Source organism: Hetaerina americana, unplaced genomic scaffold, assembly GCF_022747635.1.
Source record: "Hetaerina americana unplaced genomic scaffold, ioHetAmer1.1.p SCAF_33, whole genome shotgun sequence".
NCBI lineage: Eukaryota > Metazoa > Arthropoda > Insecta > Odonata > Calopterygidae > Hetaerina > Hetaerina americana.
In genome coordinates this window covers 1,688,061-1,760,149 of record NW_027286908.1, presented here as the reverse complement: position 1 = coordinate 1,760,149, position 72,089 = coordinate 1,688,061, and the positions used below count along the sequence as shown (strand labels likewise).

At 37.3% G+C, this 72,089-nt stretch overlaps 1 protein-coding gene across 4 annotated transcripts; it reads left to right on the top strand.

Moving 5' to 3' along the window:
- The first annotated feature begins 29,979 nt into the window (after window positions 1-29,979).
- scat (VPS54 subunit of GARP complex scat) lies at window positions 29,980-69,130 on the top strand. Of its 4 annotated transcripts, none has more exons than XM_071589135.1 (19): window positions 29,980-30,116; window positions 30,218-30,470; window positions 30,586-30,907; window positions 30,978-31,100; window positions 31,191-31,293; window positions 31,380-31,558; window positions 31,644-31,786; window positions 31,874-31,973; window positions 35,982-36,124; window positions 39,718-39,844; window positions 40,735-40,842; window positions 49,381-49,395; window positions 53,202-53,369; window positions 53,721-53,842; window positions 55,831-56,095; window positions 57,957-58,089; window positions 58,554-58,653; window positions 63,513-64,367; window positions 68,019-69,130. In XM_071589135.1, exons 2-19 carry the CDS (start codon window positions 30,373-30,375, stop codon window positions 68,128-68,130), a joined length of 3,216 nt encoding a protein of 1,071 aa, XP_071445236.1. In that variant the 5' UTR covers window positions 29,980-30,116; window positions 30,218-30,372; the 3' UTR covers window positions 68,131-69,130. The 4 variants fall into 4 exon arrangements, with proteins under 4 accessions (XP_071445236.1, XP_071445237.1, XP_071445235.1 ...); XM_071589136.1 differs by having other exon boundaries at window positions 29,980-30,168; window positions 30,314-30,470; XM_071589134.1 differs by having other exon boundaries at window positions 29,980-30,470.
- The last annotated feature ends 2,959 nt before the right edge of the window (window positions 69,131-72,089 follow it).

The following is a 72,089-nucleotide window of genomic DNA, read 5'->3' as shown; positions in this document are numbered from 1 at the left end:
GCTCTTCCTGGGAAACCACAGGCAACACAGGAAATAAGGAACACTCCCCCCCCCCCGTCTTTTCGCCCTGATGTGTGAATTTCACTCCGGTCGTTGGGCTTAGTATTAGCTGAGCCATTAAAACCGACCTTCGTGTTGATTACTCTGTGGAACTAAAAATTCTAGAGCAAGACCAGTTCACAGGCACGTGTAAAGAGATATTTTCTTTTGTTCACAAACAATATGTGTGTCGTAAACGCCATCCTTGTTTTCGGCCTCAGACTTCGGGAGGCGACTGTGTTCTTTTTCGACGGTTCTACGACAGTTCTGCAATCTTGCCTCAAGGTTCTTGCCACCACGCATATTCTTAGCCCGGGTCAAAGGCGAAATGGCATCGTCGGGATTTTCCTTCCATGAATGAGAGCGTTGACCAGCGTCCGATAGCCCGGAGGCTAAAGGGTAGCCAGCCTTAGTAAGTATGTATTTCTCCGTGGCAGGCATGACAAAGCGTGTTTTCAACGGTCGGTCCTATCTTCGTCCACTCGCGTCACGCCTCCCGTCTCAATGCTGCTCAATCGGTTCGAGGGCCGTCGCGAGTGGAGGTGGGTCGAGGTCACCGCCGGGTGCATGCTGCTTGCTCTGCTCGCTCCGGACATCCCCCCGGAGACGATGATCATCCCCCAATTTCGCTCGCCGACAACAACCGGAGGCAGGCGGGTGGGTGCCCGGATCGAAGGTCGCTGACCCCTCCCACTAAACTGACCATTGCCCCTGATAACTAACTTGGCATTCCTTAGATTTCAGAGAGGAGATCCACCTGCCGAAAAGTGGCCGCGAGAGGGACTGCGGGGAAAGATGGGAGAGGACCAGTAGGTCGACCCGAAACATGGATAACGCGGGCCGTAGCGATTAGGGGTTCAGGGGCCGCCTCCATCTCCGATATCCCCGATTACTTGCTCTTGATCGAACATGGACTTTCTCTAGTGAATATTGTCTTCCTTAAGAGTCCCCCTCCCATCCCTCGTCTCTCTCTGTGGGGGGACCCTCCCGCTACCTGCAACGTTGGGTCACATTCCCTACCTGTTTCCTTAGGGAGGACACCGTCGTATGTTGCATGTTCATATAGTAGTGGAATTTCGCCTTCTTGCTTTTCAAATTCTAGCTTGCACGTTACTGGATAAATTTCTAAGGTAAAATTATTTGTTAGATGATAGTATATGCATTTGCATGTGTGTAAAATGAAAGAATTTTCGCTTAAATGTACAGTATACGCCACGGTGGGTAAAGGTTTGCGTGTATGTGTTGATTTTGCATGGGGTTTGGCTCCATTTTACGGGTGGTGACCTAACACCCCACGCCACACGCCCCTGCGGCTGCTTGCGGGGTATTATGTAGATGTTTATGGACCATGGTTTTCCTATTGAACATGGTCTTCCTCTATCGGAAATGGCCTTTCTCTATTGAACATGTTCTTCCTATCGAGCGTGGTCTTCCCCTAACAGGCATGGTCTTCAACTATTGAACATGGCTTTCCTATTGAACATGATCCTCCTATCGAACAGTTTTCCTCTATTGAAAGTGGCCTTCTCTATTGAGCATGGTCTTCCTCTATTGAAAATGTTCTTCCATATTAATATGGTCCTCTATTGAACATGGTCCTCCTCTATTTAACATGTCTTCCTCTATTGAACGTGGTATTTCTCTATTGAACATGGTCTTCCTATCAAACATGGTCTTCCTCTGTTGAAAATGTTCTTCTTATTGAGCATGGCCTTCCTCTGTTGAACATAGCAATAGCATTAAATCACGTATATTTATTGCATCAGATACATGTATTTGGCCAGAATAATATTGCTCAACAGAAGACAAAAAATTTCGGATTCATTTCGATGGCGTGGATTTTAAGTCTCACATTACGTATCATTTTTGCTGCAACCGTCTTAGAAATTACAAAATGTGACTCATAGTTGAAGTCACACATTTCCGGTCTTCATCGAGCCACTGAAAATAGGTGCCAAGATTGTTGCTTCCCAATTAAGGAGACACTAATCAAAGTTAATACACTAATCAAAGTAACATAAATCATTGGAACAGAGTAAAGGGGAGAGAAGGTGGAAGGGTGTGTTCGGTGAATGCTTCAGGGACGGGGGAACGGACAGGACCCGACCCTGATGACGGAAAAGCTTAGGGGCTGAAGTATTTTTTTATTCTTCAGAAGTTCAAAGAGCGTTAAGCTCGCGTCGGTAATGTAACACTTCAATATATAAAATGACTACCATGCCCGTCGTTCGAAATTGTTAGTAAAATTACATCTACGTTGGAATTGATTCTGAAAGATTATTGTTACTTGGCAATGATTTTATCGTGGATACATACCTCCCACGTGTCCGTTCGCAAACGCTCGTTATCATAAAAATGTTTAATTTGGAAAACGGACTAGTTTAATCGTCGTAGAAACATTCGAGAAATCAGTGAGTCGGCATTGAAGAAGATGGAGCGAAAATGAGCTTCCCATTACGTAAATGTTATTCATTTTTATTCATTTATTTTCATTCATTCATTTTTATTCATTTTTATTCATGTTATTCATTTGAACGGGAATTTTATTTTTAATTTTTGCGAAGGTTTAAAAATATCGCACGATTGATAGTCCTACGACGGGCATGGAAAAACCGCCTACGTACGAGGTAGGCTGTTGCTGATATGGGAAACGGGTCAAATTCATCATAATCCGCAATCTAACTCTGGCGCGACCTCGGCGTTCATAAAATTCAGAGGAGAGCAACGGTCTTTTTAAAATCTCCAGATAAGGACGGACATGCATAAATTCATCACGGAGTATTAAAATTCTAATTATTTCGTTCGTCTGTTGCCACGAAAAATTTTTAATGGGTAAACCACATAGCTGGTGTTGGTAAACATAAGACGTTTATGAGCCTAATTTTTCCGAAAGACACTTTGTGATTTTATTGATTAATTCATGGATCGCAGAATAACGAATGCCTTACTGCTACTGATTAATAGTGAATAATAATTATGTTTAATGATGGCAGAAACACACAGTCCAATCTACCCGGAGAATATAATCAGGTGATATAGAAATTAAGAAATAGTCAACATATGTTTGACGAGACCACGAAATTATGAACAAGGAGCATGTTGATAAATTAACATTATTTGTGTCTACACTCAACGAGTGCTATGGAGTTTTTGTCGTAACTGATCAATTAACTGTATTTCCATGGAGCTGACCATCGAACTCTGTCGGACTTCTGTATAATTTCATTATCTTTTGATCCAGTTGTAATAGACAGACGGATTAATTGCTTTTGACTTGACTTGGATTACCTGAAATCGGATAGAAAACAAAGAGAGTCGTTTCCAGGGCCAGATCCGTCGGGCCATATTCCTGTGATTAATACAGAAAAATAAACTAACAGCTCGTCAGCGGAAATATTACTATAACCTTCGATCTCTTGCAAATGTTTCGCTCTTTGAGATATTGAACCACAATTTCGTTATCAAAGAGAGAGAGACATTCATATAAAACAATTTTGCGATCATTACTCCTAGTGGTAATCTTGACGACTCTTCCTTTGCCGTGAAAATTAAACATGAAAATATTTAAGCGATTTTTTTATTATCTCTACAATTTAATCTTGATCATTATTAATGATAGGAGCGAAAACTTTCAACTACCTTGGAAGTAGTAACACCTGAAAAATGTTTTCGACGGAGATAAGCTCAAGGTAATAATGCGTTTGCCACAAAAATTCAATGCAACGCTCAAGTAAGACGAACTTAAAAAACAATGAAGAATTAAGCGAAAGATTTATCATGGGACTAATGGATCAGACATATGAACCACGAGAAGAAGGGGTCAGAGAAGAATTGGACTCTCTGAAAAATGACGTTGGAGACGGATGCGGTTGGCCAAAAGGAAGGTTGAAGTGCCAAATGGAGTGAGGAAAGAACAATAGGATAAGGGAGAGAGAAGTGATATGGATGGGCAAACCTTGGGACTATAATATTATTGGGAACGCGAGAATGGAAAGGAAATGAGAATAGAAACCGCAGACGGCCATAAATGGTTGAGGGCCAAACAAAGAGAGGCGTATTTGGATGGAAGAGCAGTTGTCACGGGGCGTTTAAAAAGGGCTTTGGATGGATGTATGGGCAGTGTTAAGAAGATTAGTAGGGCAGGGATGTCCTTTATCACCCGTAATGGTTCAGCTCATATGTGGAGGAAATGGTTAAAGCGGAATGGGAAGAACGGGAGAGGGGAATGAAAGTCGGTGGGGAATTCGTTAAATCAGTTAGATGATCAAGCCAAGTTTGTCAGCCAAGGGATTGCAAGCATTGCTGAGTGAATTGGAAAGTCAGGGCGATAGAAACAGGGGAGGAATAAATGTAAACAAAACGAAGGTCATGTGGTTTTCCTAAAAGAGGAAGTATAAGTTAAACGTTAACATAGGAGTTCATAAACTAGAGCAGGTGAAACAGTTTACGTATCTCGGAAGTGTTTTGGACCGACACGGTCAAAGTAGTAGGGACGTAAGGAGAAGAATTTCGCTGGGCAAAGAGGCTTTCACAAGGAGGAGGGAGTTGATGACGGGGACGTTGAGTAAGGACTTCAAGAAAAGACTCGTAAAAACTTTGATATGGAGCGTAGCAATGCACGGCGCGGAAACGTGGTCATTGAAGCAGGAGGGTAGACGTAGATTAGAGACTTTTGAAATGTGGGTGGAGAAGAATGGAGGAGGTGAAATGGACCGAAAGGCAAACAAATGAGGAAGTACTTGGTACGGTGGGCGAAGAGAAGGGTTTGTTGGGAGAAATACTATGGAGGCAGGAAAAATGGATGAAGGGCGTATTAATCGGGAGTGGGATGTTAAAGACTGTAATATAGGGGAGAATGTTAGGCAAACGTGGAAAGGGTAGGAGCAGGATAGGCATGTTGGAGGGGATGAAGGAAGGAAAGAAGTACTCAGAGATGAAGAAAAACCTGATGTGGAGTAGGTTGCTGGATTGTGTTTTGTTAGGAGTAATAAAATATTTATTTGGCAGTTGTGTCCATCCAAAACCTACCTTAACCGGTAGATTAATTTGAAATATAGATCCGAATTCGAAATCACTCAAAGTTTTCTTGAACCGATATTTCGTCAAAAATTGCATTTTTGTGCAACCATTCATTTTCTGCGAATAGAGCAGTCATTTTCGGTATCGTCGTATAGTCAACCTGGACCTAAACTATCCTCCTAACTAATTCTCTCTCAATGTCTAACCCAAGGCCTCATTTTTTCATAATTCAGTTCCTCTATATAATCATTCCACTTTTTTTAATCTTTTCTGTTTCAACTATTCCTTTACCCGATTTAACTCTAATCTATGGCGAGTGGAGGTCACTAATACAAAGAATATAAAAAAGAAAATCTGTACGAGGGTAATCCCGACCGAACAAAGAAAAAACAAACATTTTGGAAGAAAATGTATTTATTTTTCAACATAATCTCCTGTCAGCTCTAAACAGTTTTCCTAGCGATGTTCAATGTGTTCGATATCCTTTTTATAATAAGAATTGTCTTGCTCCTCAAAATAGGCATTAACTGCCGGCATCACTTCTTCATGGTTGGAAAATCCTTGACCACCGAGCCTTTTTTTCATGTATACGAACAGAAAATTATCCGAGGGAGCTAAATCTGGCGAATAGGGTGCATGAGTTGCAATTCAAACTTAAATTAATGAATTTTGGCCCTTGCAATAACTGATTTGTTAGCTGGTGCATTGTCTTGATGAAACAACACTTTCTCCTTAGCCAAATGCGGTCACTTTTGCTTGATTTCTTCGCTCAAACGTTGCATTAAGTTCGCGTAATACTCGCCTTAGATAATTTTTCCTTCTTCAAGATAGTCAATGAACATTATCCCACGCGCATCCCAAAAAACCGACGCCATGACCTTGCCTGCAGATAAACGCTCTTCACCTTTTTTGGAAACCCTTTGGAATCCATTGTTTTGATTGTTCTTTTGTCTCGAGTGTGGAAGTACTGGAGCAATGCTTCATCCATAGTTATTAAACGGCGCAAAAATTCTACTTTGTTGCTGTGAAACTTTGCTAAACACTCAATTGAAATATCTTCACGACACTGGTTTTGCTCGAGTGTGAGCAAACGCGATACTCATCTTACACACAGCTTTCTCATATCCAAATTTGCAGTTTTCGAAGAAAATTTTTCTTTTTGAAATGCCTACTGTCTGCTAGCTCGCGTACTTTCAGTCGACGATTATCCAGTATCACTTTGTGGATTTTCTTCACCGTTTCTGAAGTTGTCATTTCATTTGGTCGACCAATGCGATACTCGTCTTGACAGCTCGTACGGCCTCGTTTAAACTCTGCTACCCAATATTTTACTGTTGTAAACGAAGGAGCAGACGCACCCAGAGTAGAATCCAGTTCAGCTTTTATATTGGTTGGGCAGAGGCCTTTCAAATAAAAGTGTTGTATCACATAACGATGACCAATTTTCTCCATTTTCACAATTTCAATGAAAACGTTCACTATTGAAGAATGCCAAACAAATACTAAACAACGTGACGTCTTCAAACTTGAAATGCATGCTTTCTAAATTGCATACTTTCTATTATAGTGATATTTTTCAAACAACTACCGTCATCTCTAGTTTAGGCGGGGTACTTATGGGACCACCCACGTATAACCCATCAATCGTGTTATTTCTTGGGTGTCCTTGAGGGCATTGTTTCGCTCCTCTTGTGCTTTCATTTCTCTTGGTAAACTTCATACATTTTTACACAATTTCTGACATTTGTCGACACCTGCAATCAATCAACAGCCGCATTCAACCCTTAATGAGTTTCTTTCTTTAAACTCCCGGAAGCTTTCATTTCTTCATTCCATCTTTATTTCTTCCGTTCACACCTTTTCCACTTAGGTGTTCAGCGCACTCAATTGCCCTTCCTTTCAAATTGCCACAAGCTTTACTTACTCTTCCTTTTAAGATATATTTTTCCCTTCCCGTGAGGTTTCAGTTCAGTTTATCCTCAAGCAAGCATCCATAGATACTGCATTCTTTATTTCCTTTCAGTTTTTCAGTGCTCTTCTGTTGAAAATCATTTATACATGTGCTCTCAGCCTATGTACGTTCAAATGCTACCACGTGCAGTATATATCCTTTCCCCACCAAGGGAATGTTCATTAGTCCAATCTCAGCGCATGCGACGTTTCTGCGATGAACTGTCAATCTACTTGTGATTGACTTGAATCCCTACTCGAAATCGCACACAGTTTGCTGTCGTCCATGACTGCGAATAATTCCGGGTTCGGTCACCAGGCGAACAGGCGACGTTGCCCACGGCAACGTGTGACCAAACAAATTTTCGACACTGGCGTCTGTGAATGTTTTGGAATGCACTCTTGACAACAACTTTGCCTTCGAAATCTTTCGAGAATTCTCGGAATTATTTATTTATGTATTCATTCGGGACAACAGGTGTGCGACCTTCCTAAAGGAATTGAATTACAAGAATTAGTTACCAGTTATTTTGTGGGGATTTCGGCAAATCTCTCAAACCACGAGAAGATTTTATAATAGTTCTATTTCAATGTAAGGCATGAATTGGAAAACAGTATTAAACATTCTAAAATTATATGTTGGCTGACCAAGGATGACAAGATGTCTCTCACCTAATAGACATTAATGATAATCCGCGGGAACGTTTTTTTTTTGTTAAAACAAATTAATAAATGAAAATAATTTCCGGAATTTTACGAAAATCGAAAGGGCTACTGAAAAAGGTACATTTATTTAAAAAAAAGACTATTCCAACGCGTACCCCTGGGACAGAATTAAGGTGTATCGTTGAGGTTGTATCATTTATTTTCCATCTTGATTTTCTGGTTAGTCAGATTTTGTATTCCAACAATTTAGGGATATTTTTTAAATTATTTAATTAGGCTTAGCGTACGTAACAGATGGGTGCACTTTTTTCTATCCAAGAAAGATAATATTATTGAGTTGTCTTCAGCGACAGTTCACATGTTATCAAAATGGAACAGTAAGAGGATTTTTGCTTCAGGGTGGGGGACCAACTAACCCTGCTGCGTATCTCTAAGTAGAGTGCGTAAACATTTTGAAAATATTTCACTCTTTATTGCTTTTTAGTGAGCCCTTTTTGTGATATGCTTAATTCATTACCTTATCACCCCCTCTACCCCTTTATTTCCACCCATGACCGAACTGCGAAGCCATTCTAGGAATTTTCTTTATGTTATATATATATATATATGCTTTCCACAGTACATTACACAGTAACACACACATGACTGTCATTCTCAGTCATTACTTCTATATTTTACGATGAAGACGGAGTAGAATTCCGTCGAAATTATCAAGAAATAACGTGTGAGTGTTCCTTTTTTTGTGTTTCTATAGTGTGTGTTACTGTGTAATGTACTAATCGGCACTTCCGTGTTACGTCTACGAAAGCATATATATATATATATATATATATATATATATATATATATATATATATATATATATATATATATATATATATATATAAAATATATATATACATATATATATATACATATATATATATATAATGTATGTTTGTGTGTGTGTTTAAAGCAAGATAAGGATTGCGATGAGTCATAAAAACATGTAAAATACATCTGTGTGGCAAGCTACCGGCTTGCATGAGAAGCCATCTAAAAAAGAATGAAATATAAGATCAATTGCACTGAGTATCGTATGTGTTTGTGTTTAATATACCTGAGTATATTTTCCTCAGGTGAGAATCATCGGTGAAGATAATCACCAAAAAAAAACACAAAGGTGAGAATCACCGGTCACACTCACCGGAGCCAACGTGTTAACGTGTTTAGAATGTTTCAAAAATAACGTTTAATTTAGGGTCTTTTGAAAAATGAAATTGTAATAGAATTATCATCACGAATTGAGACTTTTCGGATATTTTGAACGAACTAAATGTATTCATGAAAATTTCAGGCCATTAGTTTCGGTAAACCGTTGACATAATGACATTTCTTCGTCGACCATCGGCGTGGGAACGAGACCCCCTCCCATTAGCTTATGAGTAGACGCTACTCAGAAGAAAATGTACAAGAATAAGCAACAAGGTTGATGATACGTGGTCGCGAAAATTTTCCAGAATCAATTATGGGAATAGGAAAGTTTGACGCGGTTTTAGGTCGGGAGCTAATCGAATAGAGAATAATTGTGAAACGAAAGAATACCTCGTGTTGAATATCTTTTCTGCAGAAAATAAGTCCATAATGATTTTTCTGATATATGTATTTCGGTCAAGCGATACGGCATTATAAGGAGAAATGATTATTGCACGTAAACGGGTATACGTAATACAGAGAGCAGCAAAATAATATTGAACGTATCATGACGATAAATTAAGCAGCCCTAAATCCAAATTACATTTTCATACAGATTAGGAACCACTCCCATTAAATAAAGAGGACGATACAAAATAAAGGGCCCTTTTTGATAGTAAAACCATGAAAATATATCAAATGTAGTAGGATTAGGTGAGACCTCGACGGGAGATTCTGTTAGTGGCGCGAATTGCGTGAATAACGCGAGGCGTTCATTTAAACTCCCGAAGCGTTTAAGGTACGCTCGCGCAGGGAGTTAATGCTTCCAGATATTGTAACGAAAGCTCGTCAGTACATTTCACAGCCATCGGTATACTTTTGAACGATAAATAAAATAAATCATGGGTATTTTTTCAGCATTTAATCGTATTTCGGCAGGGTGGGACATTTTTCGATTTGGATGAAAGTTAGACTGGTTAATTTCCATCCAAGAAGATATGGCATCCAAATTCTGGCGTAATTAAATCCGAAAAACAACTAAAAATCGTTTATTCCAATCTTGCAAGATGTTCTACCAATTTTCATGTACCTTGCCCTGCGGCAGATGTAGGTACCGCAAATACTAGTGCTAGTATTGAATACGTATAGGAATGATTGTAACATAATATGATACTAAAATATTCCAATATCAAGGAAAGTCGGTTCTCTAATTAATACATTGGATCGAACATAATCAAACAAACGTACATACTTCACTGAATCTCTTAAATACCCATATTACATTGTACGTAGCATTATGATTGAAGTAGATACCGGATGAAGTTTACATTAATATTAATTAGGGACCATTGCATAGAAGTGAAAAGTAACCACGCCAACGCACTGGATCTTGTGAAATGGAAGAATCTCCAAATTGTTATTTAGGAGAATAGCTCTTGGGAGTTTCGAACACGGGCAGGTGAAAAGGGACAAAATGGTATAGAGACATCTTTCTATTGATCCTCTATAAAGCTATATCTCGATCATGACAAGTTGCTCAATAATCCTGGCCATAAGTTACTTACCAATAGTAATACTATATATTTATTTATCCAAATATCATGCATGGGTAATAAATGGTATGTAAGGTGTTAATGTAATCAGCCAGTATTCATCCAGTAATGCTACGTAGTAATGAATATATCAAAACAAACAGTTAAACCATGGGAGATGAAAAATTTAAAAAATCCTCATAAAAATGCCATAAAACATTATTATTACTCATACGAAGTTTGAGAAATTTCCTCGTCCCCGTTGTCAATTTTATACAATTCGAAGCGGCTGGTAACAGTCATGAGGTCTAAACTAAATTTTGTCTTTAGAGTCGAGGAAAGACTTAGAACACCGTATTGTAGCATAATAATTCTATAAAAGATCAAAATCGATGTGTGAATCATCCTATAACTTACTAATAGATTAGCATTTCCAAAATTTAAGAACCTGAGGATACTGTATAGCGGCATCAAGATTTTATGAGAATGATCTTAATACTTCAAGATATGCATTGAAAGTTTCATTTATAAAAGACAGATCAATAACATTAAAGATTGAGTTAAATCAAGTAAAACTATTTTAAATCTATTAAATACGGGTAATTTCAAAATCAAGAAAACAAGTGCTAATCATAAAATGATTATGATTGTCAGAAAATCAATTTATTTTTTTGAAAATTTTGATTCACCACCCAATTCATTATAAAGTGAAAGGGTTTTACGATAATATATAATACCAATTACAATGAAAATGAAAACTCATGGATAATTTGGACACAATGTTATTGGTAACCCTAGTCACTTGTTTTATATGATACGTATCGTACAGTCGAAATAAAACCTCAGTTATAGGAAGTTCAGCCTAAATAGAAGTTTAAATTTTATTTATTATTTGAAAATAATACAAATTTCTACAAAGTAATGGACACCTCCTAACTGCCAATATGCATACACATAATTTAATTTCAGATAATTGAGCCAAATAAAATAACATATTTGACTCTAAAAAATTGAGATATATAGTATTCTGGCCTCTAATGCTGATGGAGACAATAATCATTCTGTTGGAACTGTTTCCGCTGAGATAATGAATATATCTCACAGTTATACCAGGGCATAGAATATTTTATGAATAAATAACAATTCAAAATCAATTTTATTCTGAAATGGTATTCGAACGTATATTTGATATAAGCAAACGAAATATAGATAGTTAGAGTGGTTGCATAATTAAATACGATTCGACTAACCGTAAGCATATGGTCAACAAAAAATATGTAAAGTTAACCAGATAAATTAACACTATTAACCCACGATTTCTGTTTTTAGTGTGAGCTGAGTGAACAAATCAGTAATCCATACTAAATCTCAAAGTCAAACATTCTGTTCACTAAAAAAAATAAAATAAAAAAGTCGTCAAAACTATTTGAATACTGTTAAAACTTATATGGTAACATATTGCTGAATATGGCTTATTTCGTAAACAAATTTTTTAATACATTTTTTTTCTTAAAAAAGTTTAAAAAGATAATTTAAACTCTTATTTCTTGTATATATCATTGCTCATCTCGAAAGAGAAATTTCAGTTTCAATTCTGGGTGTCCTGGGTCAGATGCTTAATCTGCCCTAAGCTCCTTTTTTGGCCACATGATCATGCTCTCGACGATTTGATGGTGTTGAATATGAAATAACCAACTCATGGTGCGGAGAAGAAACTCAAGGACAGTTGAAGCCTGAAAAAGCGCATTTGCATTCAATGTTATAACCATTAAAGTACTACGTTCAACGTTAAAATTTCAGTTTTTTTCCAACTTCCTAATGCTGAGTCGAAGAGCGTAGATGTATTTTCTCTTGTCGGTCTCACCCTGCCAGAATTTATAATTTGAATTTCTATAATCAGGACAACATTGGTCGTCAGAATAGAAAATTTCGTTATATAGAATACATTTTTGGAATTTTTAAAAATTGAAAAAGATTGCTCATACAGTACCATCGACAAAAATGTCATTAAAAAATTTATTACTAAGATTAAGTAACTCGTTTTCACTTCTGTGTTCTTTTATCAAAATTATTTATTTTTATGGCGCTTCGTTATCTTACATTTGAGATATTGGTGTAATTTACAATATTTCCTTATTATTTTGCGATAATCGCTACTTTTGGTTGAGGTAATGTGCATATAAATAACGTTTGGACGGCACAATGGAACACAAAATAAAATAGATAACACGCCAAAGGACACTCTTATTTTAGATTTTTTGAGCTTTCGGCCTTCTCTGAGGCCTTTTTCGGGCCAGACTCTTCAGTCTAACCTGAAGAAGCCATCAGAGAAGGCCGAAAGCTCAAGCAATCTAAAATGTGAGTGTCCTTTTGCGTGTTAACTATTTTATTTTGTGTCCTATTGTGCCGTCCAAATGTTATATTGCTCTCGTGAGTGCTTCTACATCATCTATATATATATATATATATATATATATATATATATATATATATATATATATAACAAAATTGGACTGCAACAAACAATATAAGAATACATAAAAAGATCACTCACACGTTATTTCTTGATAATTTCGACGGAATTCAGCCCCGTCTTCATCGGAAGAAATAGAAGTCATATTTCTTCCGATGAAGACGGGAGCTGAATTCCGTCGAAATTATCAAGAAATAGCGTGTGAGTGTCATCTTTTTATGTATTATAATATTGTTTGTTGCTGTCCAAGTTTGTTATTCAACCGTGTTACTTCGACGAAATGATATATACATATATATATATACACTCTTACAGATGATAAATACTATACATATATGTATATATACACACATGTATATATATATATATAAGTTATATATATAGATATTTTATATATATATATATGCATACACACACACACACACACACATATATATATATATATAATATCTATATACTATATAACTTTTATATATATATACATGAGTGTATATATACATATATGTATAGTATTTATCATCTGTAAGAGTCGCGAATACCTTCATTCGATCGAAGCCATTACTCGTCACAGTCGCATTTTGGGGAGTGACGGCATTCGACAAACTAATCGTTGATCGTGACCCTTGTGCTTGAGTGAATGTCGCGGCAATTTAGAGCCGACGAACACAGCCGCTTCTCTGTATTCCCAATGGTAAGAGCGAAGTTTTTCTACAATAGGCGGAATGGATTCAGCTGTATTTGAAATCAAAGTAATTGTTCAAATTTTTAAGTTTCTAGGAATATTAGTATAGAAGTAAGCTGGTGGTGTGTTTACTCCCAGTTTTAGATACGCGGATTAGGGTACGTCATGAAATGTCCCTTGCCATACGTAAGTCTGAAATAGTAGCCGGAATGGCATTGAATTAAGACTCTCCAAAAACTGTAAAATGTTGGGATTTTTAATTTAATTAAATTCAAAATTTACATGGAAGCCGCAGGAAAATCACTGTCCTCGTGAAGCCTCCAGCAGAGTTTTAAAGTTGATGGATATTTATTCTTTGAGTGAATGCACAAATATGTAGATGTCGTTACGACGGTTGTTGTTTTAAGCATATTTATCGCGATACTTTTGAGAATTCACCTAAAGCGGTTTCCCCTGGTCAAGAAGAGCTCTCGAGCCTCTTATTAATTCTAATCTCAGGGCTAAGGCCTAAATCCTAGTTCTGCTCATATTTCACAAACAAATGGCTGTGACTGCTGAAACTGATTGCCCTCGTCATAATATTGTTGTCAAATTTTTCAGTAAAATATTGATACTGGGTTTATACTGACATTTTGGTGGCAGGTATGTGTGCGCATTGGCTATAAAATGGACTGCTTTTTTATATTAAATGACTGGATCACTTACTTGGAGTAATGGAAGAAACCCACCGAAAAGAAAGAAGATTAATGTATCGGAGAAGAAAATAAACATCTGTGCAAAGTTTTGAGAACATCTGATATCCCTCTCTCCTTCAGCATCGTATCAGAATACACGTTTTGCCGGAGCCATTCAACAGTTAGTCAATATTAGAATCGAAGCTCATACTACGAGATCTTTGGCGTTTAACTCGATCAATCCGATTAATTATATACGAGCACTTGTCATGGGAGGAGACAAAAGGGTCTGTTATTATGTTAGGCACTTACTTTTTGAGTCCAGGATGACGAAAACCACGTTGACTGCCCGACGATAGTTTGTATGCATTTGATCTTTTCGAGGCCATCTCAAGTAGTTTGTCAATTAATTCGGTATCTCTCTCTTCAAATCACTTCAATTGGGAAATAAAAATGTGTGTAATTGGGATTTCCTTTTTACTAGAAAGGAATTGTTAATTTACAGAAATGTTGAGAAGTGTGAGGAAATTTTATAATTGCAGGCAATCGCATATGACATGAACAGTAGAGTAGCATTTACAAAAGTGCTCTCTTCGAGAATTTGATCATAGGCGGAGCTATTTATTTAGACCCACGAAGCTTAAGCATCGAGCTAATTCAAATTAGTGTCGTACAGTGTAGAAAAGTTACTTTGATATTACCTGGGCAATCGTATTCAGCAAATGGCCTTAGCAGGCAATATGGTATGAATGCAACGACTGCTAAACAATGAAACCAAAATAATTGGATTGGAAATTGAACCATAGAATGGATGTTAGTGATAGGAGAGGAAATATCATCTTTTGGTAATTCGCTTTATTTTAAACTTCTTTGTATTTATTCTCATAACTTTAGATATTTTTGTGATATCGCGGTTATGAAATGAGTGGCAAAATACTTATTCCTATCCGAAAGTATAAAAACATTTCAATTTCCAAATGACTTTTATTGTCCAACAATCCTTTGTTCCGGAATATATTTCTGGCAAAGTATTTCATTTTATAAATTATATCTCCTTAATATGAGGAACGCGAATTCCTAATAAAACTTAATTTTAGCAACATGACAGCCTAACACTTTAACATGCAATATTGTGTTGTTGATTTATGTTGTTAACTTATTTGTACTGCCTGCACCGCATTGCCAGTACTGCCTTTCGGTATTCTACGGGAAATATATGGCTGCGTATGTTTTCGCGGCGGTGGTTTGAAGGATTCTGCATTATCGGGTTTCACCGCGTCGTTGTTTGATACTGACAACAGTTTCGCCGAAAAAATCCGAGTCCCTCCTCTTCGACCTGAAGACGCCGAATGCAACTTCGGCGAAACTGTCGTCAGCATCAAACAACGACGCGGTGAAACCCGATAATGCAGAATCCTTCCACGGGAAATGTTTATTTTTGAGATGGTGGTAGGGTACACTGCTTAGGGTGACAACTTTAAACGTTGGAATCATGGCTTTAGACTCCATAGTGATCTTCACACTCGCACGCTCTTGAGGGAGGCCCGCGTCAAGTTGCCGCTGGTGCTAAAAACTGTCGCTCACCCAGAAGTGCCCCCATCGCAGGTTTTAGCAAGGTTGCTAGTCGCACATGACCTTATCATGTCATGGTAGAACTATTTTGATATTTATAAGCATTGGAACTTAGCTTATTTGAAAAAATGTATCATTGGAAATATTTCAAATCATTTTCTTGGAACTTCTCGGGTTGGAATAAAATATTTTGGAACTATGTTCCCCAATTACGCGCGCATGAATGTTTTCCTGTATTAACGTTTTGCGGTGGTATTGTTTCAGAGATTTGTATTCGCATCTAAGAGTTTTATCCAGACTGAACATGACAATGGGAACAATGCCCTCAAGATGGACTTGAAATCCAACTAATGTCAATCCAACAAAGATTCACTGTTCATGATTTTGGTATCTTTATGACCTTTGAAAAATCATTGATTTAGGCTCAGTATTTTCTAAACAAATTTAAAATCTAGCCTCAAAGTCAGCACCGGCATGACTAGTTTTAATAATAGCACCATGTTTTCAGTTTCAAGAAGCCTAAAGAAATTGAATGAACAACAGATCTTTGAAGAACGTAAAGTATTTTAGGGAGTTAAGATTAATAGGGTGAATATGGTGAAATGATCGGAAGTATCTGATGAGTGGACATCGCCAAAGGTTTATAATTAAAAACAATATTTCCCCAGTATACTCTCAGAGCGAGTTCCTGCGTGAAATAGTTGGAACAGTTTAAGATACAAGGGAAGATTGACAAATCACGTGAAAATGAAGAGCGGGTTGTAAATTGAAATCACCAGATTGTTACGTCAGATTTATACGGTGGTCATCCTGGTGCTGCATGTTCATTGTGTGATAGGAACTGTTTAAGATGGGAATACCAGCGGAGGGAATTAACATTCTCAATCAGCGACGGACATATAACCACAATCGTTCCGACGCATGAGGTGCTGAGTATATCAAAATTATATGAGACGCAAAGAATAACATCATTAGATATGGAGCCCAATCATAAATCAATATATTTATTATATTGATTCGAAATTTATATTTTTCCTCTAGGGAAGTGGTATTACAGGGGGTAGAGACCGGTCCGTAGCTGTCCGCAGAGCCCGGGTTCGTGTCCTAGGCACGCATCTGGGCACCCTCAGCTTTAACCTTACTGTGATTTTTTAAGGGTACCAGATTTACCTGGGAAACCATAGACAGAACAGAGAGAGGAACTGTCCTCTTCCCGTGCCCTGCAAATATGTGAATTTCACATAATGATGGACTTAGTACTAGTTGAGCTCTACCCTCACCTATCAAACCAACTTTCGGGTTGGGTGGTTTGTTTTGCCTTTAAAATATAGGCCAAATATGGCATTACGTACCCTGGAAGCACTCTAGAGCCGATTTCACGCTCACTCTAACCCTATTTTCCTTCGCAAGGACAAGTATGTGATAATCCGTGGTTCACCTGGTTAAGGTCACTTCTTGTTTACCACGGGTTTGTTTTCTTGGAAGTTACATAATGGTATTCCACGTGACGCACGAATGCGTGACAACGTAAATGAACTTCGGGGCGAGGCATAGAGCTGATGGACCTCACGTGCGCGCCAGTCTAATGAATGGTGCTTTGAAAATCTCACTCTTGATTGGAATACCCTCAGCGATTGGTACTCCAGCAAGGAGGAAAACTCGGCAGGGCGGCGGACTGCTGGAATTGTCGGCTCACTCTCTTTCTCGCGTTATTCAATCAAAAAGCTTCGGAAAGCTTCCGCGGAATCAAAACGGATGCGTCACTACTCTGGGAGACAGTTTGCCCCTTGATAATGAAGGAATACAGGAAAAATGACGTATTTTGGTTGGGAAAGTGTAAAGATTTTGAAACCAGTATCGTGTCCTCAGTATTTTTTCTCGCGTACTCCAAAAATCAATCCACAATCGAGAATTAGAAATAATTCCATTAAATTGCCAGAATATCTTGCCAACATTACACTATTTTCCACCCTTTTCCGTCGAATTCTCCTTTATTTCGTCGACCGAATTTTGTTTCATCTACATCTACATCCCCCCGCAAGCCGCTGCAAGGGTGTGTGGCGGGGGGTGTTGGGGCACCACCCGTAATTAAGAAAAGAAAAAAACCGCATGCAAAATCCACAAATTTATACAATCCACAAACAAAGCATGGTATACATTTATGCAAAAACCCTGACACCCCGCATGCATGCAAACACACAAAATACCAATCAGCATACACATTTGTTTCAGGATCATAGCTGTAGACCCATGACTCGTCTCCAGATATGATCAGTTTTAGAAAACGTGAGTCATCGTTTTCGGCTTGAAGCAAGTTCCCTGTAACTGCAGGACGAAGTAATTGACGTTGGCGAGATAAAAAAGAATGCGACGAGGCAGCTTTTGGTCATTCCGAAAAAAGGACTCCGCCAATTTTATTGGAAAGTGGAAGAGACCCTGGGATAAGTGTGTGAGGTCCCAAAGGGAGTACTTGGGAGTGAATTATGGCCTAATTTCTCAAGAGAAGCTATTTCTCTCAAAATATTGCATGGCTCGATACTTTTGGGATGGGCCTCATATATATGTAATCCATGTAACGTTAGTCGAAGTATGAATTCCTATTGAATGGGACATTAAAAAAATAATCAGGCATCAAAGAGATGGAGAAATGGTCAACTTGGTTGATTGTGGGGACAAAAAAAGGCGGTTACACATGAATGCGATCAGTTGAAACCATAAATGATTTTTTTAGTTTAACACTCAATGCTCCGCCAGACTTTTTGTAATAGTTATTTAATATGCCGTAGTTCGAAAGAGATATCATTAAATATCAATGCGTTTTCTGTAATGGACACTATCTTCCGTTTTATTTATTACATACGGGATTCTGATTAATATGTAACGCCGGCAGATCATCAGTCAATCACCTTGAATCAATGTGATACCGTTTGAAAGAACTTATCGTGCTCAAAATCTTGTTGGGCTTAGCCTGCGAGTCCCACGTCACTGCGATAGTCGTTGGAGTAATTTTCGCTAGCTGTAGGGGATAGTTTTTGTGAAGGAAATGTGTTACCTTCTTCTTCATTCATCTGTCTAAATCATCCATAACTTCACCTTTTCACTATTTAATCGAAAACCCAGATTCTAGTTTCAGCTTCATTCAAGTGAAACAATGGAGGAATCGGCGATTATTCAGCATCATTTTATTTTTTGGAAGTTCAGAAGAGGAAAAGGTTAATTCAATCTTAATGTATCGGTCTGTTTGGCTGTCAATATCCCTATGTGGTCTGTCAATATAATAATAGCTAATAATACGGTGCTAAAATTATTCCGATCTGTGGAAGCGATTTACTCAAATAATTTCAATCATCTAATACGTATTTTGGATATAATCTCCGTGCTTCCAACGACTATAAAGATAGAATTCCGAGGATGATGACGGTATCGCTCGCAAGCGTTTGAAACTCCAAGTCTTTAGGTACAGGGTTCGTCCGGAAAATAAGTGTACTGAGCTCAGGAAAAAAAAAATTATTACACTTTTACATATCTTAAGCTAATATTCCTCAAAATAGGACCCTTGTGAGTCGATACACTTGTTCCAGCGGCGTTCCCATTCCTGGAACGCTCCCGCGAAGGCATCATCGGGAACCTCTCGAAGACACCACGTCACGGCCTCTTTGACGGCGTCCAAAGTCCCGTATCGCGTTCCTTTCAAACTCCTCTTTATCTTCGGGAACAGAAAGAAGTCCGGTGGTGCCAAGTCCGGCAGCGTTGCCACGCCGTGCTTGGCCAAGAAGTCCTACACGACAAGCGCGGTGTGAGACGGTGCATTGTCGTGATGCAGCCGCCAGATGTTTTTGATCGCTGGCCGGACGCGGGCGACTCGTTTTCGAAGCCTGTCGAGCACTTGGACGTAAAATGCAGCATTTACAGTTTGTCGTTCAGGTACAAATTCGTAGTGGACGACTCCCCTTTTGTCAAAAAAGACAATGAGCATCGCCTTGATCCGAGATTTGCTCATGCGAGCTTTCTTTTGATGGGGTGTGCCACTCCGCACTTTGTCTCTTCGACTCCGGGTCGTACTCAAAGATCCACGTCTCGTCACCCGAAACAACGTTCTCTAAAAAATGTGGATCATTTTTGCAGTGATCCGCAAGTTGTGTCGCGATTTCCAAACGATTGAGTCTTTGATCATCACTGAGCACTTTCGGCACCAACTTTGCACAAATTTGTCGCATCTGTAATTGGTGCCTAATAATCTCGTGCACTATTGTTTTTGGCACATTACACTGCTCTGCTATCATCCGAACACTAAGACGACGATCAGAGTTCAGTACATCGCGAACTTTTCGCACATTTTCGTCGGTGAGTGTCGTTGATGGGCGTCCAGGCCGTGGTTCGTCGTCGACCTCTTCTCTGCCCTTCACGAACATCTTGTGCCACCGAAAGATCATGTTTCTGGACATGGCTGACTCCCCGTAAGCCTGGTTAATCATACCGACAGTTTCGGTAGACGATTTCCCAAGCTTTACCGCAAATTTGATGGAATAACGCTGCTCCAAAAACTTCGGCATCGCGTTCCATGACGTGGGTCGAGCGTGGAGGTTCGCGTTAACAGAGCTCCTCACTACACCACAGCTCAGAGCCAACTGCCTTTTTCAGCGTCGCTTGCCAACATACCCCCTCCAATCGCAGCCCGTCAGAGCGGTGCTGGGCGCGCCTGGAGCGGCGGGAAAAAATCAGTACACTTATTTTCCGGACGAACCCTGTATAAGATTTATTTACCATAAATTCATTACTGTACATTTTATTAGATATATTTAATAGATTTTTGACTTAATCTTCGACTATCGAGGATGGGAACAGATGCGCGATACATTTTTCCTTCATTTTCTATTTCTATATGGATTTGGCGTCGCTATGACTTCGTTGGCATGTTGAATTCAAGATAGCGCGTTCTTGATAATAATACTTGGAGAGTCGCTTCGAGAATAATCGTCTCTTTACCAGTCACCTACCTCTCCGGAACTTAACAGTCGTTCATGAATTCACAGTTTTCTCGTGTCATCACATAGGACGGCCTTTGTTTCTGCCGATTACTGAGAAATATATTTTTCTCTCAGTGCATCAATGTCCTACTCAGAAAGCCGCCACGAGGATGTGGCAGGGGGGGATCTTTAGATCACCAGCCATTGGAGTAACTGTTGATTGATTAATTACATTCTGGAAAGAATAATGACATTCTGGAAGTTTACTTTTCCGTACGTTTCATATTTTGAGGAGAATTGTGGGAGGGAGGGGGGGGGAAATGATTCCTTATATCGAGCGGTTCTGTGGTCAATTTCCCTCAGCCTCTCCTTGCTCTATCGCTCGCCGCTGCAATGCGGAGCTAAGATTATTTCTTGCGCCGTCTCGAATGAACTGTTTCCGTCTAAAAGTCGTGCATGTGTAATCTCCGTGATTCCAATGTCTATTCCAACCAAGGCCCTCCAATAACTGACGCACGAAACGGCAGCCTTTCATAGCACCCTGTTTAATTTCAAGTACAAGGAAATAAAAGGAGTCCCGCAGCCCCCCCACCGGTGGTTTTCCCTTCTCGGGATCGGAGGGAGGGAGGAAAGGGCACACGGATCGGCTCTTGTCGTCGCTTGCTTATTTATTCAGTCGTTGGAGTCTCCGCGCACAAACTGTGAAACCACACCGATGTCCTCGAATTTTCCGGTGACTAATGAAGAAATATAGTCAATGGCACCTGACTTAATGGATTGTCCCGCAGACTGATGACGTTTTTCCTTAAGGTCCCATGCCTTCCTATGAGCATACAATTGTATTTGTCCCCACAATTGGTTCGATTTTGTAATGATTGAGTCTCGTGCGAGGGAAGAACGAGTACTTGTATCTGTCTGTGACTGTGTCTATCTCTCTTAATTTATCTCGGTGATCGACTCTATTAGTATGATTCGGTGCCCTAATAATTCCCTCTGTTTCAAGCAAACTCAAGTGCCCCGGACCTTTCTTAAAGTCTGAGTCTAGCCTGCCCTTGCCAAGAATCAAAAGATTCCCTACATGCATGGTTTGTATAAATAGTATCGGGACATTTTTCGTAAAGTGCAGATCTTTCCCCTGGCCAAATTCCAATGGTTCCTGCGATGATACGCACACTTAACCTACGGTCTGAATTCAGCACTTAACGCACACGCCAGGGAAAAAATTGCTACCGATACTTTTTATACAAGCCTTGTATCGTAATTTCTCCAGCATACTCGTGACGCTTACTATCTTATCAAAATCAATTATTAACAAACCTAGTGGATTTTATCTGAACCTTTTCTAATTCTTCAATAAACCTTTCCTCCAATTGATCCCAGGTACTTGCCATGAAATTTACATGTGGCCTAGCTAAAGCGAAATAGACTCTTAATTTTCATCACTTTTCCTATAACGCACCTGACAACAACCCTAGCTTCCAAGAAACTGCGGGAGATACCGCAACAGTAACTTTTTACAGAGTCATATGCTAATATACATTTCAATGCAACTCAAGGCGAATGATTTGTACACTCTGAAATTGTTGTATTGAAGCCCTAGCTTCTTTTGGCTTGCCTATTCCTTGCGTATTCTTCCAATGTGAGTTCTCCATGAAAGGTTTGATGTCAGAGTAACATCCAGTATATGACATGCTAAGAAACTCTGTTTATTGTCTCTCTTGTTAATAATCTCGTAGTTACTCTCTTATGCATGAAAAGTAAATCTCACTTAGACCCCGTATTGCTTAAACCTGTAGTTATCATGATCTAAATTTTGGGACAAGTCTTGTAGTGTGACAGATCTTTTAGAGGATTTATGCTGGAAGCCACTTGAAATACGAAAAGAAAAAGCGGGACTTAGACTTTTAGAAAGACTCAGAACAAACGAGTTTAACGATGACACAAGGAATTATAATGGCCCCACCTTACTTAGGTAGATCAGACCACAAAGATAAGGGAGATAGATTCCGGTACAGATAGATACAAATACTCATTCTTTCCCCGAACAATTAGAAATCATAATAGTAAGAAACCGAAGTCACTTTAGAAATAATAAAAACATTTAATCAACATGTCAGAAGAAAATTAAACCTTACAAAGATGTTATATACACTGGTTGGTGCATGTGTATGTTTGTTGGTAGTTTGAGTGTTTGCATGTGTGTGGTGTGTAAGGGTTCTTGTATGAATGTTTACCATGTTCTGTTTGTGGACTGTATAAATTTGTGGCTTTTGCATGCGGTTTTTTCTTTTCTTAATTACGGATGGTGCCCTACACCCCCCGCCACACGCCCTTGCGACGGCTTGCGGGGTATTAAGTTGATGTAGATGTACATAAAATGAATTAATTTACACACATATCGTACCTAAAAATTATAATTTTTTTATTTGTATGTCTGGTGCTGAATTACCCCCTGCCAAACACTATCGGAGGCTTTCAGGGTATCATGTAGATTGAGATAGATGAAGAAAAGCGGGGGTCGACAAAGCGGGCGACTTATAGGTAGTACGAGCGAGGGTTTGGTACGCCCTGGAAAAACGGGGAATTGGGAAGGTGGTGTGGTTTTCCTTCGCCGCGTGCGTCTTTTGGGCAATTATACACATATCCGTGGGAGGTGAGAGACCGCTACATCTCTTGATAACTCCTGCCAACTGGAAGGGACATTGCCGAGTGAGGTACAATACTAATTGCGGGGCCGCGGTGGGTGGGAATCCCCGCGAACTTCCCGTGGGAGTTGTATCCCGGGCCCCTCGCGTCAACCACCCCTCACCCGAGAACTCTCCATTGTCTCTGCGCTCTTGTGCGAGCAGACGTCCTTCTCTCCCTCCTTGTTCTTTCCGCTGTCCCCGTTTCACCCTCCTCCCGTCAGCCCGTTCACCCGTCCGACACCACCAGGGGTTTTCCAACCCCCCTCCCACCCACGGGCTCCCGTGGAAAGAGGGGGAGGGAGTGCTTGGGTGTGCATGCATGCGTATTACCGGGAACATCCTCATCACCTCCTTCCTCCCCCCGATCGGGTGAAAGCACCCATCTGACCGAGTAACTGCGGAAAAGGCGACGGATGCGCTTTGCGGTCAGGTTTCTTTCACCAGCTATGGTCGGCTCCGCGGGGAAAGCTGAAAGAGGGCAAGCGAAATATGTATGCGCGAAATTTATTTCTCGCTCCGCGCCCTCCTCTGTTTGAGGGAGCGATTATCGGATCGACTTGAGGGTGGGATTGATCGGAGGGAGAGAGTGCCAGGGATGGGATCCTATCGAGTGGAGATGGAGTACTCTCGGGCCCTCGGGTGTTGGGTGGCCCGAATCCCGCAATTAGCGCCGAGGTCTCCCGAGAGGGGCGCTGCTACTCTCCCCTGCCCCCGTTTGCTCCTGACCGCAAACTTGGCAATGATTGCCTCTCGTCATCATGACTTAAAGATACACCCCTAGCCGAACAGTAGAGGGCACATTCAGGGGTATTAGTGCTCAGCCAGCAGCACTGTCCTCGCGTAAGGAGTTACGCATAGTTTTTTGAGGTAATCTACCCGTTAAGGTAGATTTTGGATGGACACAACTACCAAATAAATATTTTGTGACTTCTTATAAAACACAATCCAGCAACCTACTTTGCATCAAGTCCCTCTTCATCTCCGTATACTTCCTTCCTCCTTTCATTTCGTCCAATATCCCTATCCTATTCCTGCCCCTTCCTCGTTTGCCTAGCATTCTCCCCTCTATCACAGTGAAAAAAGGTGAGGGAGACTTTCCAGGAATATTGGATTTTTTTCTTAATTTTTTATTAACTCTTTTTTATTGCATTCGTTCTCCATTTATTACATATCATCTAGTACGAGTAAACTTGTCGGTAGGCCACAATTTTTGTTCTGTTTAGCGTAATCCCTTATTATCAGCTACCGGTATTTCTTAAACACCTTTCTCAAATATTTTTGTATTTTTTTATATATTAAGACAAATTTATCTTTGGCATTTCTCATATTCAGAATTGTTTGTATAATAACGCTCTAAGTTTATGCATAAAATTAACATATCCAAACCATATTATTTAAAGTAGTTGAAAGAATTATAAGGCAGTTGGTCTTGAGCACGGAGGGTGCGGGTGGTGAGCGTTTCATCTCGGAACTGCATCTGTGAACGAGCTGGTTAGTTTTCTCCAAATGGGGCCACGATTTCGGTGCTCTAACTTTTATATTTAGATCTGAAGACACTCACTTCACTTATCTAATAGATGCAGGTTAATCTCCTCTCAAATAATTTTATATCTGCATTACATTGCTTGGTAAAACCATGACGAGAAATTAAGTGAAATTGAGCTCCCAACCGACCGCACCAATATAACGAATTATTTTTATGTTGCACAATTTCAGTCGAAAACATTAAAAAATATCTCTCGAACTTACCGAAAATAAAATTGCACGAAATGCCAGTGTTTAACGATCAAATCCAAAGAAATTGCGGAACATGGCTGAACGGTAACTTCAACGGAATCTCTAGCAGTTTTGCTGAAGGATGCGGAAATTTCACAATGTTATTTACACCTGGCCGGTATTCGAACACGGTTACGCTGATATCCGGCCGAGTGGCTTAGCCAGTCAAACATACCTTACGTCGGTACCTTAATGGGCTAAAGCTCTCATCGAAACCCGAGGACTTTGGGTTCCGATTCCGTTTCAATAGAATGATTATGGCTTCGATGGCTAGTGACCTAACACCCCCTACCATGCGATCTCGTGGAAGCTTACAGCGCAAGATGTATGTATAAATATCCTGATAATTCCCAACGTTTGAGGACTAGTCTAAAGGTGGATCAGAGTGGGTTTAGGGGGTCATAGACCTGAATAACCTCCTTTCTAATTGGCCCATTCAGCATCATACATCCTTCACTGCAAAAAAATTAAGTTAATTGGAGCAAACGCTTAGATTTGTGACAGTTTTGCTTTGGAGGGAAGTGCTAAACCAAACATCACTGGAAAATGGACAAATCCATAGTATTTTGCTCTGAAATGAATGAGTTCAAGGGTGGAATTGACCTGGGTAATTTAAGAGCAGTAAATTACAGGTCAAGAGTGTGTTTTTGATTAACCTAGGGATTAAATTAAACACTGTTACATTTTTTTAACACACCCTAACATGACACTAAACAGCCTGAAACATAATTAACGAATTTGTAGCTGCGAAAAGCTTACAACACCTTTCATTTCTTTCAACAGGCCTACACTTTTCCTTCCTCTATCTTACACAACCTTCTCCACTCTGCAATACTTTCCCTACCTTTCATTTCCTCTCATTAGGTACATATTTTCAGAATCCACTTTTCTGCCTTCCTCAGATTTCTCCTGACAAACTTTTCTCTTTACTTGCTTCACTAATTCACATTCATTTGCTTCCATTTCCATCCTTTGTATTTTTTTGGTTTTCTCCGCACCCAATCATCCAATTTATACACTTCTTTATGCCTCAATAGCCAAATTTATTAAGCTAACCACACTACTATCTACAAATATATGCAATGATTACAATAGACTAGGTAATATGTTTCCTAAAGTTTGATGATTCACATACCTAAATAACTAAATCAGTTCTGCTTACTTAAACCCTACCTTCAATCCTAGTTTCATGGCTCATAATGTTTCCTCCCCATGTACATTAAAATGCTAGGTGATGTGAACTAAAGCTGGTGATGCACCAATTAATCTATTCTAATTCCCATTTCAATACCCTTACATGTGTGGTCTGATTGTGAGTAATATCCAGGTTTCTATTTAGTCACCAATCCCTCCAGTCCTCTCAAAAAGTTTGCATTCCACAAAAATGTATCTACTGCTCTTAATGCAGCCAATTTGGTAATGTGTAGAACATATCATTGCAAAATATACTTGACTTTGCAGAGTTGGGGCTGCATTTCCATTTTTTCGATAAATAAGTCAGTAAAAACTCCTCCTTCCACTTATTCTAACACCCTTGAGTAATATTTTGCAATCCTGATGCTCTCTTTTGCTATTGGATCTAAGCTGTCCTTTTCAATATCACTAAGCTTTCCCTGTTATTTTACTTTTTATGCACTGCTTGAAATGCAAGCAATTATGCCTATTAATAGGTATCAATCAATATTTGCATTTCAAATAATGTTTTATTTCACTGAACCTACCATCTGCACGTCAAACCTACCTTAACAATGAGTTAGGATTTGAATCACTCCTTTTCCATTCTGACAACTGTTGCCATCCCTGTCTGGTTGAAAGATCTCCATAGAAGGTCTGATTGAAAGATCTCACTCTGCGTGTAAATTCATAACTAATTTAGGGCAATACTGTGTGGTTTTCCTCTGCAGGTATGAGAGGAAGAAGTAAGTAAGAAAGCACTGGCAGATTGAGACAACATTTTAAATGTAGAATAATGTCTTTTTGTGATCCCTCTTCCAGGCAGTGTATAAAGTGTAAGAAAAACAGCACAACATATTAGGGAGGATGTGTGATGACCATTTTGGCTTTCCTCTGCATCACGCTGGTGCAAGCATTAAAAGAATCCTGATTGTGGTTTATTTCTCAAGAACTGAGCTGTGGCTTGATCAGTAATAATCGGTGAAAAAATTGTTGCCAGAAAAGTGTGGTCGACTAAAAGCTGTTATTCTTTCCTCGGAAGAGTTTAAATAATCTGTTTCATTGTGAATGCATATAAAATCAAAGGGTTTATGGTAAAAATAAATTTACAAGGGAATGTTTTCTTTAATTTTGGCTAAATATTTATGAAACAAGATAAATAAGATAAATGATCAGATTATAATCCTGGAAGAAAACATGTTGATAGCATGTAACCTTAATAGTCTAAATAACTGGAGTTTTACAAAAGAGAGTGAAAAGATAGAAGCATAAAGCACACTCCCTCCCATCTCATTTTATCGTATGTTAAGCAACTTTTTACCTCTCTTCAGTGGCATAGCATAACAGTTGTGTCATCTGGTGTGGTACCTGTGTTTGCTACGAAATACTCCCTGAGATTTTCATTATTCATACAAATATTTAATGTCGATATTAATTATGGGGGAATTCATTGATTAATTGGTGGTGGGTATGCTCAGAAATTTAACTTGACCTCAGTTTTGGATTAGAATTTGAAATTCTAATCCAAAAGCTGGTAAAGCAATAAGGAAAAATGCATTCTTGAAGCGGTTCTACGAATTCATTTTAACCTAATTTTTAGCTAATAATCTTATTTTTAATCTGAAAAATAAGATTATCAGCCATTTTTATTATTTTAACAATCAGGCGACGAACCGCTTCTAGCCTGATTGTTTATATTGTACTCAAATGATTTTGAAAATTGGAAAATACAGTATTTGGAGATCATCCCAACTTTTATTAGAATTTGTCTGAATCCATTGTGTAGGAAAAACACAATGAATACCTACATCATTTACTCCTATGCTTTGAAAGTGATTTGATGCATGGGTATTATACTTTGATAAACTAACTTACACCTTAGTACCTACCTAACCGCCTACCTGCGTTTTGGCTGCAAATATAAATTAACCATTTCATCCAATATCTTCTTAGTTAAACTTCCAAGTCAGCAGAAAACTTATTTCATCAAATGTGATGCTTTAACATTACTTAATATGTGTATAAGTCCAATTTTGTATTTTTAAATATTATTAATTAATTCACCTAGATTAAATTCAATCGACACAAGTATCGGAAATATATTTTGATAATTTTAGTTTAGATGGAAATGCATTTCATTATTTCAATGATGGTGACGATATATTTCTTTCTGTTCAAGTGATCCAGTCCAAGATGCTGAAGGCAAAAGCCAAAGGAGCTAAAATGCTCAGAGGAAACATTTTCACCAAGTTCAGGTAGGTACCTATGCACAAACTTTCTCATGCAACTCAACCTCTGAGCTGTCAGGAAAAACAATGTCCTTGGAAAGAGTGTGAGTGCAGTTCTGGCAATTTTTCATGCCTTGACTAGCATAAAATAGTTTAGCCGCTATGTGATTAACCCAAATGAAAGGATAAGGAATTTAGTGAACATTAATGTAAGATCTCCAAAATCTTAACTCACCAAATTGTAATGCCACTAAATCTAGGTGCTAGTAAATTCTTAGGCTTGGAGTGGTTCCACAATGGAAGAGTATTCAATGGCAGAATCCATTTTACATCTTCTGAAAAAACATGTCACATTGATTGGGGCATTCATACCCCTAACATCAGAGAGTATAGAGGGCGATAAAACCAGTGTAAACATATTCATTCATCCATGCAGAAATTGTTGAGAACTTCTCCTTAATACTTTCTTCGACCTGTCTACAAATTTCAAACCACCCAAATGCCAATTTCCAAAGTCCAGACTGCTGCTGTTGAAATAAAGAACATAATAAGGTTGCCAGGAGGCTATTTTGCCTATCTTATGAAGTCATAAACAAATATTTTCACTCTCGCATGCCATGACAGCATTATGGATTTCATCTACCATTCCTAATTTGGTGATGCAGGAGCCCTGAGTTGCTGACAATGCTAATTCTATGTAGACACATTAGAAACTGTATATCATCTGAGCAATACAATCGATACAATAAAATATTGTACAATACTCTTATACAATATTTTTGTACACCGAGCAGCACAATAGGTATATGGATGATTTCTGTTCCCTTTTATTCAATACCTCTATTGTATTGATGGGAAACCTGTTCTAGGTGTCCTGATGAGATTGATTGGCTGCGTGGAGAATGGTAAAATATAAAATCTTGCGGAATTCTGAATTCAGTTCATACTTTGCCCACTCCAAGGCAAGGATCTTAATAATGCCTGATATCATTTGCCTGAAGTATCTCCAGCATTCAGTGTCTCATTTCATTATCAGTATTTTCCTTGACATTCCTGGGATTAGATATTAGGGTTTAGTTAAGTACATACTACAGGTGTCTATTGCAAAATTTACTTTCAATTTCAGAGAGATTAATGAAATAAAAAAAGTAAATATAAGGTGGACGTGAATAGTCAAAGTGAAATTAAAAACGAGAGTTATTGAATTGTCACGAGAATTTCTAATTGATTCTGTTGGGTCCCCTTCAGTCTGAAATGTTTCTTTCTTTCTTCACATTTAAATAGCCTCCTTTGTCAGTGGACAACATTGCTTAGCGATACTCAATTGTTAATTTTCGATTCTCTCTTGGAACAACATAGCGCATTAATGGTTGAAAATGTCTTCGTGTTTATTTAGATGATTTGTGCTTCGAAGTGCCGTAGTAAAAGTTAATTACTTCTCCTATAAAACTATTATTGCCCATGTCTCCAAGGATCGGACCCATTATAGCGTATATTTAGGGTTTGTGAGTAAAAACAGCTGATTGATGAAAACCTTGTTGGAACATATTTTTTGAAGTGAATTGATTCGTAATGATATTTTGATTAATTTTATTAAATTTACAAGCATAGGGTTGAAATGCTTATCGAAAATGAGACTTTCATTGAGAGAATTGGTGTCATGGGAAGCCGCAATTAATTGCTGTTGTATTTTCAATGTCAGTGTCGTCTGCTTCATTCAATATTTAAGTGAACTATCACGATGATTAAGTAAATTATATAATGTCTTACGTGAATAAAATTTCCGAGTCTAAAGCATCATGGAACAAATGTCTCTATTGTGCCAACATAGTTATTAAGGATCAACACAATTTTGCAAAGTGAGCTGTTGGTTATTTCTTGGTTAATTTTAGTTTTGCTTTCGACTATTTTGAAATTGCTCATATGGATGCAATGCATGAATGATATCGTTGTGTACTTTACTGCTCTTTTTAGGCACCTACGGGAAAACCATTGCACGCGGGAAGGCGGATCCTATGTCTGTCATTATGGTAAAAATGGTGTTTGTTACACTTTGCCATTAGAAGGTGTCTGTGATAAAGACTATGAAGATCATATATTGAGACATCATATATCTCCCAATCAAAATTTTCGACCTAAAACTATTCTTGATGAAAAGAAATCAAAGTTAAGCAATTCATTAATGGCTGGCTCAAGTGAGTCGCCCAATTTGGCGAATGATGGGACAAAGTGGAGCATATTTTCTTCAACACAAAATTTACCGGCTGTGCTTAATGATCCAAATCGAGGAAAGCAGGTAAATTATTAGAATTCCATATGTTACATCTGATTGTCTTTGGAAATCCTAATTTAATTTCTTTCTGCAGAAAGATTTTTTCACAAAAATCTGGGGAGATGCGTTCGTGGAAAAGGCTGAAATTCCGAAGCATCCATATTTACCAGAAGTTACTGCAGCCCACTTTGAAAGCTACATCAAGAAGATATCCAAGGTATGCTAACCAGCTCTCTCATTGGTGTGCATAATAATATTTAATCTCCCAGCCCTATTAATGTCACTTTACGTGTTATTGCGATTGCAGAGGTATCGGAAGCATATCCGGATTAATCACAGTGTTCCAAAACCAACCTTAGACGATGAACTGCTTCATCACTTTCCTAGTCTCCGAGCAGCCAAGTCCCTCGGTAGGTAACAGATTGCTTTCATATACTCTGATCAGGAAAAATAAAGAAGTTAACTTTTGCTCAGGAACTAATATCTTTCATTCTAGATAAATGTCATTCTGATACCAGTGGCATCCCTAAAATATTTTTACAACCAGTGCTTGACTTAACAAATTTAGATACATTTAATGCTGTTTACAATTCATCAAAAGATACTGGATCACCTTTGCATATGAAAGATGGACCAGTGTGTGCCAGCAACTCTGGAAAGTTGCTTCAAGAAAAGGTAATCATCTCTTGAAAAAAAAACATGCTAGTTAATAAAATTTTCAATTATTGGAAAGACTAATTCACAGCTTTAACCTCCATAGTTAAGCCATTACCTTGATTTAGTGGAAGTGCAGATAGCTCATCAGGTCTCACAAAAATCTGAGGCATTTTTTGAAGCCATGTCCTCCCATGATGCCTTAATGGAGCAGCTAACTCAAACAATATCTGTTGTGAAGACCTTAAGGTACCAAGATCATTTCTTATAATATTTGTGCCTCTGTGTATATCAGTTAATATTGTGTAAACATTAAAGTTTTTGTTTTGGTCTCAGAGAGAAAATTCACCATATTGATAAGGTCCTTGTAAAAGATTCCTTGGGGATCATGAGACTAGAACGAGTTCGATGTAATCATCTGATGGTGTACAAGAAGGTATAGTAATGCCATTAGCTTCTAAATATTCATTCTTCATGACTGAAATTTATTGCATCAGCCATGCATTTGATAAAGTGCAAGTTGGTGACAAACAAAAACTCTTCATCATTTGCATGGCATGAATTCAAACATTTGATGTTTGCATGAAAACATTTGGAATTAGAAGTTTTATTTAACACAAGTTTACCAAATATTGTATCCATGAATGAATAATGGTTGAACCTGGAAAACTCAATTAAGTAAATATGCCTGGATATTTTATTCCTGGCGATTTTTTGTGCAGAATATGCAAATGGTGATTCAAGAGTTTCATGTGTTAATTGGTCCAATTAGCTTCACATGTAAAACTTTTAATGAGGTCATGTGGTGTGAATCAAATGTAAAAACTGTCTCTCTCTACATAAAAGTTCTGTTTACCACATGTAGATAATTTGTGCCTCTGCTATAGTGATAGTAATAATTGTCACGCATTACAATTTAAGCCATGTTTGGTCTTATAATATTTAGTATATGTAATGTAGTTCATTTAATGGGTAGAATATCCGGTTGAATTATATGTATATCTTTCCATACACAGACAATATATAAGATACATTCATTGCTGACTTCTGTTCCACAATAGGAGCAAAACATTGCAAAATTTGCCAACCATTGCCATTGCCAACCAAGTTCACAATCCAGTAAACACAACCTTTCATCAAATGGGAACATTTTACTTATACTGCAGCTCTAATCATATTTTAGTAAACCTTATGGCATTTAATGTATTGATTTTAAGTATCTCCAATTAGTGTTGGCAATGATGGAAGTAGAATTATGTGTATTGAAAATAATTAATAATATAATACTGAATACTTATAGGTCATGGGTCATAAATTTAATTTGAATAGAATGATTGAGTGACAAAATTGCATATGTAATACTGGTCTTTTCAAGTGGCAGGAAACTTTGAATAAGATATAAGATAAAAGTTCAGGAAAATCTACGTTGGGAGGAAAAAGTTTGAACAAATTGAAGAGATCAGCAATCTTGCATCTAGATCCAACATTTTGAAGGCTAAGTGTAAGCCTTCTATAAATTATTAACCGAATTCCTCATTATAAAATTCACAGTAAGGAATCACTTATATTGAATGTTGCCTATCAGTTTAATATAAAGGTTAAAACTTTGAGACCACACCACAGAAGCATATTCAAGATGTGTTTTTCCCAATAAACAGTATAAAATATTTAGGGTATGGGTATTGTTGGTAGGGTAGGGTATGGGTATTGTGGGTAATAAATCCAATGTTTTCAATGCCTTGTCCTTAATGATACAGGAGGAATCAAATATCACTCTGAGATCTTTAATCTTCTCTACATGCCCGATCACATTATTCAGCAATATTAATGGCATTGTACAGGTGAATTCAAGTCATGAAAGGTAATGACGGAACACTGTGGCATATTTACTTGCCTTATGTCAACCGAACATCTCTAGAAAATATGGAATCTAAGATTTTTTAGAAATCTTGGGTGTGCATGATAGAGTATTATTGGGTCTATAATTCTGAGCATATGTTCATATCCCATTTCGTATGAATTGCATGACATGGCATGATTTCTGAATCCTTGGAAATACTCCATTAGTCAGAGATAGGATAATAATTGATACAATGGGTGACACAATTCATCTACGCAGCTTTTGGTCAAGAGAGGAGGGATTCTGACAGAAAATTCATTGCAGCGACATGTTGTAGCTGTTAGACAGTTCACAGCTGCATTTTTTCTGCTCGAGGTTGACAAAATCAAACTTGATCTCATATGGTATATATTTGCTTTCCACATCTACTAAAACACCGCCTCCTCATTGTTTGCTGGTGGTTACATGAGTCCCCTCTCTGCAAAACACATTGAAGTGTTTACCTACAGTTTTTACAATACTTTTAACCAAGTTTAAGTTAAAAAAATCATTGTTCTTTACTGTTTGTAAAGAAACCAGTGAAGTATCCAGTTCGGATCTTAAGCCACAGACAGTCAGGCAGTGCACCAGGATATTCTTTCTTATTAGTTTTTTTTGATTTGGTAGTACATATACAGCGTACTATTTTTTAATAATTGCATATGGATATGTACTCTCTACTCTTGCATATATAGGTAGACGAAATTAAACTTGACTCCTGCCTGCCTGCTGTGCTCTTAGCCTATGCAAGTGTACAATGTATGGTGGTGGGGGAGAGATAGATTGTGGGTTACTTTGAGAGCATGGGGCGATGTTTTCAGACTAACTTTATAACTGTGCCTCTTGTCACTTCTTTCTGGGGAAACAGTGATGTCACTTAGTGAATCTCACTGGATTCCATACTGCCTTCCATCATACGAGGAAGAAATGTCAGAAAGTTAAGGAAAAAAGCTTCAGGTTAGTTAGTCCATTGGAAGCTAAATGGAATTATCATCATTCGTGTGTTGTGTTGACAGTTGTCATTGTTTACCATGCAGAATTGAAGTCACCTTTTGAGAATGTTCTGTGAAAGGATAGCTGTGATATGAATTCTAATCGGATGCCAATGGAGATCACTTGAAATTTGAATGACTGTGCATTTATATTTCTGCTGAAGAATACTAATGTATTTTACTATTTCATGTGATGTTTTCAAAGTATTTGACTGGTGCTTTTTAACTTTTTGCTCCAAGGATAGCAGGGTCCAAAAGAAATCTCTCTGAATGCCTCTTAGTCCTGACTATGGCTCCTTCAATTGAGGACCCTTGATAGAAGGTTTTCTGTGTAGCCCTTTAGTGACATGATTGGAATTTCCTCCTCCTCCAAAATTATATAACACCCATGAAACCTTCCCATAGCCATCATTTCTTGCCTCTATTTGCCCTTGCTAATATCTGGGGAAGGAGGAAAGGGTGTACTTATGTGTTGTAGTTCAAAGAAAATACAAAAACTCAGTGAATGGATCTGTGAGACACTATGGAAGAGCCACTGCTGTGATTTGGTGATTTGTTCCTGTGTTATGCAGAGTCACCAAGTAAAGGAAGTAGAAGTGGGGTATAAATTTAGGTACTTAAAAGTAAGATTTTAAATTTCAAGATTTTTTAAATTCAATTAAAATAAATACTATAGAAGTTCACAATCTTTTTACTAGTTAAATGAAGCGTTTTCCATCAATTTACAAAATGTAAGGTTCAAAACTGGAGCAAAAGGCAAATATTGTATTTTAAAATTAAAATTACATTTTTTTTTGCATGCAGTACATACTAATGCTTGAAATGCTCATTTTTTACTCTCTCCTTTACTCTCTTTTATTGAATGGTCACATGTCTTGTCATTATTAGGTAATCCACCACTTAAGGTAGGTTTTAAGTGGACACAACTACCAAATAAATTTCTCTTAACAAAACACAGCCCAACATTCTACTCTACAACAAACCTCTCTTCATCTCTGAGTACTTTCTTCCTCCCTTCATCCCGTCCATCATCCCTATCCTGTTCCTTCCCTTTCCTCGTTTGCCTAACATTCTCCCCTCAATTACAGTCTTCAACATCCCACTGCTGGTCAATACCCCCTTCATCCACTATTCCTCCCTCCATAGGATTCCTCCCAACAAACCCCTCTCTTTGCCCACCATACCAAGTACTTCCTCATTTGTTTTTTTCTTGGTCCATTCCACCTTCTTGATTCCCATCCAACATCTCTTAGTGAGGCAGCTGGAAAGGTATCTGACCCCATTGGGGCAGCCATTGAGAGATGGTTACATGTTAAAAAAACTATTGAGGAAGGACACGGGAAACCACCTAAATAATTAATCCCATGACTTTTATGATGGGCATGTCTTGTGACAACTTTATTTTACATTTGTGGGAATATGGTGTGTGAAACTCATGGAGTAGAGTTGAACGTTTGTCCCTGGGAAGCTCTTGTGGGAAGAGCTACTATTTCACTCCATGTCTACCTCACAAATTATTGTGCCATATTGTGTTTGTCTGTCAATAACAGTCATTGTACAAATTGCATTACAGTTGAAGCTGATGGCAACTGTCCATCAGACGCAACCCATGATCCAGTTGTTGCTTTCCACTCCGGACTATGTCGCTGCCTTGGATCTCATTGCATTTACTCAGGAAGTGCTGGTGCAGGAACTGGCTGGAATTCATAGTTTTAGGCAAGTGTACCATAGTTAAGACTAGTTTTCCCAAGAAATGATATGGTTAGCTGTGTGGTTTTTACACTATCGTTTTAGTAATGCCTGACATTTGAATGACAATGGTATGTTGGAGTATGTAGTAGATGGGAGATTATTAGACTAGCTAAGGAGTAGGAATGTGATAGGCATGCCAGATGGAAGGAAGGATGTGAAATTCATGAGGAACTTAATGTAGCTCAGGTTGTATTTTGTGGGAGAGGCAAGGGAATAATCATTGTACCATCGTATATTCTGTTTCTAACCAAAGCATGCCTTAACTGGTATATTACCAATGATAATAATAGTAATGCTTATAAATTTTGATTCCTTGTATCAAAACATCAATGGATTTCCATAGAAAATGTAAATGCAATAATGGTTATGAACATAAATGAATATTGGAATGCCTAGGCATATCAGTCTGGATATTGAGAATTCTAAAGTATTCAAAAGAAGCCAGCACAACGTGAAACATAGCCACCAGCAATGGATATAACCCAAACCTAGTTCGAAAAATAATCCAAAAAAATCAGAAAATAATGGCCATAAGTTAAATTTCCCCCTCTCAGCTCTCACCTTCTAAAGACTTTCAAGTGGTGTCGATCCCTTTCCTAGGAGGTATCTCCTGTAAAATCTCAAATCGCCTTCCAACTACACGCAAAGCGGCCTTTTACACACCCCTCACTCTCTCCAAACTCTTCATTAATTGCAAAGAAAAACAGGATATATTTAATTAATTAGGCATTTACAAACTTAAATGGAATAAATGCAATACTTATTATGTCGTCAAACTGATAAGAAAGCCAGAACACTTGCCCAAGAACATGCCAGGTGTCACAAAAAGCAAAACCTCAATTCCCTCTTCGCTAAATACTTCTTCGATTGTAACCATAATAGCAATTCTGTCCCAGAAATGTCCTCCCTAAAGGATTGAAAATTGATGTTCTACGGCTAATTGAGATTCGAAGGCAATGCAACACTTTATAATGAGCAGTTAAATGCCCATCTTTCCCTCCTCCTTTCCGAAAAATTGACCTTGAGGGTAAACAAACCCAACGGTTCAATGTACTCCTACGCAACCACCCAATCCAATTCTTCCAACTAGCCGTCCGCTCCTAGCCCCCCCCCAATAAACCTGGACCAGACCCAATGCTTAGTCATAACCAAGGCATCACTGCCTCTTCTTACTTTATCCTCTGTGTGATGGCTATATATTCAATAGCTGTGTGTGTCACTTGTGACTGATGATGCCGCAAGTCAGTGAAACGCATTGTACTGTGTTATAAAGTCTGTGGACAATTACAAACTCTTTTAATATGGGCATCATAAATTCCTCCCATTTGTGAATTCATTCAAAATGTTAAAGTGGAAGCTCAAGAAGTTTAGGTGAAAAGCTTAAGTTTGAATGACATGTTACACATATGCTAGAAATGTTTTTCATGAATATGTATCATCAGTACTGGTGAATAGTTTTCCAAGGTTAATCAGTGAATGTTTTAAATTTACAAAAAATTAATTGCTGTCGCCAACTCATTAAGCTTCAAATGAAAAAAGTGGATTTTCAGGTGTTGTAGATGTTTTAAATAAATGATAAATCTTAATGAGACCCTGAAAATAAAGTATTCATTGGTATATTCCAAGAAACTGTGGGAGATGCAGCAACAGTAACTTTTAATAGAGTCATCCGCTAATATGTATTTCAATGCAACAATTTCAGAGTGTAAAAATCATTCGCCTTGACTGGGATACAAACCCAGATCCCTCAATATCCAGCCGAGTGCTTTAGCCAGTTAAGCTATCAAGGTGTCCTCTTAAACTCTGAAATTTAGGGGGCTTTAAGGATATGTTGTGATGAAATACCGTACATACAATGTCAAAGGCATTCGTAGTCATGCCTGATGCACCATAGTCCATGAGGTTAAAGCCAACTTTAAACACTTCGGCTGTTTTTACCTTTGACAAATTCCAAGAAACTGTGGGAGATGCCACGACAGTAACTTTTAACAGAGTCATCTGCTAATATGAATTTCAAAGTGTAAAAATCATTCGCCTTGACTGGGATCCCTGTCAAGGCGAATGATTTTTACACTCTGAATTGTTGCATTGAATCATTGACACCTTTCTGGAAGCCTTCACATCATTGAATACTCTACAATTATAGACTTCATTGCCCATCATGAAGTAAATAGTTAAATTATTGAATTGAAATGTAGCATTGTGTGTCATCTCTTTCCACATCATTATTGATGACTGTTTTTGAACATTATTCCAGATGCACACTCAAGGAAAAAGGGCATGGTAGACTACTATCTTTCATTTTGCATTGTCTTTTCAGTACATATTTTCTTACTTGTGTAATCCATGCTATTAATCAAAACATTTTATAAATCAATTCATCACAGATATTTTTTCTCATAGAGAAAGTAATCAAATTAATTATTGCAGATTGCATTTCACAAAATTAATTATAAATCCCTAACTGGTTGATACTATAATGGATTACATTTTGTTACTTCATTACTTATAAATGGATAGCTCTTCATCCTGGCATGTCGCTAAAGAATTTATGTTAGTAGCTGTGAAACTGTTATTCCAAAGTACATTGCTAAGCCTTGAGTCTGGGAAGTTGAGTAGTACATATGCAGCTCTAGTAATTTAGCTCAGTTTCAGTTCCATTTTATGCTAAGGACAAATATTACAGGTAGACAGAGTCTAAGCATGGCATTGGGGTCTGTCAGTTCAAATCCCAGCAAAGTCAAAAGTGTTACAGTTAAAAGGAGACCAAAAACAGAGTTGTTTGGGAGATAATGAGAAATAAGGACGTGAGATGTAATTTAAGAGGCTAACCATTTGGAGGACAGTGGCAAACTCCAACCATGGGCAATGGCTCCCTGGAGAGAGCAGAGTAAGGAAGCAAGTGGCAATCAATGCAACCCACTTCAGAGGGACTTAACGAGTGCCATCCTAAGTAGGCAACTTATCACCATGTTCAAATTTAGAACCTGTAGTATCACGGTTATCAATTGTGTCAGCTGCTTAGTGAACTGACGTTGGGGAAAGGCGCATCGAGCATTTGCCAATTTGCAGTCAGTGTTGGGCCATAGTAAGGTTCTTTGTGAAGGCTTCTGCGGTGTGCAAATATTGAAGATCTAAGTCTTCCGGGATTTATTTCACATTGGTCGTTGTCTCTGTGACAACAGTTTTGCCGGTGTTACAGTCAACGTCTTGATTGATGCAGGTCGGTCACTTCTGACCTGAAGATGGCGATTGCAATGGCAGCAAAACTGTTGTTCCAGAAGCATGGACGAACGCGGAGTGAATCCCAGAAGACTTAACTCTTCATATTAATGTTCTCTTCTGTCCAAAGGGATGTTCTCTTCTGTCCAAAGTACTGGAAAACCTCAATCTGGCCCCGCTCCCAGTCTTTTTAATACTAACGCTGGTGCTGTTTTTGCAAACACAAGCATGATTTCTTGTTGTAGTTTATCACATTGAATGTTTAATTTAAAATGCTCATTCCTTTGAAGCTATTCTGGAGTTTTAAAATTAATTTTTGAAAATGTCTCTTGCAGGCATCTGGGATCACAACTTTCAGAAATGGAGAGGCTCATTGATAAAATGTTAAGCACTGAATTTGAAAGGTATGCAACTGCTGACCTCAACAGGCCTCTTTCCAAGGACTTGGATGTTTTAGAGGGGGTAGGTTACCATGATTTCTTACCTAAAAGTAATGATTATGCATATGATAAGAGCATTTTTGTATATTACACTAGTGTAATAGATAGTATGCAAAGCCATGCAAGTTTTCCACGTTTTTGATAAATAGAAACTTTTTTGTGGCCTTATGGTTCATGTTATTATACTCTTGTGAAAATAACATTGAAAATTTTAAAACTCAATTTGCACGCCTATTTGTTGTAGCTGATAGTTGTTTCAGGAATAAAAACATATTCAGCACCTAAATATCTATCCTAGCAACTTGAAAAACGAAGTTGCATTAGTTCTGATAAATGCATATTGTAATATAATATTTGGCTGAATGAACATGAAGTTTCGCAAGGGATAAAACTGTTGAAGAAAAGTGATTATTTGGAATTTATTTATGCATTTGCAGTTGTGTGGATCAATATAGGGCAGTACATTTTTCTACCCAGCTTTAAGATTCATAATGTAGCGATGGGATTTTTCTTTTTTTTTCTTGAAAAGGTTTTAGTATTGGTCTCAGAGAAGTAACTCCTTTTTGTTGGCTGGATTCTTAACTCATACCAAGTTTTCATCCCAATGTTTTAATGAAAAGTTGCCTTTTAGCCTGAGAATCATAAGCCAAATTGTGTTATCTTTATTTCTTTGTACTAATGTTGCTTTAAAATGACTATGTAAAAATAATGGCCTGAATGGTAAGGCTTTGGAACTACCTGTACCATGAATTATTTGTGGAATGTAAGATGATATTTTGAAAATTTATTGAAATAAATACCAAATACATAATTCTCTTTGGAGAATCACATGCTTGAAAATTTCAAGAGCTTATAAAATCAACGGATCAAAAAATGATTTTTATCTAATATACTCCATAATCCTGATTGTAGGATAAACTGGTGTCCATTATATTTGGGATGCTTCGCCGAAAACATTTTGACTTCATTGAAACTTATAAAGAGGAGGCGTTCACGACAATAAAAGCTCTGATGAAACAGGTATGTGAAAATTTCTTAGCCAATTATGCCATTCCATTTTGTGAAATTTTGATTTCAATTATTGAAATCTTTTCATTTTAGAAATAATGCTTTCATTTTATTTATTTAATTTCCTTCTACCAATGAACTTGAATGGTTTAATGTGATAGTTGTTGTTATATATCCCCAAATTTTAATGATCTTTTAGTTTTTGTGGGTTAAAGCTGCTGTAATTTGTCTGATGGATATTTGCATCATTGTCTTGGTGAATCAATGGCATGATGTCTGCTTTTTAAAAATGAGTGTCCATCTCACTGAATGATGGCATGATAGAAATAAAAATGGAATTGCTGTGATTCTATGAATTGAAAGACATGGACCACTCGCATATTCTGTAAGATTTATTCAAAACATGTGTTACACCTCAGGGACACTTAAGTGGAGTTTATTTTTTTTTTATTTTTGTCCAATAAATTATGGTACATTGTAGGAGTAGGCTATCCACTTTCCAGTCATCATAAATAAATCTGAAATTAAAATAATGAACTTCTAATATTATAATATACTGGCTATTGCCATTGCTCCAGAAATAAAAAATAACTTATTTTTCATCAAGTACTTCAATGTCATGGTGGGTTTTATTTCTCCTGTGCTCCACTGGTTTGTACATTTATGATTAAATTACCAGGTTAGAATAAATCTTTTTTGTCTATCATTTCTCTTGAGAAATGTTTTCTTGTCCATTCACATGCAGAAGATGGATTATTCAATTGTTCAAGGCATTCTCAATAGTAACTGACAACTGAGAAGAACCCTCATATGTACCCTGCGGAACCCTATTGAATTACCCCACCTGCCTGAGGTGTTGCACCCTGTAGGATCAGAGTTCTTGATCTTATTGATGAAGACTTCAAGATTTGTGGATGATGTCTTTCAGCCTTACTATGGCCCTCTTTTACCTTGGGGAAACACTTGACAACAGATTGGCGAATACTCATTACCGTGCTTCCCATAATCCATTCATTAAGCAGCTAACACAATTAATAATTGTGGTGCTATGGATTCTAAATTTCAACGTGCATATAAATTGCCCACTTTAGCTGTAGCTGGTCGAGTCCTGCCAAAGTAGGTTATATTGATTGCCATGCACTCACAGCTGGAGCTTATGCACACATCTGTGTATGTCACAAAGTATAATTAATTATTTTTTCTGAAATCTGTAATCATACTAATCATTTAATTACTTTGATTGAAAAAAATTTCAATAAAGTGAAAGGAATTGAAACTTCCCATGCTGTTTGACAAATTGACATCATGAAAGTAATTTTTACAATTACCTTCCTTTGAAATTTAAAAAATGTTACATTTTGTTGATGAGACTTTGAGAAACCAGTATGGCTCAGTTATATTTTAATGTCCCTATCAACTGTCCAATAATGATGTTATTATACTGCAAAAGTGTAGGAATTTAAATTCAATATTAAAAATTTAAACTCAAGATTTAAGAACTGTCAAACTTTTAGTGTGCCAACTTAATATTTTTTTACTTGCTCCATAACATTGGGGAAAGTATTATTTTCATGAAAATATTTTCTTTGGGATTGCAATGGAAATACAAGTTCCCTAAACACATTTTGACCATTTTCCCAATAATGTCAGGCTATGTGAATATTGTAAGTTTTTGTGGGCTTGTTAATTCAAGGGGATCGAGATGGTGCGGGGGCTAAAGTACTGGCTTCCCACCCTGAGGGCGCGGGTTCAAATCCCGGCGGTGTTGAATATTTTTCAGAGGTATCTCGATCCTTACTTGAGGTGCTTTGTGGAGGGTACTTTGAGTGAGTACGCCGTCCGTCGGATGGGACGTTAAACTGCGGACCTCTTGGCGCCTTTCGTAAAGAGTAGGCTAATGCCGACGCCGGGTTTCTCTCCACCCTTCATCCTTTCCTGTCCATCCCCTATGGCGCAAATGACCTTAGCTGTCGGTCGCCTCCCCTCAAAACTACTACTTGTTAATTCAAAAACTCTAAACCTGAATGGCACTACATTTTTATACTCTTAGTTATTTATTAAGAGTAAGGGAACTGATCAGGTGATCAGCAAAATCCATCCACCAGTGACAGTTTTAGTCTTGTTTCAATGTGCATCTGGAACTATATCCCAAAAAAAAAAAATTAAATAGAATTTTAGATTGAACTGTATGAGAACATGACTTCAAGGTTATTCTTTCAAGTCACTTTGCAGACAAACAGTGAATAGACCTGAGTAACACAATAGGTTAATGTTAATTGGTAATAATTATCTTTAGTCCTAAAAGAACTGTAATTTACTGACCTATATCGGGTTTTGTTCATTTGTGGAACTTTGTTTTCAGGCTTTGCTGTATTAGTGGTCTTACTCCTCTCTCAATAAATCAATAATTTTGAATTGTTCCCTAATTTGTTTAGGGGTCTTATTTCAAAAGTTCATTTTTGATCTTGGTAGCTTATATTTGTAATGTTATAATCATATTGGTTGGTAATTATTTACTCTGTTATTTGTCAGTTCATTGAAGTATTTCATTTTTGGGAGGCTTTATTGTTCAAAATTAGGTGTGCGATAAAATAGAAGTTAAAATGCATGATCCCTTAAGCAGGGACTATTTTGTAAAGGTTAACCTGCAGCTTTATAATTAATAACTTAGTATTAATCTCAACCATATCTTTGTTGCACTTAAGTAAATAATGCATGGTTGATTTGCATGTTAACTGCACATTTTAATGATATTCCGGTCTTTTGTATTCAAATTGTGTCAGCATTCCCCTGCATTGATTTCTCGTTACCAGTGTCGGTGCAAATATGGGGAATGAGTTAATTTGATAAACTATGTAGAATGGAGAAGATAAAATTAAGAGAAAACTTCTTTGATACATTTTAAATTGAGAATAGAATCATGCGTACTATTCTTTTAGAGATATCCTCTAGGAAGTATGTAGAAGGCAGTTAAATACGTGGATCATTCAATAAATACTAGAAAATCTATGAGATGTTGCTTGTCATATTGGAAAAGTTTTGCCTTTAGTAAGTCTCATCTCTCTCTAGACTGCTGTTAAAGATTCAGCTATATCCATCACGTGGTTCCATTTTCTTAGTTGATTGAAGCAACAAACTTTTGTTTGTTTAGAGAATTGGAAAAGAATTAGTTTCCTGCAGAGATTAATTTTCAATTTTGCACGAAAAATTTTGTGCGAATATACTCTTGGAAAGATGGGTGCTGGATGCATTTGCTCTCAGTGACGAATAAATGTAATCATGTGGTTGATTTGGAGGCTCTTTTTGCTGCTTTTCCATTGTAATCCTGATGAGTTTCTGCATTAAAGCATAATTGTGGATGAAACATGGATACACCACTACACTCCAGAAATAGAGGAACAGTCGAGACAGTGGCTTTCTAAAGGCAATCCGGCTTCAAAGATGGTGAAATTGGCGAACAAGGCGATGGCCGTGGTTTTTACGGGATGCGCGCAATACCATTTGCATCGATTACTTACAAAAAAGGAAAACAATAAATGAAGAGTGTTACGCATCATTATTGCAGCGGTCGGGCGAAGAAATCAAGAAAAAAGAGCCTCATTTGTGAAAGAAAAAATTCTCTTCCATTAAGACAATACATGATGGCACACTTGCACCGTTTCAATGGCAAAAATGATGGAATTAAATTTCATGTTATTGCAATACTCACCATATTCCCCAGATTTGGCCCCCAGTGACTTTATTTTATTTCCAAATTGAAAAAATGGCTTTTGTAAATGGTGAAGTTGGCCATGTGCATGAGGAAAGTAACAACTTCAGAGAAAATAACTACATGTATGCTTTTAGCAGCAGTGATGACACAGCTTCAGGGGATTCTGTAATGAATAAACATTAATATAGTAGCAATTCCATTTTGGTCAAAAAGTGTCTACATTAAAATACTTGGACCTTATTCAGTCTGATGGAATAATTTTTCATAAAATGAGAATTTTTCCCTAAAAAATCACTGTGCATCTTGGGCACCTTATGGCCAGGGAAACACAGTACATTCCAGACTTAAATGATTGAAGAGAAAGGTCTTGCTTCCAAATCTTTTGAATCCTGTGTAATTTATAAGTTTGATCAATCTAAAGGGCATTGCTGAAAAACAAGACATTTATGGTGTTTATTAAACTACTAATAAAAAAACATTGGTTTTTCTAATTTGGTAGAAAAAATAATGTGTTAAATTATGCTAGGGGAAATTCGTTGTCGTTACGACAGCTATGATTGGTAGTGGATGAAAAATTATGAGTGGGATATTTTGAACAAGCTCTTAAAAGAATCACGAGGTCATTTTTTTTAAGCAGCAGGGTGTAGTCTGTGTTTCTTCATCGTAAAATGTAGTAAAACACAATTATCCCTGAAGAGTGAAATGCATTTGATGGGGAAAGAGCAACAGAAAAAAATGTTTGCCAAGTATTGACTAGGTAAACTAGATGACAAATAAGAAATAGCAATCAGAGTAGTAAAGGAATCTGCAATTGTCCCAATACCTAAATGAGGAAAGGACTGGAATTACACTAATAATTTAACAAATACACAATAATTAAATGAGATTTAAGAAATATTCTACTTGTTTCAATCCATTTTTTTTAATTGACCAAGTATTTAGAGTGAGGATAGAGAAATATCTCTTTTAACCTTCTACCCAAGAAAATAGGAGTTCCACTGGGCACCTTTGAAGCAAGACCCTGTTTGCAGTGGTGATCAACGATGGTGTCCAGTGCATTCAAAATCATTGATGGGATTGTTGTTTCATGTCAGAGCTGGCGATTTTCTGCTATTTTTCCAGGCTTGTTAGTGTCACAAGGCAGACACCTCTCACTCTGAACAAATTTGAGGTTTGGTCTCTAGGAAATGGCTTTCATTTCTCAGAAGAGGAAACAAGGTGTGATCATTTTCATTAAGTGTTCATTTGCAACCAAGATTATGTTGGGCAATGTAAATCTACCTTATATTGAATCAATCTGGTTCCTCGGTATGATTTGTGACAACCGATGAAACTTGCACGACTATTTTTGTACTTTAAAAATATATGTTTTAATTCCTTAGATTTTATAAATGTATTAAATTTAAATGCAGACTACAGCATGTGAATTCTATTAAACTAATTCTATTACAACCTGATATGCTCTGGTCGGCCATCTTGACCACCTAGGGTATGCATACTCAGGTTTTCTGGGACTTCGGTGCAGATAGATTTGGCAAGCTATGGGGACGTATCACCAGTCTCTCAGGGTTTGTATGAAAAGTATCGAGGACAAATTATTCCTGATTTGACTGTATGTTGCAGTGCACTCACACTGCACAGGCTTGGTGGTGGTGGGGTCTGACATTCAACATGCACGAAGTGCCAATTGCCAGCAAGGGTGTGTCAGGCTAAATCATGATTTTAGTGGACCCACGTCGAGTGACTCAGTGCAAATGCAAAATGCAGGGAATGATTGGACCCGGTATGCCATCAAATTTTGTGTTGGACTGGCGAAATTGGATATGGAGACATTAGGTATGATTCACCAAGTGTTCAAGGATGGAAACATGTCACAAACTGCATTTTTTAAGTGGCACAAGCTCTTTAAAGATGGCTGAGAGAGTGTGGAGGACTAGCTTCGCCCTGGATGGTCGTCGACTTCATGAATCGACAACACCATGCAACATGTACATGATGTGCTGAATTCAGGCAGTTGGTCAAGTATGTGCGAGATCGCAGATTGTATTGTCATTGATTGATAAGATGATGGTGCACGCCATGGTTACTGAAAATTTGGCGATGCAAAAGATATGCACTAAACATGCATGCTTGCATGAAGGTCTTGGCGTACAATCGAAAGCAGAATCGATTGGCTTCTTGTGAAAACCTTCTGCAACATATTGAAGAAGACCCCAACTTTTTGGGCAGTTCCAACATGGCACCAGCTGACTATTTCCTATTCCCAGAAGTGAAATCTCACCTCAAAGGACACCACCATGGGACCCTAAGTGTTGTCAAAGAAGCTTGCACGTATACACATTAGGACCTTTGGAAATCTGCCTCCCAGGGAGCCTTCAAGTCATGGAAACGCCACTGGCAAAATTGTGTCGATGCTCAAGGGATGTACTTTGAGGAATTTTAAGGCATTGAAGCAATATCTGAAATAAATATATTTCTCTAAACTTTTCCCAATGCCTTTTATATCATTGTTGTTACCAAAAGATGGTCAAAACTTGATTGCAGTGCCCTAGTTTACTCTTTTGGCAGAATAATTATTACCATAAGTCTACATTGCACAATTCTGGAATAAGACTTGCCACCCTCTGGGCCTCTTTCCTTTTTTTAAGAGTTTATTAGGGCGTGTTGGAGGCACCCTTGGCCACCCGCAGGAATATTCTGATGTCTAACTATGTTGCAAAAATCCCATCAACAATATGCATCCTTGTTGTTACTCATAGGCCACAGTTTTAAGAATTTTTATCAGCAGACGATACCTACCAAGCCTTTGAAAGTTCCTTTGAAGAACTTATCCAGATTATTGGCTTCTTTCTATGATGTGTATCCTGTAATATATCCCTCATCATGGTTGGTATCATTTCCAATGATTATGAAGAACCTGCAGAATTATTAAAAGTCCTGCACAACTTTGCCAGTGTTTATTCGAAGAAGTCATTGGGGCCCATCCAGACTTCATTTATGTCTGTGCTGATGGGTCATCATCAGATTCTTCCCCTGGGTGCAGTTTCAAGATATCACTGCATTTTCAAAGCAAAGATCATCAGCTATAGTGTGTTCAGAGGTGAGCTGTTTGCCATAAAAATGATCTGCTGTAATATCAATTGTTGTAGAGGATTCTTTCTGATCTGTATGGATTCATCGAGTGCTCCCCAATCTCTTACCAACGTGTCTTCTCCCCACTTTATTGTTCAAGATTTTAGATGCTTGTTGGAAGCAACAAGCATTTGAAATCAACTTCAAGGTTTGTGGGAATCGACTTGATGCCGGTAAATGCAGATGTTGTAAAGGCTATATTGCAAAATGTAGCCTTGGAAGAGTGAAGGAAATCCTGGTGGAATATTCTAAATAGCAAATTGTGTAAAGTGAAACTAAGGGTGTCCCTCCTCCATTTAGAACAATCAAAGAGAGGAAGTCATCATGGCATGATTGCATATAAGCCACTGTGCCCTGACACATTGGTATGTCTTCATTGTAGAGAAGATGAACTGTTGCTGTGATGAGTCCAATGTTCCTGTAACCATGAAACTTATATTTACTCATGGTGATAGATACTGGGTTCAGCTGAGCATATGGGGAAACTTAGAAAGCTCTCTAGGAGATTGCTCTGTCCAAACCTTGATTGTCCTGATGGAGCAATTTTTGTTAAAGGGAGCTGACCTTTTTAAGTCAATATGACTCAGTAACATTCAAACATCCTTTGTAAGAGTCCTTCTTTGAACAGTTTCAAATAGTAGAAATTAAAAGGTGCCTATATAAATTAATTTTTTTTAATGTTGCGAGTGACTCTCTCAAAAAAAACTTGTCCTACCACTTAATTCTAAAAACCATATTTGATGTTATGGTTTGGAAGTTTTACTCTTTTGAATAGTTTCATAAAAAATGCACAGCTTATGGTTGTGTATGTCTCAGCGTTGGTGCTTGTGCTGCTTCCACGTTGTGATTCAACTGCCGCACCTCATTCCAATCATTCACTGCTGACATTGAGCACTCAAGTCTTCATGCTGATCAGTCACCCTAACTTAAATATTTATTTCGAGCATTGAAAGTTTTTGCTGGAAAAGCTTGAAAATTCGGGGAACTTATAAAAAGCCATGACTATAGCAACCCTGTGTAATTTGACAAACTCATTAAAATAAAACTGGTTGAAGTTGCCTACTTGAGTTTCAGAATGATGGTGGGTATCTCTTTATAAATGCATTGTACATACTTGCAAGGTGCATTAATATCTTGTTTTTATTCCATATGTCATGTAATGTCCAAGTTAGAATTTTAAGAGTCCTGGTGATGACACCTTCAGTTATTCAATTACAGCAAGTTGTTTGGCTGCTAGTTGCCAGTGAGTTCATTGAAACTGTTGATATCTCTTTTAGGTTACAGAATTTGCTTTTGGAGCAACTGTGGAATGAAAGCATCTGGCTGTCTTCTCTTGTTTGTTTTTTCAAATTCATTTCTGATTTTCCCTCAATTTTTTTTTTGTATTTTTGTCCTTTTATATCAAAATTGTGTTTAAAAATCACCCATGTCATGATTAAGTGAGTTTTTCAAGGGATGTTAATTAAATAGGAACATTTATTTTATCTTTGACTGCAATAAGCTTTAATTAAAATGCAGTAGTGGGTATGTGAATGGTATTTCACATCTCAGATACGTTAATAGTTCGGTGAAATATAATTTTCATGGTGATACTACATTTATCTAAAGCATTGCTTGATCATATATCACTTCTGCTTCCATATATTCTTCTTATGTTTATTGCATTCTTGCCTCTGCCATCCTTCTCTGTGACATCTGCACACAAGATAATGAATACCAGGGTAAGAAAGAATTTAATAGAATAATGCTTGAACTGTAAGCGTCCTAGTTATCTAACTGATGTGGTGCGAGTTGAATGCTTCTCTTTCTTAAATTAGAATGTCTCCTACTACGTCAATGTGGCAATTTCAATTGATTTCTTAGTGAATCAAATACATTGTTACTCTCAGTCATGATCTCAGTTAAACTTGGTGTCATGGCCATTGTGAAGGCCTATCATTGTCTGAGAGGGAGGAACACACCAGTTCTGGATCACTTTTAAGGTTCCAAACAATCAAGTTAGGCCACAACAGAAGGAAGGTAGCATTGGAAAAATATGGATGAAATAAAATATTACATGCTAGTGTATTATTGCATAATATGAAGTATTTCTTTTTATTTTTGACCCGTATTTTATGAACCATTGATGAAAGCAAGTAATAAACTCTGAAATGAATTTCCAGATGATTTAGTAAACAAGGAATATCGGTAAAAATTATGAAATATCACAAGTACTGAAAACTAGGGGGTTTCATACAATTACTAAAATTGTTTTTCAAATGCAATCAAACAAAAATTGATTGATGTCTGATTGCAATCAAGACTAATTAAAGAAGAACAAGTCACATTTGAAATCATGCAAAACATCCTGTCCCGAGAATACCAAATTATTTTTGTACAAAAATGGATGAAACATAGTAAAATTAATCTTGAAGACACATAACAATGCACTTGAGTAGAGTGCTTCCTAATTGATTGAGTCATGATTACCACTCATTAAATATACCAAGTAAGTCAAAAGGGTTGTTTTTTTCGTAATTTGTTGTCATTATCACTTAATTGTGTAATTGCATGTGACATATAACAAAGAACTTACTGTAATGAGCCCTAGAGATTGAATGAAGGAGTTTTTTTTAGTGTATACTGCATATATTGATCATATCATTCATTGTTTGGGCTACAAAGAGATTTTTTGCTCTCATAACATCACCCTTTTTAAGGTAGAAGCTATTACCAGTATGTTTTTTCAATTTGGTTGGTTTGGTTGTAAATCAAACAGGAATTATTTTAGCTCTCTTAGTTTCAGAAGTAGTTACAGTAGTCAGATGTGCATAATTCATCATCAACAGATTCCCCCAAAATAGCTTTCACATCATATCTCTTGACCTTCTTTAGCACTTGTATGAAGAACATCCATTTCATTTTCATTTGGATTATGATAGGAATCTATGTATTTTATCTCCGATTTGACATAAGTGCCTTAATTATTCTCACACAAAGAGTTGTATAAATTATCCTCATAATTATCCAAGATAAGATGCTATCTATTCCTCAGGATATTACGATTGGCTATCTGTCTGTGGCGAATAAGATGTATGTTTATTGCATCTTCTCCCAATTTGAGCATTATATCTTTTATTTTTTTTACTGCTACTTTCTCCCTTTCTGAAAGAGTGGGGAAATGTACAGTTCAATGCCGTCTGCTTTATTCTTGACATGTTTATTTTATATTTGAATTATGTTAAGTATCGGGCGTTCCATGTTGTTAATGGGCTCTACGGGACAATGGTGATTTTGACTTAAGTTTCAAATGAATTAGAAATTTATTCAACTGGGGAGAAAACATTATCTAAATTAGCAGCATGGTTTGTCAATGAAGTGCCACAGAATGTACACCCTCATTTATCAAGTCTTTGCTAATTAAAGCGATCTCTTCACAACCACTACTTTAAAAAATGATTTCAAATTAAATAAGTTTGAAATTATGCTCTTTTACAATTTATTCAAATTTATATTCTCCCTGTAAAACAATATTTAATTGCATTTTTTTTCAAAATTTTCATAACAAGTGAAGAAAAACTCCATGAGTAAAAAATATTTTCTCTTCAGCAGTTCATAGAGGTACATTTTCAAAAAACCTAGAATTAGAATGTCTTAGTTCTTCAAGACTATGGAACGAATATATGGTCACCCTTGTAAAGGGTAAATAGGAAATTGGTCTCCTATTTAGGAATTTTTTAGGATATTCTTATTCTTGGTACGATTGTGAATCAAATGCCTGTGTACTATGACCTTGAAATGATTACATGATGCCCCGAATAAAGAAACTCAACTAAAATTTTCCATAAAACAAGATGAATCACAATTTTATTACCCTATGACAATTGATTTTCACCATATGAGAAATTATTTCTATTTTATAACTTGATAGAACATAAAACTTCAGGTAGCTTATTTTTCTCCAGCCAATCATTAATATTCTAAATAAAGAATTCACATATACCGTAATATTTCTAACCTGTGTTGATACAGTCAAAGTAAGTCTTCCTTGCAATCTATGGAACAGGCAAATACATCCTGATTGCATTCTATATTCCTCTCGATTAGTGATCCCATTACTGCAATGGCATTACCAGTGCTTCTCTCCTTCCTAAACCAAAACTGAACATCCCACAAGTAAGCATTTGCCCTGCTCTCCATCCTCTAATACTCCATCCTGAATATCACCTGGGCTGCATGTGAAATCAATCTAATCATTCTATAGTCCTCACACATGGCTATATTTCCCATTTTTTGGTTGGGAGGTAACACATCTGGTGAAATCCTCTGATCAAATTCTTCCCTCATATATACTGTGAATCAGCCTGTAAAACCTCACCCTTACACATTTTCCCATACCCTAGAGTAGTTATGGGGGAATGTTATTCATCCTTATTGCCCTAGAGCCCTGGGATGTCACAGACCCTCCTTGCTTCTCTTGTGATGGGTCCCAGATATTATAAGCTTTATTGTTACCATTTGAAAAAATATGCGAGTATTGGAATGTCACCAGATGTGTGCTCCTGGGCTATCCCAAAGTTTTCTGAATTAAAACCTGCCTTTGAAATGAATATTGCACAGCTGGAGATACCTATCTCATTAGTACTGATTGCATGCAGTCAAAAGCTGCTGCATATCATGCCCATGGTTTAGACAAAAATTTAGTGTTGTGCAGCTAAAATGTTGGGGGACATGCTTCTTGTAGTATTTCTGTAATTGTTTTATGAAATGTTCCCATGACTTAGGAAAATTAAATTTAGCAAGGGTTGTATAATAAAAGTACAAATGTCAGAATTAAAAGTCATATGCAGTGTTCAGAGTATGGCTATATAGAGTGAGAATCGGTGAGCTGCAGGAGACTTGCATCACTAATCAGTGTAGAGTAGCTTTGGAATTGTAGATATATGCTATAGAGATTATATATTCTGGTTATACATGTAGAATATAACTGTTTTTCAAGCTCTTTTGTGCTTAGTTGCACTTGAGAGCTTCTTTAATGAGACAGTAGTTTAGTAGTAAAATAATGCTCCTCCTACATTTTTATTTTTGTGTTTAAATTTGTCCTAGGAGGGTTATGATTATTCTGTAAGTAATTTTATGAAAGTAAGTGCTTGCTGAAGATGAGATCAAGCTATATTAATCTATGTATTCTAATTTGTTATTGTGCCGAATCTTAGATTGTTAAAATAAATGCTTAGTGCTTGAAGCTCATCGAAGAAATTATGTTTACAAATCAAGTGTGAATTGCTGTAATGTGGAGAACGAATCTAATTTAATTTGCCTCCATTTCTGTGAAGAATAAATCCTTATGATATTCAATTACCAGTGGGCCATGATTTCTTTGATAAAAACTGTAGATTTGATTTGTGCAATTTGGAGAAATGTAGATACAATTGTTATGATTGATACAGTTAAATATCGGGGCTTCATTCAAAGAAGCCTTTGGCCTAATGAGAATAGAATCATTAAAGGTGACGAAGTAAAATGACGCTCTGTTTTGCTGTTTTAGATTGTGATCGAGGCAGTGGCTGCAAGTGACAGTAAAGAGGTTGAGGATTTCAACACCTCAGCCGAGCAACAGCAGCAAAACCCTTTGCCTGGCCTGCACCTCAGCGAGTGGACCAAAGTGCTGCAGCGGTGCACTTCTTCCCTGCTGCTCCTTGTTGGCCGTGTGAAGGTGGGTTCCTTGCTGGAAATGGGACTTCATCCCCCGTTCTCTTGATTGCAGCTTTAAATGATTGCTCTAAATATATAGCCTATAGCTGCCACTGCATCTCGTGAAAAAGTATGGTTCCCACTGCATCTTTGAAGTGAGATTGTGTATATCATTTTATTATTGGTGTTTATGATTTTCTATCTCCAAACTTTTATGCTCCGGAGCTTATTATTTCGCAGAATCATTTTCATGTTTGATGGAACAAATTTAAATGTGTTGGGAATGCTCTTGTTCTTTGTGTGGGTAGAGTTGATGACCCCTGTAGGTACTGATGAGTTTACAGTGAAACGTTGAATGATTTCATGTTTTTAGGCTGTGCATGATGTGATGCAGGAGGCAGCAGATGTAAGTGCAGGCAAATTCATCCTTGGCAGCACTCCCGAGGAGGAAGCCTCATCCCACAAAGAAGAGGTGGACAAGTTGTGTGTTGCCGTGTGAGTTGTGAAAATACAGTATTGTCCATTTTTTACTTATGCATTTGGGAGTGAGTCGATGACTTCCGATGAATGGCTTCACTAGCACAATCGCATTGTATTGAAATAATGTATACATAAATTTATCATTAATCATCACAAGTGTACATGACTGACATCAGCATTGAGGAAATGAGTAACTCTGTTTTGTAGATTCTTCCTTTGATAGATTTTGTATTAAAATTATTGGAGCCTTTCCCTATATGTATGGAATTATGCCTTCTGGCAGCATTGAATTTTAGTCTTAAAAGTTATCATTGAAAACTTGCATCTTAAAAGCCTCTTTTGCTGCTTCTTTTATCTCAGCCCTTTTTTTTAATGCTGGACAATTTGCTCCTTTAACTGGAAGGATTGTCAGGAGAATGAAAATATGAGGGCTGACCAGGAAGTAATTTACATTTCGACCTAGCGTGGTTAGGATTAGAGCTAGCCATCATCTTGGTAGCCGGTGGGTAGGGCTAGAGCCATCATCTTGGTATCTAAACATCTATATGTACACTCAGTTAGCATCCTGCTATGGTGGTTTGCAGACTGTGGTTCTCCTACTTTGCACACTGCGAACTGTTAAAATGTGCTCTGCAATAGAAAATCCTGCAAGTTGTAAGTGAAGGCTGTCCAGAAAGTCACGTTTTGAAATAAACCTAGTGACAAGACAAGGTTTTATTGTATACATTTGAAAGGCACATTTTAAAACTATTTTTCTACCTATACGCTGTTTAAATTGAGGCATTCATCATAATGATACACAGGCTTTTCGATTACATCTATGAAAAAATCTGCCGCCTTACGTTTTAACCACTTTTTTACACCAACATGCAATTCTGCATCCCTGTCACAGCCGCATCTATTAAGAGATCCATAATGGTAAATCTGCCATTTTTCATGAATTATGTCATTGATTTTCACTGTCAGTTCATCTTTCTCAAGGCAGGGCCAACCACTGTTATCCTCATCGTGAACATTTGTGCAGCCATTTTTAAACATAATGCACCACTACCTCACTCCACCTTCGCTTATTATTCTGTCTCTATACTTTTTGCAAAGTTGTGTATGAAATTCAATTGGCTTGTAGCTTTTTGCCAGTAAAAACCTAATCACAGATTGCTCTTCACAACTTGCTGGATTTTCTATTGCAGCACATATTTTAACAGTTCACAGTGAGCAAAGTAGGAGGACCACAGTCTGCACACTATCACAGCAGGATGTGTGATGAGTGGTCAGATGTTTAGACAAAAAGGTGGTGGCTCTAGCCCTGTCCAACCCCATGCTAGGTGGAATCCTAAGTTACTTTCTTGACAGTCCCATGTATAATACAAATGTCCACTCTTTCCAATGCATTGATTATTCAAATAAAGTTGCAGCTAATCCTAAAAATGTATAATTCATTAGGTGACTATTATTTTATATTCATGCTATAATGACATTTAAACATCAGCCCTCTAATGTCTATTGATAACACTTGATGGAAAAATGGATTTGCATCACCTTTAAAGTGCAGTTGTCAACCCAAAGATTTGTGTGATAGGCTCACCTATGGTGCCCAATGGAATTTTAAATATCGTCATCAGGTGAGGGGGGTGCCTTTCATTCCCCTGTCCCACCTGTTATTATTCAGGAAGATCTTACTACCCACATAAATCACACAATATCACTAAAGCTGAGGAAGACCAAAGTCACTGGATTTTCAACCTGGGCCCTCAAGGAGCCAATAGCCTAATTCTCTATCCACTAGGCTACTGTATGCCCCTTTGGGTTACTTTCCACACAATTCATGTATTTTCGCAGGTACATCGTGAATGATTTCAATTCAAAGCTATCTGTTCAAAGAATTATTGCTCCCATGTTTTGTTAAAACCTCCATAAAAGCTTCAAAAAGTGACCCAGTGCCCTGGTTGGGTTTCATTTGCTTGTACTAATTCCCTGACTCTCTGGATACCTCTGTCAATCAGGGCAGAGTCAACTGAAGTCTTTCTGACCAATGATGAGCATGCCAAGGTGATGTCGAGGCTGAGGGAGCTGCTGTGCTCTGTCAGTGACTACGCCCACGAACGTTGTGGTCACCTTGTGTCTGCTCAGGCCAAGGATGGCTGGATGGACAGGGCCACTTCTACGCAGATTTGCCAGCTGGCAAACGTTGTGGATGCATTTGTTGTAGAGTGTGAGAAAATATGTGGAAGAACTAGTTCCCCACTGCAGGCTGCATTTAGGCTCCAGGTTGGTACCATTCCATTTTCCATTATTCTCAAGGTACTTGGTGATTTGTGACCTGTGGTCAATTGCAAAATATTGGCAATTGCAAACTTATCAAAGTTCTGTGAGGGGAAAGTTCACAGGTTATTAAAAATGATGAGTAAAATAATTGTAATCGAAATTCCATAGTGTTATCACATTTATTTTATCTATTGTCATGTATTAAGATAAATGTTAGATCAAGTTTTTATGTGATTAAATGAGTGTAACTTAAGATGAACAGCATTAGTTTCATTTGTATTATTCAGTTATGCAATACACAGCCACTGCTGTTCTTTGGCATATTTTATTAGTGCCATCCAGTAATGAAATATATGCATGTATAAGTAGCTGGTGTTGGTAAAATTTTCAAGAATATTACAGCTGATATTGTTTTATGTAGCAAGTCAATTTGGATTGTGATGCTTTAATTGCACTAGATTTTAGTGAAGCTACCCTGATTACACAGATGAACAGTGATGAACTGAGTTAATCAGCTATCAAGAAATGAGTTTCACTGTGAGATTGTTTATTTTACTTATTCATGATGGATAATTTCAATGAAAATAATGATATAAAATAATTATATGGAATTTTCCTTGCCTCTAGTATGTAATAGTATGTATTTTTTTTCTTCCTGAGGAATTCTCAGAAAATTGATTTGGTATTTTGTAACTTACGGAATGAAGTAATTACGGAGGAAGTCAATTATGGTAACTCCGATACATCATGCATTTGCCCAATTCTTTTAAAGTGCAATGAGGTTTATCGCCCTCCTTATAAAAATAATATATTGTATTTTATAAGAGGCTGTCAGAAAGTAACCTCAGTTTTCATGTAGTGTGAGAATTAGAGAAAGGAGGTGAATATCACTGTATTGACGCACACTCTAGGTCAGTGCACTTCGAGCTGCTGTGGTTGGAAGGTCGTGTCACTTGTTGTTTGTTTACAATAGCGAGTCAAAATGAACAATACAAATGAAATTCCCACCAAATGTGAAGTTTGTTCAATGAGAAGGTTTCTACTGATAAAAAAACTTCAAAGCTGCTGGCATTCATCGGGAAATTTGTGCTCTGTACGGATCAAATGTGATGAGTGACAAAGTTGTGTGCATCAGTATTGTCGTTCATTTTAGAATGAATGGACAAATGCTCATGGTGATGACAGCAGTGGCCACCCATCTATGGTGAACAATGAACTGCATCTGAAAATTGATGAAAAAGTTGGTGAAAACTGGCATTTTATGATGTCTGAAATCTTTAGAAAGTTTGATTTCTACGACTCTGATGCATGGAATCACGACTAAAAAGTTAGGCTACTTCAAGTTTTGTGGTTGTCTCAATGGAGTAACTTCAAGATGCCATCATCGGTTGGCTGTCCTCTCAGGCGGCAGAATTTTATGCTGAAGGATTTCGTAAACTAGTTCAGAGATATGACAAATGTTTAAATCTGTTAGGTGAGTTTGTATAAAAATAGTAGAGATATTTAGTTTTGAGATAAAAATAATAAATTTTCTTTATCTATTCCAGTGTATTTTTTATAGCATAACAGAGGTTACTTTCTGAACAGCCCTCATATATAAGTGCATGTATGTAAACTTAACTGCTGTTTACAGTTTTACCAAAGAGGGATTACCATGTACGACTTCTTGATTTGTTTCCCATATTTCTTTAAGTTTGAATCAAAATTGCTGATGTGATTTGAGGTTAAATTAGAAGTAAAACTATAATTTTGTGATACCTTACTTTCATCACCACTTTTAAAATACCTCAAGTGGGAAGGGAATATATTTTATGTTCATGACAAAAACTAACATGTGTATGTATATTGTTACTGCTGTTTTCAGGCAACCAAATTTGTTCAACGCTTTCATAATGACAGGAACACAAAACTGTATCTCATCTTGGATAGTGAGCGATGGAAACAAGCAGACGTCCCAGCTGAGTTCCAAGACCTAGCAGATCATATTGTCTCAACTGGTAAGCTTGCCTTTTAAAAATGAGGAGGATAACCCAAGGGATATCATCCAGTGAAACCCATGACCTATAAACCTGCAGAGTGCATGTATTGGGTTTGCTCTGCCGTGTCTCCGAGATGTGACCTCCCTCCTGAGTCAGCTGCCCAATTGGTTCCAAACATATGCATAACATCACTTCCAAAGATATTGAAAAGATTAATAGCAAATTGTGATTCCATTTAGGACAAAACCATAATGGTTGTCTCAAACTTTTAATGAAGAAAATATCAATAAATGTTAATAAGAGTAAAATTATTTGTTGTCTTATATATGAATATGAAATGGAGAGTCAGAGTGAGGGAAGCATGTGGCATTGAGAATGACCTCTTTCTCTGTAGTTAATTCAGATTTCAACATTCACCCCACCACATTGAAATGCATGAACTCCATTAAATCTTCTATCATATGGTGTTGTTTCTTTTTCAGGGAAGTTTACATTGCACAAACGTGAGTTGGATGCCAGCATTGGAGACCAAAAGCCAGCCAATATCTTACAAATTAGTAGTGAAAAGTTTTCTGTTGTAGGGTAAGTGCATAAATTGCCTGTTGTTGTTCCATTGCATAGGAACATTGAAATGTTGATATATTTTTAGCTTAAACTTTGTCAGTTCATCTTAAATTTTATTGCAATTGAAATTACATCCTTGTGCAGGGCTGTCCATTCAGCTCTGTGAAGGGAGGGGATGACTTTAACCATCCCCTGTGCTACTGGAGGATATGCTTGTGAATTTTGTTTACATTGTACTTATTGTTTGAGCTCAACTGTTGGTCAGTGTGTACAGGGGTCTAGTGTTTTGGATCAACATGCCCATATCTAGAGTTGTGTTAAATTAGGATTACACCCCAGCAAATCAAGCAAATGAATTAAAAATGAATCTTCATTGATAAATTGTATACAATAGCAAACAAATTATTACGATGCAACTTTCCCTGTGAGTTTTTGCCGCTAAAATTTCAAAAATGGTCTAGGAATTTTTATTTGTATTTAGTTTCAAAGTTATGTTGTGTTAAGATATCTTGGCATGGTATTAATTGGATTCAAGGAATGCTTATGAAGATTTTTGCAATTTGGCAATATTGATAGATATATATAACTTTTAATGTGATAGATGTTGAATGATAACAATAGATAATTAAATTTTTGTATTGAAATCTGTAGAGCTACAGAATTTTTTTTTATATCTACTGATATGTGCCTAGTGGGAAGAAACTACCATAATCAGCCAAAAGATTGATTTGGTAGCTGTGAGGGTTGAACTCAGTTTGGGCTAAGCTCCATGACTTGTGGAATTCATATATTAATAGGGTAATAAGAAAGCCAGTTCATTTCCATGTGCCATGTGGGGTTCCCCAGAAAGACTTGGTATCAATGAAGTCATGATGCTAGTAACTAGTTTTAGCATTTTAGCAATCATTCTTTTTCAGTTTTATTACCATTGCTGGTTTACAAATAAGAATAATAGTAATATTTTATTTTCCTCTGACCGTACATATCATGGAGGTGTAGGAGTCAAATGCAAAGAAAAGTACAAAATGCAGATACATTTTGACACTATGAACATGCTTAAAAAAAGTATATACATTAAAGTGTGTAATAAAAACAATGCATTATAACCGTTTGTAATTTAAAAATTCATGCAATCAATAATAACATTTTATTGGAAGGAGTTTCCTGAGTTTCAATTTGAAATTGCATTATTTATCCCTCATTTTCTTAGTGTGTGGTAATTTTTAATAAATTCTGACACCCATTGCCTTAGGGTATAAAATGAAATTGCTGATTTATAGTGACTTGTGTGTATGTTGGGATGATTTCTAGTTGAATAAGGGTGAATATCACTATTTGCGTGAAAGAGATGGATATTTTTTTTGATGAAGAGAGACATGGCAAATATGTACGTAGATTGAATGGTAAAAACATATAATTTCTTGAATAAGGGCCTACATGGTGTCCTATAAGCAGCACCTAGAACACCTCTAATGAATTTTTTTCATTGAGAAAACTTCGTGCAACATGCACACAGATGATCCCCAGAATACTCTTCCATATGATGTCATGGTGAAAAAATGAAAATAATTCAAGAGTTTTAATTTCTCTAGAGATACTGTGATATGCAGGAACCAAATAGTGTACAGCACAGTGTGAAGTTTAGAACACAGATTATTAGAATGAATTTTGCGCCCACCAGTTTGTTGAACATTTAAGCCTAGTAGCTTAGTGTGTTGGTTTTAAAACATTATTTTTTCATTGTCTAGGTTTAAATTAATATCCTCTTGCAATATTACCCGATTAAATGCATGGGCCTGTGTCTTTTTGCAATTCAATTGAAGTGTGTTGTCGCAACACCAATTCCAGACACTTCTCTAAGACCTTTTGTGTTTTAACCAGAAGTCGTTGACTACTATTGTCAGAAATTATTAAGTTTGAATCACCAGCAAATATTACAGAATTAATGCTTTGATTATTTTTATTTATTAATGGTAGGTCATCAATGAATAACAAAAAGAAGATAGGTCCCAATATTGAGTCCTGCGGAACTCCCTTGCTAATAAGAATATAATGGTCTGACAGTCCTGGATCAGACACACATGAAACCTATTTTAAGAGATCTTAATTTGTAATTACATTGTCAGTTTGTGTTTTGGATGTACTTATCACACTAGTAGGCTCTAAAATTAGCATTTTCATGGTATAAGAGGTAAAAACATCGCACAACTATGCTCTGATTTTTGGATAGAGTTTAAAAGAAAATCACAATTAAAGTCATCAGTTAGAATAATAGTTCTCTCTGGAAGATGCAATAATTTCAATACTTGATCCAGCTTTTCTGAAAATTATATGATATCACTAGAGGGGGAGTGATAAACCCCAAATAATGTAAATTCACAATTATCGCATATCCGGTTTTATGCCACACATTCAAAGCATAATTCATCAGTATAGAATACTTTCATCTCACGTACATCCAAAGCTACATTTTCGTTAACGAAACTTGTGACACCACCAATGTTTATGCTTAGTTCATGAAAAACTGGATACCCAGTAAAAATCACTAATTTCAATAGAACTTAGAAAAGCTGGTACATTAACAGATGTACTTAAAGTTTGTTTACTTTATTTCTGAATATTCATGGAGTATATCTTAATTGAATTGGCTTTCGTTACCTGTATTTGTTCTGGGCAAGCCTTCAGAAAAAAAAGATAATTATTCAACAACATGTTTTTCGGCAAAAAGGAAGGGTCTAAAATGATGTCCTTGAAGTCCTTATCAATGCTAATCTTTAAGAAGCCTACAGTCCTTTTGTCTCTTTTAACTGTTACACCTATGGACTGTTAAATTTATTTTATAATTCATAGTTGTTCAACTTTTACTCAACATATTTTTTAAATCTTTGGCTGTAGTGTCAATGTAAAACTTCCACGAAAGCACATGTATTTTCCATGAGATGCCTCTGACCGACGAGTCATCGCTTGCTGCTCCAACAATCAGAGGACTTCTTCTTCTCCTCCTGCTTTGAACTATTTTGAAGTTATCACTTTCAGTGGGGCTAGTCATTTCAGCTGATGGTTTATCTGCACCGCAGTCCTACTACTTACTGCATCAGCTGTGTTTTGCACTGATTGAGTGGTATTCAAACTAACTTTGGGTTTCTCAAGAGGGTTTTGAGCAATTTATTATTCACCTGGATGATCTTCAATCTATTCCTTTTCTCTGCTTTCCCTGCTCTGTTCTCACAGTCCATACTGGGATTTTTTGGTCTACCAACCACATCCTGGTTATTTCTTTTGCACACAGAGTCTTTTGGTGTATTTACCTTACCGTGCTTTGATATTAAGGCTTGAATTATCACATTCTGAGCCTCTATCATCTCCGCACAGTTTGCTAACATTGACTGCAATTCATTCATGCAATTTAGGACTACTTCCTGTCCCTTTTTGAATGTTTTATAAGCTGACATGGCATGCTAATGTAAAAGACTTGCAATGAAAGTATAGGTTTGAGCTAGAATTTACCACATTTACTATGGGTTTTTTTTAATCCCAGGCAGGAATTAGGAAAAATAGTCACAACCCCAATCACATCTAATGGAAACCTGATTTTCCATTATATTGTCAGAGCAAGTTGTGCACAATGTAAACTTATCATCCGCCCATCTGAAATCTTGATTTTGATAAAGGAATAGACGATCAGCTGTAATTGCTTTGCAACCTTTGTGCATATACTATATTTTATACCATTGTCATTTGCCCCAATAAGAAGGATCATAATAGATAAAACTATTTCAGTTCATATTTTATTTTATTTACCTTTTGAAGTTCATATTTTAATAGATTTTTTCTCCCAGAAAACGCAGAAAAGTAGCAAAATTGTTCATAAAAAATATCATTAATTTAAACAATCATTAAATTAATCAACTAATCAACATCTACTCGGGTAATCAAGAAAAATGCAAAGTAATACCACGCATGGCCCAGCATCACATCCCAAGGGGATTTGATAGTTCAGTGAATAATGTGCTGGCTTCCCGCCCAGAAGCCCTGGGTTCAGATCCTGGGAGGCATCCGATCTTTTTCAGTGGTATCCCAATCCCTACTTGAGGTGCTTTTTGTAGAGCATCCACAGTTTAGCATCCAATAGGATAGGATGTTAAACTGCGGACCCCTTGGTACCTTTCATTTTGAGTAGGCTAATGCCGACGTCAGGTTTTCTCTCCACTTTTCCTCTTCACTCCTAGTGGTGAAAATGAATTCAGCTGTCAGTTGCCTCCCTTAAATCTACTATTACTATTATCACATCCCGACCAAAATTTCTCAACATCAAAAATCACCCATTGCTACGGTCCAACTTCTCATTCCATCCACATCACTTACACACCAATATCACACACAGACATTGCAAAGTTCATCTCTTGGTCCTTTGCCCAATGGCTGCCTTAAACCCCTAATGTTTGATGGAAATGGCTTAAAACAACTCTCCAGGTAGCTGGTTCTATTCTACAATACTTCTTTATAAAAATGAAAACTTTCTTCTATTTTTTTGTGTTCTTATTTTTATTTGAAAACTGTGGTCATTTTTCTCCTTAAAAACTTGGTTTTTCTATTTCCTTCCTTAAATCTCCCCAAAAGCTTTGTCATCTTTAACCATTTCATAAATTGCACCTAACCCACTCCTCTTAATAGTATTTTGCAAAGTCTCCCATTTCAGAATCCCCAACATGTCCATTATTCTATCTGATCTTTTGTACCTATTGAGTACGTACCTGTATAAATATATTTGTGTATATGTGTATGTAGGTACCAGTAACACTCAGACATTTTTAATGATGATCATTTAGAATGCTAAGTAAGACTAAATCTGTTAATTATCTTTTTCGCTTCACTAGCACTGTCCTGCTTTTGATGAAGATGATCTGTGAGTATTGCTCATGTGCAGATGCCATTCCATCCATGGCACCAAACCTGGCTCGTCATGCAGCTGACCTCCTCAAAGTCTTCAACTCGAGGTCGTACAAACTAGTCCTAGGAGGGGGAGCGCAGCAGCAGGCTGGACTGAAGACCATCACCAGCACCAACTTGGCCTTGGCCTCACGTGCATTGCAGCTGCTGCTCTGGGCCATCCCATTGGTGAAAAAGCATTTCGTCTCAATCCTGAGGAATCAGGCAGCCCTCAGTGCTCAGGAGACCATTGGCTGCAGTCTGTCCAAATCCCTCACCTCATCGCCCTTGCCATCAGCCACCCCATCATCCACACCCCAGCCGTCCAGTCAGATATCAAACGGCAGTGTGGCCAGTGCCCACTCAAGTCTCACTGTCCTCAAGAATGGATCCGTCGCCGCCACCATCAGTTCATCATCATCTTCATCACTCACGCCTGCATCTGGAGCATCACCCAGTCAGCAGTCGATGCAGCGCCATATACAGTCAATAAATGCCACCATGGACATGTTAGAAGTAGACATTCGCTCCCACGTGGCCAGCATTGAGGCCAAACTCCAGAGTATCATGTTGAAACTCCTAGGTGCCCAGCTGTCGCAGTGGGATGCCCGACCTCCCGTGCCTTCTGCTTCATTCCGAGCTGTCTCGAGGGACCTCACCAAATTGCATGAAGCGATTTCTGACGTCATGCCTTCCCAGCAAGTTCAGGGGTTGTATCGCAGCATTAACAGTGCATTCAAGTCAAAATTTAAGGAAAAGTTGTTGAAGCTGAATATAGTTAACGATGGGAGTCCACAGCATGGGTAAGTTCTATTTAGTTTCTTTACTAGTGCAATATGAATGCATTGAGGGAGTATTTGAGGGGCGTCAAATGTTAAGTCTTCATTGCCTTCCTCCTGTTTAAATCCTCTTTTTTTCTCTGCATCTCAGACAGTAGTCTTGCAAAATTCCATCAATTTTGGTTTGAAATATTTATTGGGTTCTCAAAAGATGTGACAACCTTGAAAAGTTGCCCCTATGAATTGGTGATCATCTCCTCCTGCAAGTATTTGGTTCATTTGCACCAGGAATCTCTTTAGTTGCCCTCTCAGGTTCCAAAACTGCACTGCCCATCCCCTTCTTTGAAATTTCTATTCCAAGGAATGTTCATGAGAGAAATCAACTCCAAATTAATCTTGATGTGTTTTTGTGCAGAGCATTCCTGCTCACTACTTTCAGTATGTTAATGAAATCTTAAGATGATCTCATAAAGCAAATAATATGCACTTTCGAAAATGGTGTGGTGCTTCAAAATTTTGTATTTATGTAATCAATAAGGATGAGGGTTTTAGATTTTCAGTTTCTTAAATGAACTAACCTCGGGCATATTTTTGTACTTTTTATGATTTAGATTTATTCATTTTTTTATTAAACTTTAAAAAAGTGATGTGTATTATTGGAACTCAAAATAATTAAGGCATATTTTTGGACATGTAAGTCACTTCTTCCTCAAAATATGGCTAAAATATGGGGTTCATGTTAGTAGGCTGGTAATTTAAATTATGGTTTGAAATTTGTGTCTAAAGCTACTGATTTATTTTAATATCCATTTTCAAGTACTCTACTTCATTTCGTCCTTTAGCTAAAGAGTGGTTTCAAATTAATCTTACCATAATTTTTTTTCTGTTGTGTAAAAACAATGAGTTACATTGTATGAGGGTGATCTGAAAATTTTTCAGCCTGATGATGCGAATGACTATGTATGTTTTCAAAAAAGTTTTATTTTTTGACTCATGTAATCGCCATTAATATTAACATTCATGCAGCTGTGGTCCAGTGCCATTATCTCGTCTCTGTAGTGTTTTTTTATATTTTTTTATTGATATAATAAGATAAGATGGAATTGTTTTAGACAAAAAAGCTTTTACAAGCAGGAGGAAATCGATGAAAGGGATGTTAAGAAAAGGCTCTAAAACTTTTATATGGAGTGTGGTTTTATTTAGTGGGGGAACATTGTCATTTAATGAAGACAATAGGCATAGATTTAGAGGTTTTTAAAAAGTGATGGAAAAGGATGGAAAAAGTGAAATGGACAGAAAGGAAAACAAATAAGGAAGTGCTGGGAGAGGAAATTGGGAGAAATTCAAAGCATATTGAAATGGCAGTGGGATGTTGAAGACTGTATAGAGGGAAGAATGTTAGGAAAATGAGGAAGGGGCAGGAATGAAATGGGGATGTTGGACGGAATGAAGGGAGGAAGAAAGTATGGGGAATTGGAGAAGGGTATATTTTGTGGTATATATATATATCTGTCAGGAAGTAAAGAAATTTATCATTGCACCATTGTATAGGCTATGTCTATCCAAAATCTTAAACAGTGCTAAAGCAATAATAATAGTAATAATAACAATATAAATGGGTTTTTTTCTATATAGCCTCCATAGAATTCTTGTCATTTGTTCTGATATGGCTTGATCTTGACAATGTTCTCCCCATAGATGTCAGATATCAGTTAATTTGTCTCAGAACTATTTCTTTTGCTTCGTCATTATTTTCCATCCATTTACCAGCCAGAGACTCCCTTGGCTTGGCTTTGAGATTAAATAGAAATTCCAAGGTTCCAACTTATCACTGTTATTAGATAAGAGGGTCATCATCGTCACAGGGCATATTTTCTCATCCCCATTAAATAGATGATACCACATATTCAATTGTACCTCGCTCAACTTTGTGGAAGTTCATGTTCATTAAATGAAGAACACGATGTATTTTTCCACTGTTCTTTATTTACGTACAACTAGTTTCAACACTTAGGCATCATCATCAGGTACAAATTAATCAAGTTGCAGTCCATTTATATACCATTCATGGGGCAGAAGAGGGGTGGGTGAGAGAGGGGGGAGAAGGAGGGGAAAAAAGTTAATTTGCAATTGGCATTGATGGGGAGGGGGTAGAGGGGTGTTAAGCGTCAGGAAAGGTGATTGGTAAGTTCACAGTGGGGGGAGGGTTTGTTGGGTCTTTCTGTGAAGGAAAGGGGTACTTCCAGGGTTGGGGAGAGGTATTCAAACAATAAATCATTAACCAAATGACCTGTTTTTAAATTCTTCCTGATTTCCAGCTCTTCCCACTTGTCCATCCTTATTCCTTTTCCCATCTGGTGTATGAGTTCCAGGTTGAAATCACTCCCATGATTTTCTTCCCATAGATGCTTGGCGAAGTGAGATTGCTTGAGGCCATGGTTTCTGAAACAGCGTTTGTGTTCCTCCGCCTGTGTTTTTAATGATCTCCCCGTTTTGCCTATGTATATAGCACTACAGTCCTTACAAGTTAACTTATACACACCACTTTTATTTTGATTTTGAAATTTTTCCGTAGGAAAGAGGTTGGCGATCTTTTGTGAAATCAATCCATAATAAGGGAGTTTACACCATTTGTAACCTATTTCCTCCACATTAAGTGGTTTGAACAAAAGATTTTATGCTTTAAAGAAACGTTTTCTTTGTAGTATTTTTTCAATTAAATTTTCTTTGTAGCCATTTTTCATTGCTAAATCTTTAATCGTTTTGAGTTCTTGAACAAAATTATTTTTTTATAGAGGAATGATGGCCAACGGTCTGTTTAGTAGGAAATGAAAAGTAGAAAGCTTGTGAGATATGTAATGGCGGGAGTTGAAGGGGATGATCTGTGGTCAGTGGTTACTTTTCTGGAAAATTGCAAATTCAAAGCCCCACCCCTATCTCGACACTGTGGTATCTAGAAAATTTAGTTGATTATTTTGTTCTTTCTCACAAGTGAAACTGATACTTTCGCATTGGGAATTTAAGTTCATAAAATTTTCTGTCTATCAATGCTTGTCCATATAGCAAAGATATCGTCTACGTATCGAAACCAGCAGTTAATATTCTTTGTAAAACTTGATTAATTTGTACCTGATGATGACACCTAAGCTTTGAAACTAGTTTTGTGCAAATAAAGAACAGGGAAATATACACTTTGTTCTTCATTTAATGAAGATAATATCACCCTTGAGTAAACCCTTCATTCAATAAATGTTCCCTGCACAATTTTTACATTGTAAACTTAAATCACTGCAAATGCACTTACAATTGGGATGGAATCATGAATAGTGTTAGACATGCTTCTTTATGGGTCACTGAGAAATCAAGCATCTCAATACTTCAATCAAACTCAATACTTAGGCGGTGGCTGGAGCCCTAGAGAAAGTGTTCAACCTTGAAGTGTCTCTGACCTATGACCCTTGCTTATTAGGGTTTGCAGTCTTTTTTAGTTGCCCATTTATCATTTAGGTGACATTAAATCATGCTTAATGTGAGTAATTACATTTGTTGATTTAATGAACTCACAAAGTGACTTCATCTATGTAGGCTTAACCAAACTGGTCATAGTGTAAGTACGTTTAACTAATGTTACCCTTCAAAGGTTAGTTTTGTTAATTGGCACATGTTTTATTTCAGGGTTGTTACAACAGAATTAACTTTTTATTTGGAGACACTGAAGACTCTGAAAGTGCTGCCAATTGTGGAATTAGGTGAAGACTTTTTGGAAGACATCTGGTCTCACAGGTAACACAGTTTCTTGTAGTTGGCAACAAATTTAAAAGTAGCTGCTGGAAGCCGGTTGAGGGGAGTGTTACCAAATGCAAGTGCAATTCATTCCTGTGTTAACTCTCATTTTGTGATGTTGCGACTTCAAGTTAAGTTTGTATTATTTCAATTGTAAAGATTTTTGTGCCCTCTGGAGGAGGAAATTGCTTTCCAAGTGCTATCGGTAGTAATGTATGTGCGTCATATACAATACTTTGTGATATATTCTTTTGTCATACTGCTTGTGCACTCAAGCAATCACTGTTAATCATGATATTGCATGAAAAAACCACTTTTATAAAAATTTTTATTTATTAATTTTATTTGAAAAATTATTTGGAGAAAATGGACCACTATTTCACATCCCAGGTAAAATGTATTTTTGATACTTTATAAAAACATTGATGCATAAAAAGACAATGTAATATTAATTGTTGTTTTTAAAGTTACTCTATATAAGTCATTTTTGAAATGGCTAAATTAATTGGTCGAGTGAGCATGTATATACTTGCAGAGTTGTCACACTTTGTGATTGATTTGTTCCTATTATTGCCATGAGAGAGAGAGAAAGAAATGTTTGTCTTAGAGTTTGAGAGCTGTTGAATGGTATGCCAAACGTGTTTTATGAACATTGTGGAAGCTTGTACTTATGGATGTTGGAAACATAGTACATATTTGTTTTTCATATTTCACCGTGATGGGTCATATTGATTAAGCAATGTTGATAAATATAGTAAGAGCAGATGATCTGAAGGCAACACCACTTTGCTAATTCTTGAATAAAGACTTGATCTTATGCTGTTGAAATCCAATAAGAAAAGTATGAACCTTAAAAATGTGTTTAGATTATTATTGCTTGCATTGGAAAAAAGAGACGATAATTATTAATTGAATTGGGTCTTGGTTCTGATGTGAAGGACCCAAAAGTTCATAATAAATTAAAGATGAGGATGAGTTTTAGAGAACCAGAACTCTTTTGTCTCTTATCAATCCCCATGATGTCTCTCTGGTGAATATACTTCCCAGAGGAAAATCATGTCAGTCGTTGAGAGTAAAGATTGCATGTTATTTACTTTCTGATGAAGTTTCAATCTAGATTTCATCATCAAACAAGTCCTTGTGACATCATCATCAAGAGCAGCACTCTCCTACACAAAACTTGGTGGTCCTGAAGAAATTCAATGATATTATGAAAGAATGAAAATAAAAAAATGCAGTTAAAAATTTTTAAATTTAAAATAACAACCCTCTTGCTTTAAAATAATTGTCTTCCTCAGGTCACTATTTCATTTACACAATGTTTTTAAAAAATTTCCCCATTTCCATTCATTATTTGGACTGCTGTTTACACTTGAAAGAAGGATTGAAGGTTCAGATTTGATCTCTGCTTTCTTTTTTTTTGTTCTTAAGGGTCCGGATTTTATTCTCTATGACTTCTGCTTTTTACTCATGCAAAGGATTCTTTTGCGTCAACATAGTTTCATAGCCTTTTTCAAGGTAAAAAAAAATTGTAAAAGACTAATTCATAATTTTTATATGATTTTTACGTGTGTATTTGATTTGGAAATGTGTGATCTTTATTCCATTATTAAGTTGTACTCTGTTTTTAATCCAGGAAAATAACATTTTTAGGAATATGGGAGGTCTTGAAGCAGATATAAGGTAAGTATTAAAAATTGAAAATTACCAATATGTATGGAAATTGCTAAATAGCTATTGATTCATGTCTGAAGGAGAAGAGGTTTTCAGATGTGAGATGTTTCATTGTGTGTGTGTTTGTATGTGCATATATACAATGATATTTTGATATCACAGCTGTGTCCCTTCTCTCACAAGAGGAACGTTACTAGCTAGCTAACTTCTAGCTACCAACAATTTGGAATGTGTGTGTCTTTCTTTGTTTGTTTCTCTATATTTTAGTTGGCTAACACCATCTCACTCCTCCATTTAAATTATTTATGAATGTTCATTCACATGGATAAAGATATAAGGGAAAGGGATAGAAATGCATGTAAAAGATGAACAGAGAAGAGGCGGGGAAGGCAGAATCAAGCAGATCACAAGTGCAAAAATATTTCCTTGACTGGGACTTTAACCACAGATCTTTCAACTTGCCGGGCCACTGATCCTCTGATGCTCGAACTACTTTAGCTATGATATAAATAATTTTATTCGGTCCAGAATGTTACGGAGTTTGTTTGCATCATGCCTAACGTCAGTTCACATATTATATGTGCATCATGTTTTTCATAACAGTTTCAGGTGTAGCTTTTTGGAATTCCCTCATGGTGAGGGTGAAGAAAGAAACTGAACTTCCACATAAAGATTTAATACTTATTTAATAATTCACAACCATGGTTTCAGTGCTGCACATCATCATCAGGAGACAGACATAAAAAATTTTTCAACTTGTATCGCCTGGCTCCAAGAGGGAATGAAGGTAAGTAAGGGGAGGCGGTAAGTTGCGTGCAGTAGCAGCAACCTATTAGTTGGTTAGGGGAGGGGGAGGGTATGTATTGTGAGGTTTGTGGCTCAAATGTATGTCACCCAATGATGATGAGCCGCATCGAAGCCATGGTTGTAAAATATTAAATCTTGAAATAGAAGTGCAATGTTTCTCTCTTTACCCTCATCATGTTTTTCCTTTTTACAAGTCTCATATATACAATATTATACATACATTTGGTGTGATAAACACTCCATTCCTTATTCTCTGTCCATATGACGACACAGAATTTGCAATGACCCTGACTCCCTTGATAATTTCCTTTCAAACCTACACTGTTCCCTCCTCAAAGGATGTTATCCCAAATCCCTCCTGAACACTAGGATCCAAAAACATGCCTACACTCCAAAACCTTCCTCCGCTGCGGAACCCCACCCTCTTTCAATTTGCACCACATACTTTCCGGGCTTAGAATCACTGCGATTAATCCTAAAAGACTTCTACCCTATCCTCAAAAATCATAATGCCATCGCCAACCTTTTTCCCAAATGTTCCTCCCCCCCGCCTACCTGTCCGATCTTCTCAAATCAACCAATCCTCTCCTTAAATCTCCACCCCATCCCAAAACCACTCCCATGCCATGCAATAAACCTAGATGCAGAACATGCCCTATTTTCAAAACCAAGGTCCCATCCATCTCCCACCCGCTTTTTAACTCTCTCCCATCAGTTCCCTTCTCTACTTGCACATCTAGCAATGTAGTTTACCTGCTGAAGTGCCAACTTTGCCCTGCCTATTATATTGGACAGTGTACCACACCCCTTAGTATAGAATTAACAACCACTGGGCCTCATGCAAGAATTCTTCCCTAATTGATATGCTCCCTATCCCCAAACACGCCTCCGAACACAACACTCCCTTTGATAAATGCTATAGTGTATCCATCTTAGCATCCCTCCCACCCTCTGATCCTCTACTGAAACTCAAAACATTAGAGCAATTTTTCATCTGACTCTCGGAGTCCTGGAATTGGCCAGGAATCAATATTAGGCATTAATTACCCTGCTCCAAACATTTTCATCCCCCCTCCACCCTCATCACCTTCTACATTTTCCCCACCCTTCTAACTTTGCCCCTCGAAACCCTTCCCTTCCGAATTCTCTCCCCACCTTCCCCTTCCATCCATCGCTCCAGCCCTCGTATTCCCTTCAGTTCTATCTCTCTCTTCCTTGATGAAGCTGGCTACAACCACCGAAAATTCGAAAGTTAGTGAGTCTCTTTTTGTGTGTGTTTCTGTGTTTTTGTCTGTGTCCACTGGTGCTAAGTGTTATACATACATACATATATATATATATATATATATATATATATTGATATATATATTTCCATACACAAATACACATCAAAAAAGACTGGACTGATTTTATTCTGAGCAATCCGTTCAACGGATCAAGTGTGCCATCTAGCGACACAGCTGACGACCAAAACGAGAATTG

What these genes read in the sequence shown, in the direction of transcription:
- scat (XM_071589135.1), top strand. Translation starts at nt 30,373, where the DNA reads ATGTCTTACGTGAATAAAATTTCCGAGTCTAAAGCATCATGGAACAAA. An exon ending in CCGAGCAGCCAAGTCCCTCG is followed by an intron (nt 31,294 to 31,379) that starts GTAGGTAACAGA and finishes CTTTCATTCTAG; the next exon opens with ATAAATGTCATTCTGATACC. An exon ending in GATGGGAGTCCACAGCATGG is followed by an intron (nt 64,368 to 68,018) that starts GTAAGTTCTATT and finishes GTTTTATTTCAG; the next exon opens with GGTTGTTACAACAGAATTAA.